This window comes from Pelecanus crispus, chromosome 7, assembly GCF_030463565.1.
Source record: "Pelecanus crispus isolate bPelCri1 chromosome 7, bPelCri1.pri, whole genome shotgun sequence".
NCBI lineage: Eukaryota > Metazoa > Chordata > Aves > Pelecaniformes > Pelecanidae > Pelecanus > Pelecanus crispus.
This window is the reverse complement of record NC_134649.1, coordinates 21198812-21268603: the sequence shown is the minus strand read 5'-3', so window position 1 is coordinate 21268603 and position 69792 is coordinate 21198812. Positions and strand designations below refer to the sequence as shown.

The 69792-nt window shown below is 39.8% G+C and overlaps 3 protein-coding genes across 3 annotated transcripts; 2 read left to right on the top strand and 1 right to left on the bottom strand.

Moving 5' to 3' along the window:
* The first annotated feature begins 26002 nt into the window (after positions 1-26002).
* CHRNB4 (cholinergic receptor nicotinic beta 4 subunit) lies at positions 26003-39538 on the top strand. The gene is made up of 6 exons (XM_009489802.2): positions 26003-26057; positions 30700-30845; positions 33109-33153; positions 33280-33389; positions 36329-37301; positions 39398-39538. The coding sequence occupies exons 1-6, from the start codon at positions 26003-26005 to the stop codon at positions 39536-39538; spliced, it is 1470 nt and encodes a 489-aa protein (XP_009488077.1).
* Positions 39539-45342: 5804 nt separating this feature from the next.
* On the top strand, positions 45343-53129 carry CHRNA3 (cholinergic receptor nicotinic alpha 3 subunit). The gene is made up of 6 exons (XM_075713574.1): positions 45343-45397; positions 47471-47610; positions 47688-47732; positions 49168-49277; positions 50514-51525; positions 53001-53129. The coding sequence occupies exons 1-6, from the start codon at positions 45343-45345 to the stop codon at positions 53127-53129; spliced, it is 1491 nt and encodes a 496-aa protein (XP_075569689.1).
* A 3541-nt stretch (positions 53130-56670) lies between these two features.
* Positions 56671-63309, bottom strand: CHRNA5 (cholinergic receptor nicotinic alpha 5 subunit). Its single transcript, XM_009481457.2, has 5 exons — positions 63163-63309; positions 62258-62302; positions 60714-60823; positions 58890-59721; positions 56671-56832 (listed from the first exon to the last, which is right to left on the bottom strand). Exons 2-5 carry the CDS (start codon positions 62282-62284, stop codon positions 56671-56673), a joined length of 1131 nt encoding a protein of 376 aa, XP_009479732.1. The 5' UTR covers positions 62285-62302; positions 63163-63309.
* Positions 63310-69792: the final 6483 nt, after the last annotated feature.

Sequence of the window (69792 nt, the reverse complement as noted above, 5' to 3'; positions counted from 1 at the left end):
CATTTTATTTAGACATTTAAATCTGAAAAAATAGTTAGCAAAGCTATACCATCATTAGCAGAATAATATCAGCATGAAAATCTGTATTTATATTCAAAACATACATGCATTCAAAGTGTCTCAAAGCCAAATTGCCTTGCAGTCACACAATTAAGCGACTTGAATAAGAAAATTGCTTGATTGGTTTGGTAAAGATACAAAGTTATTTCAGATAATTAAATCTAAAAGTGACTGCAAGGAGTTTCAGAAAGATCTCACAACACAGAATGAGCATTCAAATTCAATATTCTTAAAACACAGTACTGCACACAAGGGTAAAACAGTGCTAACTATATATATTTATCAATAGATTACTTACTATCTCTAAAGAAAGTAATGTGGGGGCAGTCATGAATGGGTCTACGAAAGTGTTAGTTTGATACTCAGAGGCAGTAAAAAGGCACATATGCTTGGAATTATTAAAAAGAAAATGAAGCAAAACAAAAGACGTGAGTTTTCCCTTGCAGAAATCTCCAATACACCTGCATTTTGAGGACTACACTGTTTCTTATATTCTTCTCTAAGTATCTTATGTACTACCAACCATCATCAGAGATTAGGTATTTGAATGTAAGGACCTTTGTTTACTCCAGCACAACTGTTCTTACCCATGTGTTAATTACTAGTCACCTTTTCCTGCCTACATTTTGGGGACAGTTACAATTAACAAAGATAAAACTGAATATTTATTTATTTTTAAATCCCTGCGTACAGTTGAGCTCTCTTAGCAGAAACTACTGAGCAGTTATCACTGTTTCTGACAAAACGCACGTTAGCTGGCACTTCCCACTGCATTTGACTGTCACATGGAATCCACACCCAGCTCTGCCCAAATGCCCCACAGCACTGCTGACCTCTCTCTACCCTGCCAACTGCTATTCTGCCACAGCACGTTTTAAGAGCACATCAGATGCTTTCGTTATCAAATATGTCTGGAGGATAAAGATGTGCTGAAGTAGGACTAATGCTGGTTCAGACAGATCACCTTCAAGACTGTCATAACAGAGAGGTGTCAGAAGAATTAATAAATAACAAAATTCAACTTTACTTTTCAATGTCTGCCAGTCTGGCATTTAAAAAGTTGCCTGTAATCCCGAAGTTTAAGAAACCTAATGATTCAAGGAGAATAATCAATTATTGCATGAAGAGCAATGAATTCAATTCAGGATGAAGCAAATTCATTTCCCTGCACAGGTACGGCAGCAGAGTAAGCAGTGTTTGCTAAGCACTCCCTCCCAGCTGCTGCACACCTTGTAGTACAGTCGCAGTGTGACAGCATGGATGTGGCAGGGCTGAGCTGGCATGAGGAGGCAGCAAAGCATTCTTATCGTCCCCCTGAGAACACATATATGGACAAGAAGAGCCCAAGGTAGCACCCCTGGCCCTCACTGCCCAGCACCAGGAGGAAACACTGTGTTGAAAAGGATTTCAGACACAGAAGGTCAATATGGGCATGCAGGTCCCTCTGCAATTATACAAGAATGCAGCACTTAAGTTTATTGATCCTACTAAGAAATTACTCTCCCTGCACAAGAGAAAACAACTGAATACAAGTCAAATCTTTATGGTGATTTCTGTGGTCTTTAGATCAGTTTTTAAAAATACTCTCTTCAACCACTACCCTTGGAGACACTACAACTGTTCCCAGCTTCCACACACGAAAAGTCCATAGCAAGTCCCCTTGCCCTGCAAAATGACTCATCTCCTGCTTCCACTGTACTTTTCCTGCTCTGCCTTGAGAGCTGACAGAGAAACTCTTCCAGGTCTTTAACCACCTCTGTGCTCTTTCATCTCATACCACACAAAACTAAAGTGCTTACTCCTAAGGACCGGTTACTGTTCCTTCATATATGAATTAACTGTTAGAATTCATACTTTTCAGAGAGAGGTTGAGGCAAGTCACTTGAGTTACTTCATCAGTTTCTGTATTTATGAAGGGTAGTAAGATCTATGTTACATAGACAGTCCTCTCCATTATGAGAGTGAGTAAATTTCACTATTTCCATTACTCATTGACTTTTCATTCAATGTTCTGTAAGTCCTAAGCATCCTGAAAGCAGGAGTGACGACTTAAATAATTCCACTATCACAGCAACCCAGGAGCCCAAAAACATGAGAATACACTTTCAAAATCCCTTTGCTTTGATTCTGCATTTGCTATACAGAAATTAACTTTCCAGTCTAGACAGTGGGGAGCTCTGACAAACAGGCAGAAGTCTGAGAGATGGCATTATCTGATATCAATTCTTTTTCTTGGCGATAATTCTTCCATCTCAGAATTTTTTTACAAGGACAGCATGACAGTTCTACCAGAAATGCTGGGATAGGAAAGAGTACAAGAAACTGAATTTTTTTTAAAAAAAAAAAACCTGTCAACATAACACTCAGTGTGTTCATTTTCTTAACGGCCTCTGGGATAGCATGATCTATAATAGCATGCCTTTCAGGAAAAGTGGAATGGAAAAGGCATATATATTTAAATATTAATAATTTTTTACCGCTTCAAAGCATTAGAAACAGCTCTGCTCACTACACACTAGAGAGCTGACCCCAGCACCAAAGGTACCACCCACCATTATCTTCCTAATGTCAGCAACATATTGATTTTTGTTCCTTTTATTTGTGCATCAAGGCTCCCAGTCTGCGCATGTGCACATATGTGTGTATTTGAGTGTGTGGGGTAAAGACTAGAGATGGATGATGTTCTCTAGAGATTTTGGTCCATGTCTTTGGACAGAACAGCTTTTCCCCAACCCTTTTATGTTTCTCTGCTCCTTCATATAGGTGCTATTGTTTCTACGCTCACCCTGCAGCTGTGAAATGAAACAGAGTCAGTCTGCAAATGCTGTGCCTCAGCTGAGAGCAAGCGGTGAAGTATGATATAAACTGGACCTTCCATCCTCTCTAAGGGAAAATACATTGCTTTTACAATGCTTCCAGCCTCAGCTGAACTGAGGTTGAGAGGACAGACTCATTCCTGATCCTGCATCTAGGATGCAGGATGACATACAGCGTACACATCAGATCTCAGCTGAAATCCGTTAACAAATCCAACCATGCCAGAACTGTCTATAAAGGCAGGAGAAATGGAGAGGAGAGCTAAACATCCTAACAAAGTAAATTCACAAACCTATATAATTTATTACTCACTAACAATAATTCTTTCTATTATTAAAACAAACAAAAAAGGGTGTGTGCATAACAATAGTTGTGGTATTTTATTGATGTGCCAAAAAGGCAACAGAAGAGACTTTGCCATGGTACACCTTGCTCCGTGTCAGTAACAGACCCTACATTTTACAGTAAACTCTTTTTGCTAAAGTGGAACTGGCCTGGAGCCCCAGTGCACATTTGGGGCTCTGATGTATCCTTACTTCTTCTTGCAAAAGACCAGGACTTTTCCTAAGGGGAAAGGCAGAACCCCAGCTAAGTCAGCCTAGCTGGTATCTTGTCAATCAGCTTAGGAACTCATGTGAGAGCTTGTCCAGCTGGAATTGCAAATTAGGGAAAAAATAATGGAAAACTGAAAGAAACATGGGAACTGAAATCATCTCAAGGTATTTCTACAAAGGTTCTACTTGTTATGAAAAACCACAGGGAATGCACTCATTGAGTACTGCACTTAGAGGGTCAAATGCTGCTTCCTCTAGATAGGTAGATTAGCCTCTACTCCAAACTCCAATCCCTCTCGTTCAAGGTCCCTATGGCCTTGTACCTGTTCTGTTCTCAACACCCTCTTCCCAGTGTCACAGAGTATCTGCCTCCCAGGCCCTATCTCTCTCAGCTTCAGAGTCTCAGGTCACACACTGCTGATCCTGTCGTCTTTCTCATTCATTCTTCTCAGAGAGGTTGGTAACTCTCAGAGGTAAAATGAAGTCTAATTCCACACATCCAGGTTCTAAGACCCATCCGTGGGATAATCCCACTCTGCACAGCCACAACGTTGTTTTCAGTCATTTTATCTCCAGATCCTAACTACCACATTTGCTTGTAGAGGTCCTTCTTCCCCTTATTTGAGCTCAGCCCTATCTTCCTCAATTCTCAGGCCCACCTCACAGCTGCCTCCCTAGCCTCATCTTTCTCTTTCACAGTCTATAGAGTCTGTTCTCTGATCCTGCACTCATGGTGCCTTCTTCTCACCCACAGCTATTTCACAACAGTGCCTCTGTGCAGCCCTCCCAGACAGATTTCCAGCTTCTCTACCTTCAGCCCCAATTTCCACCTCCTCCAGCTTCACAGCTCTCTCTTGCTGTGCACCCACTTGCTTCATCTCTTATTTAATTCAAGACTGTTTCGTTCCCCACAAAAAGCCTCAAAAGTGATAGCACATACAGTCCAGCCACTGCATTTTCAAAGACTTAGCGCACTTGAAATAACAGGTCTGAAGGGAAGAGTGTCTTGAATTTTCTAGGCCTCACTCCCTTACTCCACAGTTAATGCTAGTGTAGGTACAATCTGTTTGACTTCCATGATTATTCTCAGATTGATGTAAGATTCAAATATGTAAGAGCCTCCATACAGCATAATTAAAACAAAAAATAAATTGGATGAGAAAAGGTATTTAGACCATCATTAACACAAAGGAGTAAGGCCTGAGTGTTCCAGATGCATGGTTTTAGGAATGTCTGAGCATTTGTGTGAAAGCTGTTGTTGCTATTACAGGACACACGACGTGAATGGAAGCACCAGGGCCCATGTGAGGTCTGTCTGCAGACTCCAGCCTGCCGGGCTTCTCCTCCAGCCAGGACTTATCTGAAGAGATATAAATAGCATGCTGGCAAGCAGAGCTGTGACAAAGTACTGTGCTGACTGCTGAGTGCCATCCTGAAGGAATTATCACTTTTTTTGGATGCTACTTCAAATCTTTATAATTGGAATAGATTGAAAAGATCAAATGTGCCAGACACACTGATTCCAGTTCAGAGCAAAATCATAAGTACACAAAAATCAGGAGCATGGAAAGAAAATACCCTCTAGAAACAGTGTCTCTTCCTCTCACTTATCTAATCCAAAAGGATTTAGCCTAGTACTTAACATACATATTGGTTAGAGAAAACAATCCATCCAGAACTATGCACCTTCCATGGCATCTGCTGCACAAATCCAATGTCCCAGAATACTCCCAACTTAACCACACTGTTTTTGGGTGAGGTCATGGACAAAGGCAAGATGAAAAAATGCATACAGGCAGGCTGGACAGAAAATGCATTTCCAGAAATCCAGACTCATCTTTTCATTGACCTCAGTGAGATTATATCAGGGATAATTCTGCCCAAAGCATAGCATGGTGGTGACTTAAAAAGGCTGTGCCAGTTGGCAGGAGAAACAGAGAAGGGTGTACCTGGAGTGGTGCTTGGGGTATGTACAAGCCCATAAAGGCTTCCCTGACTTTGTCCTGTTAGAACATGGGAAGCATAGAAATTAACCCAGCCAAGCTTCTAGGGAAGGGATGGTTTGGTTTTATTTTCAGCTATAATTCATCTTTACCTAGCCCTTGCCAAAAACTGCCCAAGTACAACCCAAATGACTTCCCCAGCCACCTCACCCTCCTACGTACACAACAATATCATATACTTTTTTCTATGCTCCCCAAGAATTACCTTACTGGCTGTTAAACATGCCAAAATATTTCTCTTATTATACACCTCTACCAGACCCCCAAATAAAGACAGTACACAATGACAAACCCAGCAAGGCAGGCTTCAAAACATCATTTATAGTGATCTAGATAAACCAAATTATGGGCTTGCCCAGATTTCTTATGCAGGTCTACCTCTAAAGGAGACAGCCTGGGACTGAAGACACTAAATGCTGCTGCTGCTATAAACTTTGAAGGAGATCTCAGCAGGAACACAGCCCCTGCTGTACCCAGCTACACAAGCCTTTCAAGCACAGGAGAAAAGAGTGGAGTCTAAAACTTCCTCCTTTCCTAGGTCTGAAATCAATAAATATTTTGGCAAATGCTTGCATCTTGATATTATTTAGAGGTCACAATGTTGAATGTGAGCTCTGCTGCTGCTCTAGAAGTCATGAGGATAGTAGTAATCATCCACTCCTGCAACATTACGAGCAGCAGTGACAGAAAGTGTTTCCCCCTCAATTTCTGGGGTTTTTTTGGGTTTTTTTTTTTTTCCCCTGTAGGGCAGCAGGACACTCTAAAGGAACACCAACAGCACAGCGCAAAATCTTCTCTTTCCCAATCACAGCAGGAACAAACCCAACCATACACAAAACTTGCTTCTATGCTCCCTCTGTGAGGTGAGAAAGACAAGCAGCATGACATGATTTTAACTGGAACCAGGGGTAGCACACTCCTAGCTCAATCACTGACTTGCTGTGCAACTTTTGGGCAAGTCAATTCTGTATCTCTAGGGAAGTGGTCAATGTTGCAGTCCTCACAAGTCCTTTATCAGGCTACCCTGGTAATAAACTGATAAATATCTCATGTAGAGAAGAAATGAACCTCACTTTGAATTTCTGTAGAAGCCAGTTGATTATTACAGCTCAAATAGAGTAAGGTGCTAATTAACCTAATAAGATGCTGACTGCATGAAGATTCAGACTCTGGAGCTTCTATCCATAGATGCACTTTACCTGGTCTGCATACTGTAACTCACTGGGTATTTTCACCTTAATAGAATTCATTCTCCCCCTTTTCTGTCTGTTTCACTCAATCTCATAGAGCAAAATAATTGGCCTTTACCAGAGTAGGGATACAAAAATATCATCATTAAAAGGTATACTGTCAAGCATTCGGATTTTTTATTCTATTCCTTGGCCTACATTTGTGAATTTTCTGTTAAAAATTCAGACAAAAATCACACTCTGACAGAACAGATTCAAAAAGGGTGGCAAAACCTTCTGCTCAACTTCCAAAAAAACCAGTGCATTTGGGAGTTGGAATTTCCATTCTCCTCAAATACAAAACATCTTAGTCTTTACCTCATTGGCTTGATATTTCAGCTGCTGTAAATAGCTCCTTTTGGGCTAAAGAAAGTGTCCTTTGCCAAAACCTAGCCTGAAGCAGACAGGACTAAAGCAATTTTTAGAAGCACTTCTAAAGCAACTGAACGTCCTGGGTGAGTGAAGCTCAGACTGGCACATGAATCAAGATGAGTAGGTATAGTTCACATTAGCAAATCGTGAAAAAGGGGCACCACATACTTGATATGGAATCCATAATAAAATGCAAACTCTTAGTTGTCATGGACATACCTTGCTCATGAATTATTTGGCAGTTCTGGCAGATTCACATTCTTATTTTCTAATTTTTTTTTCCTTTTCCCATTTGTCATACAAGACATTGACAAAGAACAAACAATAGGAGTAATTTAGCAATATAATACTGCAATACCCTTGCCGTGTTATCTATGGGGACCAAATTTAGGACCTATGTAGGTATCAGACTGGGAAGAGAAAAGGGAAGAGGAAGATGGAAGGAGCAGAGGGGAAAAACACAGAGAAAGGGGAAAAAAAACGCTTCTACAATCTCTTTAGCCTTTTGTTTTAGATCTGGGCCTGTAATTGGTTGGACAGCTTTGACTTTTCACTAAGAAATGGAGGAAGTAACCATAGTCCTGCAACCCACTCCTAAAAACAGATAAGATCAACTCAGTCACCTGACCCAGGCTTTTTGTTTGGGATAGAAAAGCTAACCCTGCTAAAGTGTAAATCACCACTGCACTATAGCAGTCTTCCTCTACTGAAATGACTGTGAGACTTTGTATCACTTTGCATTATTATTCTACCTTCTGCAAACACAAGCAAAACCACCTCATACAGTTTGGAAGGTGTAACACAACCACTGTAACAGCTAGAGATTCTTACTGCTGTGTGTTTACCTAAGTGTATGTATATGACCTCTATTAACACAGCATTTAACAGTTTCCCAGCTTTATAATGCATTTATCCTCTCAGCTTCCCAGTGAGGAAGGAGAGAGAAGCTAAGTGACTTGTTCAAGCACACAGAGAAGGAGTGGAGAATGAGGAATGGATCCGACCTAGACAAACCCAAACTTCGGGTACACAGCCCTGTGCGCAGAGCATGCTCTGCTTGTGCCACAGAGCCAAACCAGCTGCCGAACCATCAATGCAAAACGAAAATTCATTAGGAGAATCACAAGAATCACAAGGAAACACAATGCAACAACCTATATGTTACACAAAGCCAAGATTTCTTTCCGTGGCTCTCCTCTCTTACTACTGGTTGCTTGCTAACAAGTTCCAGTTATTTCAGCAAGGCTCAGGCTTACTCCAAGTGCTCTTAATGAAAGATCAAGGAACCAGCTGAATCAACTCTATTCGCTGTTGAATTCAGTTATGAGGAATGGCTTATTTTCCTGCTGCTAAGACAACACTCCTGGATATAATGAAAAATTAATGATAAGAACTGTCTCACCTTTTGGCTGTTCCCATCGTCCTGTTATTTAGATGACTTATTAATTAAATTATCAGAAATAAAACTCAACCAGGTAATCATCCTTTATAATGGTAGATTAATTTGATTTTTTTAATTGTTGCAAGATTAAAAAAAAAAATCTCCAAATTAAAGCACACAATCATGAGCCAATCAGGAGCAGCACATGACATGACTCCCCCAGAAGCTCATAACACAAGGAGTCAGTTGCAATGCAAGCACCAGAAACAATTTCAATAACGTGTCCCCTGTGAGCTGTACAGTAACAGCAATCTTTCTAGCGGAATACACAGTTGGGCCTGAGGCCACATCTCAGGAGCTGGGCTATTTATCTTTTGCCTTACAAAAGTAGTCAACTATTGCTATGCTGCATTCATCAGAAAACTTCCCCTTCAGCAACCTGATGATGGACCCAAATTGTTTTCTAAATAGTGATAGAAGTAAAAATAAAACACACACAACCTTTTTTTATTATTTAAACCAACAATGCTTGCAACAAATAGCAAGGCAGTAGCCAGAAATTCTAATATCTTATTGCCAGACTTAGAGTACACATTTTTGACCCCACCTGATTAAGGTGACCCTGACATAAGAAGTTTGTACACAGGTTAGGACCTGAGTTTGCAGATTCAGCATAATTGGCCTCAGAGGGGGAAGAAATAATTGATGTTTAAGTAACAGTGAAATCCAGCCTTCCTCACGTGGAGAGCTACCAGTTTCTGCACCTGCTACTTTCTGAACACAGCCTTCTCCTGAGAGCACTTGTAAATCTACAGGTAAGTAATAAAAGTGAAGAGCTCCCACTGAACATCTCCCTTAAGTTCTGCACCGACACAGTGCCTGCTCAGTGCTATTCAGGATGGCTTGAACCACCTCTAGTCAGACTCACTAGTTTTATCTCCCAGTAACCCTGCTCTTGGCATCTTGTTTTACAGGTTATCAAATCCTGGAAGCTGAGCCTCTAGTCTGCCTCTGTGCAACACACACATACAATGGGAGTCCTAGACCAAAAGTTGCATCTCTGTGGATTGCTGTCATATAACATAATAAAGAACACACACGTCCTTCACCTGCCATGTACCAAACCTACAGCCTACAGTTCCTTAGCCGTGGGTTCACAGAAGCCCATATGTCATCTTCCAATATGCTCCTAAACTCATGCTCTGGACTTCTGCTGTACTTAAGAACATAACATCTGATCATGCTTAGCTACCAAGACTGACCCTACATCTCTTGTCCAGCCAGTAAGTGCACAAAACCAGCACTAATGCTGCTTTAGGGTAAGTAAGCAGAAACAGACCAGCTGACACAAGGGAAAGGAGTGGATGGCTTGGATCTCATAGTAATATGGAGTTCAATGAAACTCAACTCCATCTGGCTTACCAGCATTTAGTTCTCTAGCTGGCTACTGGCAAACATAGCAAGAGCCATCAGTGAAGTGGTTTCGTGCATTGCCAACTTACTGGTCCCCCACGGGTGGGATAAAACTGGAAGCAGAAACAGCTGAAGTGTTAAGCAAAAGAGGAGGAGGTGTGTAAAGGCAAGGGAGGAGTAAGAAGGTGCAAAGAGTAAAGATAGAGAAGATGAGAGAGAAGGAAAGGATGTGTCTGTAAACTACACAGTGAAAGGGGTCCTGTGGATAGTTAATTCACAAAGACATTTGAATTAGCCGATGACGAGAGATTCAAAGGAGAGGAAGAAAAAGGGTTCGGAAAATAAGATTCAATATAATACCATCCTAATACTAATGATGTGTGTCCTCAGATCAATTCTACTTCTGCAGGTTTGGAGGTGTCCCTGCAAAGGAACCCATGCAAACATGGGATGGGTAGTGGGAAGTAAGATATCAGACAGGAGACGACTCTGAGTACAAGTTGGCAGAGGCAGAACATGGGGAAGCTGGGGAATGTGATATTTCTCCCTACCCACCACACAGCAATTGACTTCAGTCAGCCAGACAGAGAGGAATGGCGGGGCGGGTGGGGATCAAAATAAGCTACTACATCACATGCTAATATTCTGTGCTCACTTGTGACCATCCTTCTCTGAAATTCTCTGTTTTACTAAGAGACCCGCTTGGTTACAGAAAGTCTGGAATAATTCCTTTGTAAGCAGAGAGCTGTTCCATACAACATGCGTTTCCCAAAGCTACCTCTTTAAAGCCTCTGTGAACTAATGAACAGCTTCTCCCTCTCTCTCCTCCTTGGCTCCAGCTGACAGAGGCCTACAGTTCTGCTTTGACAGCAGAGGGGAAATTCTTTTGGCTTAAAAATCCAATTTCATTCCCAACACAGATATTTATATCTTTTTAATCCACACATTTCTGTCCTCCTCTGCCAGTCACTCACTTTCTACAGCCTCCCTGATCATAGTGTTGGTAGCCCAAAGCTCGAAAGAACCACTAGTCTCAGGCAAACACAAGACAGTTTGATTATAAATGAATTATAAATTTTGCATATCAAAAAAGAGCTTTTTCTTGCGAGAATTTAGCAAAACCCAAGGGATAACTATGAAAGAGAAGTTTTTGAATCCTAGAAGGATACACTTTATCAAGGCTAGCTTTCCTTGACATTGCTAAAGGCACTATGAAAGGCCTTTGGCCTCTTTATTTGCCATTCTCACATCTTAAATTGAAGGGCGATGATGAATCTTAACAAACACCACACTTATGCTTCCTCTCTCCAAAATACAAATTATTCAGTTAAAGTAGGAAAAACAAGTGCAAAAAATCCAAACCAGTTTTAAATAACGAGAATGAAAGTGCTATGCCACCTTGCTCCTGATTCTTTATAGTAATAATTTCACTTGTACCCTGCTCCTTAGTCTTCCAGTCTACAAAAGAGTTAAATTTAACACAGAAAGTATTACATTTAAATATTTTCAAGTATTAAATATAAATAGGAAGTCTCTCCCTATTTTAAAACCCTAGGTATTTTTTTTCCTCATATTTTTCACCTACCTTTACACAAAGCAGAAGGAAACCGCCTCAGGATGTGGAATATCGGGACCTGGGATAGACACATGTTCAGAAAGGAGTGACCACTGGGTATTACTTATGCGCAGACAAGTTATTTACACTGATTAATAAACAGCATCCACTTTTCTGATGGAGCATGACCTCTTTAGCAAGATGGGAAGTTTTGCAAAAGATATCTGATTCGGTCAAAAACACGTTTGCTCTTTAACTGAGAAAAAGAAAACAACTATTTTCATTTTTTTCTGCAAATCTCAAAATCCAGTTTCAATAGGGAAAAAATCCATTGATGTTTGTCATGACAAAAAAAAAAAAAGTATCCCCAACCTACCAGCACACACTTTCATCTGCTTTACACCCCTACTTAATATTACCCTGCCAAGCAGAGCTTTACAGCATAGGCTTTGTTTGGGAGCTTTATCCCTCCACCACCATAGGCCTGTGGAATGAACAGTTACCATCATGCGATGCAGCTGTGCAGAGCAGCCTCTCTCCCTTTCCTCCATGTAAATGGGAGCTGCAAAATCCACTGCCTGCACATCATACCCATCAGCCAATATGTTGAAACTCACTGCACCTGATCACTAATTAAGGAAGACTTGTTTTCTCCCCTCTCCAATACCATAAAAAGGAGAAGAAAATAGTTAGTGTCAAATCAACAGTACAGCACTATAATTTTCTATGGTATGTATGTCTTTACTAACATAAAAGTATTCTTTAGGGGATACTTAAAATTCCTGTATGTAAAATGGTTGAGAAAATTCACATTAAGCTGTCTTTTGCTCCATTTTCTTTTTAAAACATTTATGTTGAAGCCATTTTAAATGCTTTGTCCTGACACATCTAGCCTTTATAAAGAAATCAAGCATTATAAGCTCTCTGCGAAGTTTCTCTCCCTTTCTCAGCCAGTGTAATTGATCCCTGGAGAAACTGTTTTCCAACACCTTGATTTCCAACCCCTTTCACCTGTTTTAAGACTGCTTTAGCTCTGTGTTTCAGCAGCCCAAGCACACAATCTTCTAAAAGTGCAAGGATTAAGGGAACTACAGTCACCAGGAGAGCTGAGAGGATGCGCGTGGTCCTTTGGACACATCTCACAGCTCTAGTGATAAAGGATTCACCTTTCTCTCAGATGCTCACTTTCAGCAGCTGTCTTCAGGTGAAAAATAACCTCTTACTGACAGTTGTTGCAAAAAATAATTGCTCTTAGAAGCAACTGAAACCTCAACAAGATGGTATTTAGGCAGAAAAAAAGAGTCATGTAAATCATAACAAATCAGGGCATCTCTGTATGACACAAGGTAAGGGCAGGCAGAAGTACCCAACCTAGCTCTGAATTTCAAATGACTGCACATGCTTCCATCCAGGCAGGTCTCCTGCTCCCAGTATCAGAAAGTGGCCATTTAAAGTAGAGGCATTAGAAAGAGAGGAATATGAATATTTTAAAAGCTCTGGGAAAGCAAAGCAGTGGCAATCAGAGACTGGAAGGGTTCTACCCCAGAATATCTCCAGTCCAGTGACTGCAATGTTTATAACCTATACAAAATCAAAGCTTTTTTTTTTTTTTTTGGAATGATATCAAAACAAAATATTCTTAAAAATTTGCAGCAAGAAAAATCCTCAAGAAATTAGTTCAGCGTTGATCTGGCCTGATCTGTCTGGTTTTGTGCCAATCCCACTAAATCAATTACTCCTACTGCCTCAGATGGGACTGTACCAAGGAAGTCACAGATGTGGTTCTAGCCTAGTCAATATGGGATTGCTTTTGTTCTCTTGCACACTGGCACGCTTCAGACTGCCACAAACAAGGAGCAGATGGAAGTGTAGATTGCACAGGGTAGAACTCAAAATAGATTTTTGGCTATCCAAGACACAGTAGGCTCTGGACACTCTCAATTACATATAAGAAATTGTAAGGTTCCAGTTGAATTCTAAAAATACACCATCTTTACTGACAAGCAAATGTATTGTATGTTTATATTTAGCTCATGTTCACATTCAGAGGGACTGCTGTTGTATTTTTTGTGACAACAGGGAAACTATTGTGTTTGACCATGCACTGGGATAGACATGTTACAAAACCAATTTGACAGAGATTTTATGGACAGCTAGAGATGAATTTCACACACATACACAAGTTAATTATTCAGAATAAAAAAAACCAGGTCATGTACTAAGCCAGATACTGTTAATTACCTTATATGTACTACTTATCAAGCAAATAAATGACCCAGTGAGTCAGATCTGTTACTTGCTAAATCAAATATATTATCTACTGAATCACATACATCATCTCTTAAAACTGAAACGTAGTTTCTTAAACTAGAGGCAATATATTGCTTTATATGTCATGTAACATGATGAGCTATACTACATCCATGCTAGCTGAAGACAACATCCCAGGACACAAAGGCTGCACTATGAGCCAGTAACTGAAAGAACAAAGATGATGTTTTAAAAACAAGCAAAGATCAAATAAAATTCAGAAGGAAGTAATCCATTGAACATGTAGTGAGACCACCACCCAACACTGTGGACACAAGAGCTATGAGCAGTGTGACAAACTACACAAAGAGCTTCAAGAATGATTTATGGTCTGGAAAAAGAACCTGCTTTATTAATGAGACACCAAGAAACCTAATCTATTTTTCTCATCCAAAAGAAAGCTAAGAGTCTAAAACTTACCTAACAGAGGAGATTTCAGAGTGCACATGGAACTTTGACAAGGACATAAAGATACACAGTGGTTGAAACTTAGAAATAAGGTACAAACTTTTAATAATTTAATTAACCATCAGAACCCTGCTACTTAACGATATGGCTATCCATCATCTTAAGTCTTAAGAAATTAAAAACAGTCGAAATTTAAAAGTGTCGAAATTTAAAAATTATGTTCTAGATTAACCTTAAGTTATATGTGAGAAGTAAGAATCCTGTGGTCTGCAGCAGGAAGGACACTAGATGATGCATTCTGGTTTTAGAGTCTACATATCCACAGATGTCACACAAGTGCATAACTGTTAAATTCTTACGAAGTGAATCTTCCTGTGCCTACATTAACACATACAGGAAACAAGAGCATAGATCATTCCATCTGCTATGTATTAACTTACTGAACCTTACAGCAAACAGCATGCAGTGGGTAGTAAACCTGTCATCTATTTATTGGAAGACTATTGTGAAACTAGACACAGCCCTCTGCTAGGATTGAGGAACAAGTCAAAGGAGCTCACCTCTCAAATACTGGGAAGGTTTGGATTTGATATAAATCCATCCCATTCTCTAAGGAAGCAGCACAGGTATGTGACTAAATTTTTGACACCTGAGAACTATATTCTAATCCTCATCTTATCACTGATCTCCTACAAAATTGGCCTAAATTTCATTCTCTCATTTTACTTTGTTTCCTGATCTATAAAACAGGAGTAGTGGCACTTCAAGTGCCTAGCAAAGTACATTGGTATCTGTGACCCAAATGTGCTATGTTAGTATTAAACAGGGAGTCATCACCTCCAGCAGAAGGAAAAACTGCTCTTTTGACTAACAGAGCCAAGGCCAGTGGGTATCATTAGCTCTAAACTGGATGATGAAACGTGGAGACAGGAGCCTCACAACAAGATCCATGAAACAGCCATCCTGGGCTTAGATATCTCTGCTTTTCAGGACTAAAAAGCCTAATCGAAGCATGTTGTTACTTACTCAGCCCGTACAAGGCACTGGCAGAGGGGAAGAGGTGGCCTGTTCCCAAACACATATGACTGTTTTGTAATCCAGCCTAAGCATAACATCCATCATTCTACAGCACTTTTAAAAGCTAGTAGTGCTGCTATTGTATATAGCACAGCAAGACCAATAACCAGACATGCATGCAAAATGTACTAAACACAAGGAACAGATACACAGTAGGGGGAAAAAAAAAAAAAAAAGCATGTCCTACCCCAAATCCCACAATCTACAACCTGAAAAATATCCTAGACTGGAGGGATACTGCACAACGAGTGGACAAAGCTGCCTTCCTGGTACTCCTCTAGCAGTGACAGAGGAGGAGAGCACAGATGTAGGACAGAGTTCTTGGCAGCACACCAAGGAGACTTTGGTGTCCAAAGACTTTGTCCAAGACATCCTACACTTTTCGTTTGGAGTTTCAGAACTAGTGATCTGAGCTTTGTGTGTTTTCTCAGGGCCACATTAAGCTGATTCACACTGAAACCCCAGCTCTGGCACCCTTCTTCTGGGTACACACAGCACCTGTGCAGCAGCGTAGGCACGAAGGACCATGCTAACTATCCAGTGGGAAAAAAACGCAGATGCAATAAGGTGCACATGGAAGGTAAAGATAAAGTCACAGATGCTGCTGGATAGCTCCCCCAGTGAGCTCTGTGTGCAGCTTAGGGACACTATATGGGCCTGAAAATGGAGAGTAAGTGGGTGTCCCATGGCCATTGCAGCAGTCTACAGTGGTACAGTGTTGTGCTGAAGGCAGGACCATCAGCACAGGCCTGGCAGGTTAAGGAACTACAAATAGCCACCAAAAGTCCATCAGATCAATCCAGGCTGTCACAGTGGCTTGCTGCTGGAGAGGAGGACCTTGTCTGTTGTTCAGCATCAGCACCTCACTACAACCACCGCCCTGAAATGTCAATAATTTGTGTGCGTTTTCTTGCTTGGAAAAACAAACAACCCCTGAGTTCTCATAGGCACAACTGCCACAAAGGATAATAAACCCCAAAAGTGGTTACAAAACTGAGGCCCTCATAACGATTTCCTTTCAGTCATAACTGATTATATCCACACAACAGAATCCCAAGACATCCCTAATGATAGTAGACTCTGTCAGTATGTGAGATGCTGTGAGACTTTGTGAATTAAACCCCATTATTGTCCTAAATTATAGATAAATTTCTCCCTTTCCTTGGTGATATGCAACATATTTTTTCCTCAGGGCAGTTAGATGACGTCAGCACAAATTACTGCTTTCCACACAGTGCAGATGACAGAACCAGAGGCATTAAAGAAGCTTACAAATACCAAATCTGAAGAGACAGAAGGAACTGCTTCCTTTGACTTGGAAATAACAAATTTTTCTGTGGCATACTGGGTAAGGCAAAAGAAAAAAAACTTAATTTGGGACACTGATGGAGCTTCAAAAGCTTCACATACTTAAAAATCAAAATTCAATTTTGGATTCTTGCTCTAAATTACAAAAAAACCCAACCCAACAGAAGTGCCTGTCTTTAGATGCTCATATCCCTCCATTAAATATATACTGATGTGTAATACTGAGATAATAGGTTATTGTCTAGCAAACTAGGGAGCTCCATTTTCATCTTGGAAAAAAAAAAATATACCATGTCATTTAGAGTGTTTTTCTAAATGGTTTCCTATTCTTTTAGTCTTTCCTAGTGGACCAAAGGTGAAGGAAGGGCAGAGGAAATGCTAGTGGTTACATGTTTGAGAAAGGTTCACAAGTTCTATATGAGGCCATGTTTGCAGGAGGTAGCAGTATCTTTTACTTGATCAAATGATATAACCAGAAAAAAAAACCCAGGCTGTCAGCATATGGTTCTATAAATTTTTTTGTTACTTGATATACAAATATTTGATTTTCAAATCCAAGAACAGGGAATTACTTCATCATCCTGCATAATTTTCCTTTATTATCATTTTATTATTGCACTGTGTGCACTAGACGTCAAGCTCATGGTTGCCATCTGCTGTTTCTTTGTTTACATTTCACCATTTTTCTTAGCAAGGTCAGGTCATGACAAGGAGTCTTTAAGAATTGTTAAGAACAGGCACAAATGCTGCTTTCACACACAACCTGCCAGAGACAGGTGACCAAAAAATTTCTGGAAGGCTTTCTTAGTGAAATGCTGCCCAGCTATTCATACGGAGAGTATGTGATGCCCTCTCAAACCCAAATGCAGAGCAGGAGTAGGAAGTCTAGGTTTAGTAGTAGCAGATCCACTAGATTCGCTACAGATCATTTTGTGACAACAGCATCGGTATGAAAGCCTTTCTAAGTCTGTTTTTCTTGTTGCCAGTTCTGCGCTCGACATCATGGTGACTGGCAGCACTCCCTACTGTCACTCACGTCTATCCTGTGCCTTGATGTGGGCATGACTAGAAAAAGATGCTGCTCAGACTTCCACTTCAGCCCTGGCACCACTGCCTTCCCCACCCAAGACAGGATTCCCACCTCCCAGCAAACTGCTCTGGTATCAGAACCCTGCGCTCCAAGCCTCCCAGTGCCTGCTACTTCCCAAGCTAAGTGGGTATAAAAGCCTCAAATTAAAACTATTACATTTGGAGCCTCTCTCTATGCAAAAATTAAGGCTGTGCCTGCATCTCCGCCTGTGAGACCTTTTCCTCCAGTGTTTTCAGTTCCATTCCTCTCTGCACGGCAGCAGGAACAGATCTGACTTGTATTCATACACCTTTTAAGTGACCTTGAGGGAAGTCACTCATACTGAAGATTTTATGCTTGTTTCACTCCCATATTTACAGAACCACATGCCCCGTACATCTGTCCTGGCTGCATTTCTTTACATGTAACATGTTTAAATTTTTAAGAGTTTAGAGAAATCAAATACATCCATGTTGTATGTTAAATACTTTCCAAGCAAGAGCCAGCTTTGTCAGGGCCTCTGACATTAAAATCACAGTAAGCATTCGGCTCTGTTCCACCAAAAATAGGACCAAAGAGCTTCTACTTTGAATTTCCATGCTTCTGCAGACAACCGTTCAGGGGTTTCCCATTTGATTCTTCTCAGAACCAACCCACTGTCTGCGCTTTCACAGTTTCAGCATCTGCCAGGAAGCAGAAACAGCAGCCATTTCTGCTGTCTTATGTAAGCCTATATAGACGTCATATTTGTTCTCACTATTCTGTATAACCACCAGAAGGTTACAGAAAGCCAGAGAACTCCACACAGGAGGGTCTTATGCAACAGCCATAAGACTGGGCTTTCTGCTGGGCTAAAGCTGACTCCAAACAGGGACCCAGCTCTCACTGACAGCAGCCATAACAAAGTCAACATCCAGCAAAACTTTGTTAAACCTGAAACTGGATTTTATTTTCCATTATGTCCCTTCAAAGCAATTAAAATAAAAAGGAATCTCACTAACAACCTCCTGTCCTGCACTGAGAGTCTGGGTACTTTAAAATTGCAGAAGCCTGAAAACCAGAAGCTGGAAGTCCAGCCAGACCCCAGCTCCTTAATGGGCTTCTGCCAACCCTTAATGTGATTTTAATGATCTTCACTTTGAGGTAGTGATGATGCAGGTTATTGCTGAAGATGTATTAATCACTCTAGCCACATCTGGATCTTTGTCTTTAAGGAGAAGAAAAAATAAGGGATTATGAAGTTAAAAGGACATTAATGATTATTAGTCCTGATGAAGCAGTATTGCCAGGTTAGCTTCATGACAGACAAACCCAGTATCCTTTCCATTTGCTTGTTAAAAAACAAGGAAAAGCCTGTTTGGTAGTAGAAGCATTAAGTGTGAAAGCCACAGTAATACAGGACTTCCTTGTGTTTTCATGATCCTTTTTCATTCCTTGCCACCCAAGCCCTTTACAAACATTCGTTAATACTTTGCAAATCCTTATCTTTGCTTTACACCTGGGGAAACTGGAGCACTGGGCAGGGATGGTACTTATCTAAACACAGCCCTGGAGACTCATGGTAGTGCTGAGAACAAAGCCCATGTCTTTTGGCTCTCAGTCTTGTATCCTAAAGCCCTCCTTTTTTTCTGCACTTTTTGAATTTGCTCATTTTTAAATGCAGCAGTTCCAAATAAAAAGGTCAATCTCAAACAGTACAACTGTCATTCACTCTTCTCTTACTCCTCCATTTGAAGGGATGTGCAGATACAGACATTCTGATTCCCTCCATCATGGGTGCAAGAGAGAAACCGTTGGACTCTGTCACAAACAGTTGTGGGTTTTTGTTGTTTTTTTTTTTCTGGCACACAAGTGATCTCAATAACAGAAGAATAACCTACACATGCCCATTCCCCATCCTAAAATCCCCAGTGTACAAAACAGCCATTAATATCCTGGCACAGGCCCAACACATTGAAAGCAAGGGAGGAGGTAGCAGTGTGCAGGTCTGCCTCGGTGAAAAAGAGTGATGGTTAGAAATCAAGCAAAACTCTTCACAGTTTTGCAGTGACATGTGGTCTGCACCACAGCACTTCTGGGTTTTGCAGATGACTATGTATGCACCAGGCAGGAACTCACCTAGCATCCTGCAGAATATAGAGGCATCTTGAGAAGAAAAATCACTTTACTGCCAAAAATACAGTGACCCTTCTAACACAACTCTGTCCGGTACAAAATTTGCCTATCTCACAGATAAACCTCACATCACACTACAGTCTGAGCAAGATCTTGCAGGTCTGGCTCTGCAACATTAAATTCCACACAGAGCTTGAAAATATCACATGTGATTTATTCATAGCATCTACTTTTTGTAGACAGTAGAGCTTTTCTCAATAGCTTACTAATTACTGCAGAAAACACAGTAGTAGTAAACGGTATTAAAATTTCAATCTACATAGCTGAATGTGTATTTGCCTTAGCACAGGCTGCTTACTCTTTACTCTTGGGATAGTTATGTTTTGTTTCACAGGAATGTTACATACTTTATAATTTTTGGCACCCATAGTAAATGGTCATTTGCTGTAGGATTTCACTATAGGACATTCCAGATGTTTCAGTAGAAAGGTACAAATACTGAAAAAGCCAGAAATAAATCCTTACTAACCGACTCTTAGGTTCAGTTTGATAAAGCAGAATAAAGGGATTAGGATTAAAAGGGGCAATTCTACTGAATCTAGAAAACATATTGTAAATACCAAAAACTTATAACTGGACTTTTACCAAGGGATGTAACACACTCTGCCATTACACCAAAACTGGAAACTGGGCAACAATTCCAGTGAGTTGGCAGGCAAGGAAGCACAGTTTCTTAGTCAGAATAATGTAGCAAGGTAGATAAACATAAGAAACAGAGCTTCCTACTCCTGGAATTTAGAGTTTTTACTTCAAAAAGTAAGAGCACACAAAAATGCTTACACTGCATATAGGAGCACACTAGTATTGGCAAAGATGTGTTCATAAAAATGCACATATTTAGCCCCCTTTTATTAATTTCATACAAAACGCAGGCATTGCAAGAATGGCTACAGCTTCCTTCACAATGTTTTCAAAGAATATATGACTGTTTGCCAGCCAGGGCAGTCAACAGGTTGCCCTGCAACAAATCTCAAAGTATGTAAGAGGAAGCAAAAGAGACTGATAAAAATAAAAGCATCAGCTCCAGAATAGCATAACCACCCCCAGCTGCTGCTTCTGCAGTGCTTTGGAGAACTGTCTGGACTTGTTATACTTGTGCACTTTGGAGGTTAAAGATGTTGATGATAATCAGTGAGTGTTAGAGGCTTTAATATTACTGCCTTAAATACTCTACAAACATAACCCACCTGCTAGCTCACAAAGCATATGGTGACAGCTTTCAAAAATTAACCAGAAAAAGAAAGCACTGTTTTTCCAGGAGTCACTTTGTCTGCCATCAGACATATTCCAGAGCAGAAAGGCGGCTCTTCATTGATCCATAATCATTCATATTTTGACAATGAAAACTGGAATCGCATTCATCGCTACTGAGTCATTTGTATGCATCGTTTGTGTTATTAACATTGTCACAGTGCTATTAGTGGCAATTCTCTGGAGCATTTTGTGGGTTTCGAGCAGATTCTAATGTGATGACATATCAGGCACCAACATATGGTATCATCGTTTGAAACCTTAAAGGAGTGTTATTTACCTGATAATTCGGTAGCACCCACAGCCCTGTTTCCCACCGTCATTTGCAAAAGCGTGATGATATTGTACCTTGCCTGAAGACAGACTATTACAAATACCTGTACATACTGGTTAGAACCCATTTGGCAAGGCAAATGTAATTACAGAGGTGTTGTAGGAAATGGACTTTATGACATAATTACCCACATAGACATGGTCCATCACTGTAGAGTAAGCCTCTGGATGAAAACTAGCTCTCCAGTATAAAGCATCCACTAATCCAAAAAAGCTTACTAAATTCCAAAGCTTTAGATTACAACAGACCAAATATTCCATATATCCTTGCCCTTCCCACTGATTTCTACCAACCGTTGTTTTGTGTGAGGACCTAGCTAGGCTCATCCAGCTGACAGCTGTTGGAACTACAATGCCACAGTTTCGTTTTGCCTCACAGATTTTAAACTGGGACACACTACAGCACTGTTAAATGAAGCTGCAGCAGTACAACTTAACCCAAAAACATTAGTACCAGAATGGCTGAGGTATCACACATCTCTAATGGGACTATAAGTGCATTTGTAAGGAAAGAAAATTCCAGGAATGCAGAATGTTAGCTACAGCACAGCTGTTCTAGTGAGCTCGCCTGGACAGTGGTGAGTAGGGAAAACGATGATTTTACCTGCAGGGGGCCATGTTGGATATTTGCAGCAGTTACCTGTAAGAAGTTCCGTTTTTCAACTGATCAGAGAGTAAAGTATGCTTTGCTGCTGATGAGATGAGCCAGGACCTTGGCAGCTATCATTAAAGCTCACTCAGATGTAAGGTGTTAGGGAAAAAAAAAAAAAATGCCATTAATTGACATTTTCTGTAGCAATTTTCAACCAGAAAGTGACAGCTGTTCTGCTAGTGCAACAGTAAGTCAGTCCTATGTGTTCTGTAAGGCCAATATTTAACAAGCTGATCTGAAGTCCCTCATCAATGCAGTTTAGCCATGAGCTCAGCCCTGAACCTCATTTCAGTGTCACAACTACTGGAAACTAATTGTGGCTTTCCACCTGGAAGCATTTATTTTTGCAGCAATCTCCCTATACCTGTACCTGTCTCATTAAGGAGGCCAGCTGTACCCCAGGTTGCTTGCACTTTGAAAGCTCCAGGATTTCTGACTGTTTCTTCCGTAACGCAAGTGGCAGCTTGAAATCACCATGATAAATCCACAAAAGGGGACTGCCAGTTTTCCTGGGCACTTGAACATCTTGCATTCCTCGTGCATCTAAGAGCTCTGATACCCTAAGGCATACAAAGCATTACAGTACCAGGAACAAACCCCCAGCCAGTTCAATGGATGGCTCTCTGCCATGCTATTCCCATCAGTTCAATGGATGGCTCTCTGCCATGCTATTCCCATGCTTGCACAGTGCATTAACATGCAAATCCAGAATATCACATATGCTAATGTCTACTAAAAAGACTTTTCATTTCAGGATCTCAACTTAATGAACAAATGGAATCCTGCAGCATCACTGTGGGGAAAATGACTCCATGGTGCAAGTGATCAAGGAAGACTTTTAGTGATCTGTCAGAATGAATGAACACAAGTGAACAGCAAAGGAAGGAATATGGCCAGAGAGAAGAAAACCAGCTGTGGTAATTCTCCCTATCCGCCTCAGCTTCAGCAGCAAAAATAGTACATCAGTGAATGATCTGTGATTCTTTGGCTCTGTGATGGCCCACTGCTTTGGTGAAGCAATCCCAATCTGTTTTGTTCTACCTTGAGCTGCTACTCAACTCTCAAGAGTAAATGGTACAAGCGCAGTGACTTCAAGGTCCATACATCTGTTACTCCTGTAACTGCTGCAAAAGCACAGAGGTTGGGTTGGCAGATAGAAGATTTGCCTTTGAGGAGAAATAGGTCAGATATCAGAAAGTAAAAACAGAGGAACAGATGCCATCTTTCTTCCCCAGCAGACTGGTACTTTGCTCAAACATACCCTTAGTAACCGAAGGCACAGCTCCTTGAGAGCAATTCCCCATATATTATGAAAGACAATATTGCCCAGCAGGCTCCAGAGTGTAGCAAGGTCTCCGACCATACAAGCCTCTGACAAGGTACAAGCCAAGCACACTAGTGAGAAGCAAGAAGTGGAGGGCTCAGCATAAACGCTTTGCTTGGGACACACCTCCTAGGGTTTGTGACTATTACAAGAGGGTCATTTTCTGCGGGAAGGCTCTGTTTCTACGTGCTGTTAATTAAATGCTGGAGGAAAGCACATAAGGAAAGCAGATAAATAGTGTTACATTTTCATGCGGTTAGTCTATTCATATGTACTCACTAGGATTGCACTGGCTTTTTTCATCCAAGTAGATGTCCCCACAACGACTGTTCTCCTGTTTTTCTCATTGAAACCATTCTCCTTTCCCTAAGTTCCCACACTATTTTGAGGTAAGAATTCTAACTCCCATTTAGAATCATAGAACGGTTTGGGTTGGAAGGGACCTTTAAAGGTCATCTAGTCCAACTCCCCTGCAATGGGCAGGGACATCTTCAACTAGATCAGGTTGCTCAGAGCCCCGTCCAACCTGAGTTTGAATGCTTCCAGGGGTGGGGCATGTACCACCTCTCCAGGCAACCTGTTTCAGTGTTTCACCACTCTAATCATAAAAAATTTCTTCCTTATCTCTAGTCTGAATCTACCCTCTTTTAGTTTAAAACCATTATCCCTTGGTCCCATCAGTACAGGCCCTATTAAAAAGTCTGTCCCGATCTTTCTTATAAGCCCCTTTTAAATACTGAAAGACTTTAAGTAACAGGCAGGAGCTAGCACAGGGGATCTCTGATATCAGGCTGGACATAACCGTTAAGATAAGCAAGAAAACCAGCACATTTATGTTGGTATGGCTAACAATAAGGCAACACTGTGCTTTAAAATTTTTTTGAGTATACAGAAATCATCAACCATTAATTCCTACATAGTCCACAGAACTTTTTATCATCTGAGATGTTTGCATAGCATTAAGATGCAGTAAATCTACCTCTAAACAAAGTGATCACATGTATATATATAAAAGTTTAGTAGTTATAAGAGATCAAAGTTTTATATTTTGCAAAGTTAAAAATGCTATAAAACCTGAGAGATTATAACTGAGGGTGTTATATTAGGGGTATATTAAAGGAAATTGTTTGAGATTGCAGGTGAAGAAAGGTGAGAATGTATAAGCCATCATTCTCATGGCAGAAGGTTGTGAGCTTTTTAAAGGACTACTGGGAATCCTCAGTGGAGGATATGGTATAGTTGACATACCTTGACTTTTCAGAATAAGGGAAGGCAACAGTACAAGCCACTTCATCAAAGCTGACTTGTAACAGCTTGTTTTGTCCACGTAGAAGTCCATGCAATGAGTACTTTTCCATTTGTCTCACTGAATCCATCCTCCTACCCAAAAGAAATGAGCCAAAAATAATAAATAGACTGTTTAGAGGAGTTACATAGGTTGTAGATTGTACAATTACCAAAAATTTTAGTAGAGTCTCTTTACATGTTGGGCTACCTCCGATGGCAGCTCCCTTAAAGACAAAGTAATAACATACTGGCCTATTTAGTGAAAAAAGAAGGTGGCTAAATAATTTAGGGAGAAGACAATGAGTTGTTCAACACTACACTGACAGCTTGCCTAAAGACAGCAGCAGGTGACCTTCTCCATATAACCTGTCAGGTAGCAACTGTGTTAGATGCAGAAGTCTGGTATGTTATGCTGGTAAATCAGGAATGCCTTCATCCCAGCCAACGGTGTTAGACTCTTGGGATGAGACGAGCAGAACAGCATCCTGTGGCCAGCTGAAGCAGAGAGGAACCTCCATACATAGATAAAACAGTATTTAGAAGATTAGCACCTTTTTTTTTTTATATAGCCAGGGACTTCAGCCTGTCCTGCAGTGCAAGGGAATAGAAGATCTTTTTTCCCCTCCCTTCTACACAAATCTTCCCATGGCAAGTCCCAAAACACATGATACTCTCTGCTGAACCCTTCAGCTGTAAAAGATGACTTCCATAGAATTTGTCTAATGCTCCTCTGGAGTGTCTTTATAGCTATTGCTATCTGTCAGCAGGCTGCTTCAGCTTTCTTTTAAAAATCCTGTCAAAGGCTAATGACAACGAATTGTCTGTTCCTCTCCTACCATTCCCAAAAAGCCTTTTGGAGTTCTAGCTTAGAGAGATCACATGTGTGGGCCTTGGACTGGAAATTGCAGTAGGCAATCAACTTTTTCTCTTGACACAGAAAATTACCCTCTGCTAGGGCTATAATTTATTGACATGTCTTTCACTAACAGGTCCTATGGCACCAAGTTATATCCAGCTCTTCCCACACAGCTATTCCCACCTATTGCACTTATTAACCAGAAAGCCTTCTAAATGTTATCTAGTAACAAGAATTAAGCTGTTGTGTTTTGCAGATCATGTTCCTCAGCTTGCTTTTTCATTTCCTCTTATTCAACATTATCACATTATGTTCCCTCTTCTTATGTGCTTTTCCTCTTCACAAAGCTCTTTAAACAGCTGCAAAGGGGGAGGGACCATCATGCTCATGAAAACTCCACTTTGCAGAACGCTTCTGCCAGGTCCTACTGTCTGTCTCTTTCCAGGCATTTAATACCTCCAAGATTCAGGTTTGCTTTTACATCTCTTCCTTGTGCATCCCTGACAACAGAGCCTATTGCCAGCTGTCTTAATTGAAGAACAGTAATTCACCTCTTCTTGTTATTGCCATGAGGAATACGTACACCCTCTTTCTCTTTGTAGTGGGCTCCTTTTATTTTAACGGTAAGTGATCTTTTCTTTCAGATACAGTTTGCAGAACAGCGACAGCTTTCGGGGCTAGGAGATGGGACTGTGATATAAGCTCTCAGGCAATTTGTAACTATCACCTCACTAGGTTGCAGACTTTAAGAGGATGCATTAAATTGATTATTTTAGCATTGTTTCTGGCTTGTTCAGTATCAGCAAATCCACCACGATGGATACGGAGAGGCAGTAAGTTGGACATAAAATGACAGAACAGTAGGAGGTGACAATGATAATCACTAAATAATATCCCTTTAGATGCTCTCAGGATCATCTGTGATGGGAAAGCACGTGAGTGAAAAAATAAAAAATTAACCATGACACGAATCATAAATAAGACAGATCTCATCCCTCTACAATTATTGGCTCAAGTTCATGTATTTTGCAAAATTCATACTTCCTAATTGTTTGATTAGTATATGAGTAGTTTAAATTGAAAAGTGTAAAGACACGCTAAAAAAAAAGCAAACATACATTAAATACATTTTCTTTAGCCCGCCAGGATTTCTTGCATATGTTTTAGCCAACACGCACAGCCCGACAGCAGCATGAAATACTGCATTTACCATGGGAGCTTCTTCCCACGGAGAGACTCCACTGAAGTGTTCAGATTGAAATTGGCTGAAATTGAACCAAGACAAAAATCACATCTTTCCCATAATTACCTATTCATCCCACAGTTATTTTGTTTCTTCAATCACTGAACGGCAACTTTAGAAAACATCTGCTTTGTAACAAATGAAGAGTGAGGGCCTACTTTAGATTCTTAGATTACACACTTTTAAACCCATTAGTATTTCCTTTTTGTTTGCATTAATTGCAGTGTAGAAATTAAAATAGTATTTAAAATACAGTAAATTCACCACTACTTCCATTGGAACAATAAGCGTTCTAAATCAGCATGCATTGTCCTAAGATGTTATATGAATCTTTTTATTCAAGAGTATGCTGAGAAGTAACACCACCACGAAGTAATTTCAGAGAAGATAATGGGATTGTCTTATTGCTGCTTCTCGCTTGCTCTTTACTAATTACAGATAGGAATTCGGTATGTCGCCATTGTCCACATAAGTTATTTGGGAGAGAGGAAAGAACAAAAATTACAACATATGCTACAATATATTATTTCTAAACAAATGTTATTTCAACTTTTATTAAAATAACTGAAGTCAGGAAAATGGAGGAAACATGCCTTATGTTAAATTTTGCAATCTAGACAGTGACAACAGTGCATTTGTATGTATTTGTCAACATTGCTCCTTATTCTGTTCTGTGGAAATCACTCCAACATATTTGTCATTACACTGAAAATAAACAACATAAGACAGCATGAGTAGTTATTTCATTTTATATATTTAAATTAGACCATGTAAAAGGAAAGTGCACAGGGGAGTGAATGAAGTCTCTGGTTTTGTTTCTTCTGCTGTGAAATTGGAAGCATCCTTGATGCAATTGTTTTTTTTAATGGTCATACTCCCACAGAGAAAACAAACTTATTGCAGAATGTGTACTGCAAGTTATGTGGTAATTTGCTCTCCTTGTCCTGGAGCGGATGTGTAGCATGTTCAGTGAAGCTAAAACAGTTTCCCTCGCTCAGGAACCACCCCAATGTGTTTTCTCTATTACTGCTTTCAGTACACAAAAATACTCCACCCCCAAATTAGGACTGCTTCATCATTCTTATTAAAATAATTTGTCTAAAAGCATCAGTCTACCCTCTGCAACATTTCTGGTGATTACTGCTATTTGGAAAAAAAGCAGTTTGCGAGGGAAACGGTGCACTTCCATTTCTTCCAACTCTGCAAGGAAAAAGAGGAGTTTCAATTGCATGGCTACTTACATCATGAAATGCATATAAAGATGAACTTGGATGCCTGGCAATTTTGTTCTCATTAGGTGCCATCTGGTTAATATGTAGGTTGGTAATGGAAAATAGATTATAAAAATTACACAAGAATCACTCATTTTTACACATTATTTACAGAGAGATTTGATTTAGCAGCCTTTAAGGCAGTGCACTGCTGACATCTAGCGGTATTTGATACAGGCATCCAAGTGAGATGAGAGCGTAGCCCCTTCGATCTTTATTTCTGGCGATTAAGTTATTTAAAGGTTGGGATGGGATGTCAATTTTATAAGGAATTATTCATTACAGGAACCCCTTCCCTAAGAACAGATAATAATTTCTTAAAGGGATTCATTATTTAACAAATAAGTTTTTATAATTAAGTCGTGGCCTGTCATTCCTCTGCATAAAGTTTATTGACAGTCAGTACTTTGAAATCTGAGCTGTTCTCATCAGACATGCAGACCCCACAGTATGTTTCGATTTCCAGACCAGACAACTACAATTGCTAAACCAGGTTTCGGAGAACAGGATTTTTACAAATTCAGAATGAGCTTTCTGCTAATATTCTGCAGTTTCTATTTCTTACTCAGTGTTTAGCAAATACTCCATATGCTAGAATCTTACAGAAAAAGACGGCAACACAGTGAAAACATATTTAACAATTCAAACAAGAATTCACTGTCTTTGCTAGCAGCATTTAGTGGCCACTGTATGAAACAAACCAAATTACTATTTATGTTTGAATTATAGCCATCTGCTTATGTCACATATGCAACAGCGGGAATGTTTGTTAAAAAACAAACAAACAAAAAAAAAACCCAACACAATAAAATAACTTTAACCAAGATTCTCTCTTTAGCTACCACAAGGCTTCTCACATATCCTTATAAACACAGAACGATTCATTCCTAGAATGAGGCCCCATTTTCTTCACAGCATCAAATTTAGCTCTATCTTGATTGCAATATGCAAGAAAAAACAGAATCTGGAGCTTAGCAAAGATCAGCATAGGTCTAGATTGATAGGCCCTTGATCAGGCAGGCTTACAGTGAGAATAAATGTAATATTAAAATATCACATGGTACTAGGGCTTTTATAATCACTTGCAGGGAGGTACAAAGAATCAAAAACTAAACCGACCCGACAAACACGGATGTATGCATCCAAATCTGTTTTCCCAAATGTCTTTGGAAGTATTTGAGAAGCCTATTCTGACGAGCAACATTATGGTTAAGCATATGTGATAAAATTTGTGCTACCAATGCCATAGCATATGCTGGTCTTAAAAGAATTAAAACAAGCCTGATGTTTATCACAACCTTTCCCCAGAGCTTGAATAAAAGCTGTTCTTAGATGTGAAAAATCTGTTCGATGATGTTTCCCTTTTATGTCTCTCCACTTTCTTACTGGATCAGAAACAAGAAGTTCTTACAGTATTTTTTTTAATCCGAGTGGAATTCAGAAGCACCAAGTTTCAAGACAAACTTGTTCCCCCTAGCAAATTACAGCCCAGTTCACCTGGAAACCAGGCACCCTCTAGAAATGCACACAAACTTTGGCTGCTTATGTGATCCTGCCCTTTTGATGTCTGCCTTTCTCTGGATCTCAGGGATATGTACAACATACAAAAACCAGAACAAATTAATGTACCACAAATTTGAAATACCTGCATGGCCAGTGGTTTTTACTGTGTGGAACTGCTCTGGGGAATAATGAAGCAAGAATGCTGTAGGGACACTATCCTTATTTCTGCAATATGCAGGGTTGGGTTAGGTGCCCTTTCCTGTGGAAGAATCATTCTGTCAACTGCATTAGAATCTGTTTTCATTAGCACCTGTGTCCATCACTGTCAGCTGTATAACACAACACAGAATTACTTGACACACAGCAGAATCTCTCTGTGTCAATTCTGTTGGCAGGATGTTACCAGGACCTTAGTCATCAGTATTATTACGTGGTCAATAATGGTTTGAAAAGTCCACTAGAATGGCTTTAAAAAGCACATGCAAGAACATGGGAACAGATGCAGTTACCTCTGGGGTTGTGCCATAGTCCGTTCTCCATGGAGAATGTTCAGGCTTGTTTGATAGTATCCTGCAGATACTATATTTTGCAGTCACTGAACTCCAGCTTTGGCCATCTAAGATTTACAGTATTTGTGCTAGTCCATAAATCAGGTTTTGTTTCCACATAAAATAAGGCTTACATACTGCCTCAGGTTTTCAAATAAAATAATTCTGAAACAGAAACATCACTAGCTACCAAAGAGCTCCCAATCATTAAAAAACCCTTATGAATCCTGCAACTCATCCCCTGGTTTTTCCTACGCAGATCAGAGTCTTTCAATTTGTATGTGCGCCTGCAACTCTGTCTCCTATGACACTAAAGAGAGAAATAACAGCCAGACTCCCTGTGTTTGGATTGTTGAAATGTTCTTCCTCTGTTATTAAGAGGGTGGTTTGCTCCCAGTTTCTATTTCTGAATATACTCCCAAAAGTATCTATCAACTTAAGCTTAACATTTTACTGTGAAAAAAACCCAAAGGGTTCTGATTTATCTGCTTTGATCTATGCTCTGTGAAAGATGGTCAACTTCAGCAGAACAGATATTGATACAAGCACCACATCCTTCTGTTCACACGAGCCTACAGTCTATAGAAAATCAAAAGCCTTCATTATTTCATGAAGACGATCTGATGCACAGAAATTCTGTGATCCCTACATCATGTCACTTGGTCTCCCTTCTGTAATCCTGTTACGTGATGTTTTACAGGAAGCACTGCAGCAGATGCTGAAGAAAAGCTAATGGACCACCTACTGAGTCCTGACAGGTACAATAAGTTAATTCGACCAGCTGTCAACTCATCCCAGTTGGTATCTATAGAACTGCAGGTTTCCCTAGCACAGCTCATCAGTGTGGTAAGTTCAAATTAGGCTATGCCTTTTAATTCATTACTACCTGCACAGCACTCTAAGTAAAAGTCATATTGGTATTACTCTGTCCCTGTTATTTTCTAGTTTACATACTAATACTTAGTAGGCAGGGCCCATACATGTGATTTACTGGTTTTATACTTCAGAATGCAGCTACAACAGGGAGATCATAGAATAGAATCATAGAATTGTTTAGGTTAGAAAAGACCTTTAAGATTATCCAGTCCAACCATTAACCTGACACTACACCAAGTCTACCACTAAACCAATTAGGGGTAGTGGAATAATTAATTTCATGTTTCCTGGCTTGGTGGCTGGATTATTTTTTTAATGAAAGTAGAACTAGGAATCATTAAGGTCGGAAAGGACCTCTAAGATCATCAGTCCAACTGTCAACTCAACACCACCATGCCTACTAAACCATGTCCCAGAGTGCCACGTCTACCCATTTTTTGAACACCTCCAGGGATGGTGACTCCACCACCTCTCTGGGCAGCCTGTTCCAATGCTTGACTACCCCTTCCATGAAAAAATTTTTCCTAATATCCAATCTAAACCTCCCCTGATGCAACTTGAGGCCATTAATCAATCTATGCCTAAGCAATCTATGCCTAAGCAATAAAGAACAGTGGCCAGATCTTCATCCAATAAAATCCCATTGATCAAAAAATCAAAATCATTCCACTGATTTCAGTACAGCTACAGTAAGTTACACCAGGTCAGGATCTATCCTGGACTGTGTACACAATGCTAAACCATCTTCTGCTGTTTGCATCAAAGAAATGTGCTTGAATGGCCTGAAAACAAGCTATGAAGGCAGCTCAAAATCTCATGGTATATCAGGCATATCAGCAAAGAATAGTGAAATGTTGTAAAGAAAAAGACACGTTAGTTCTGGCAGGAATAGCTTAACATGGTTAAAACAACCTTCATGTAAGCAAGTCCTCATATTCAATAAAAATTACTTCAATGGGTCTAAAAGACCACTCACCAAGGTTAGCACGTGTTTAACAGTTCTTCCAAGGTACAAATACATACCTCAGTGTCAAGAGAGGTTTAGCATTAACTGCAGTGGGAACAAGATCCAGCACATAAGTGGGAATAATTTCCTGAATCAGGGCTTTCAAATCCACTGCTCTGTCCCTGGAAGAAAAAGAGGATACAGATGACTGCCTCCCTGCCAGAATTTGTGTACAGGCCAGTGACTGCACTGCTGCAAACTTTAAGAGACCTAGATAATTTATAGTCTGAAATTCAAGAGGAAAAGAGAGTGACACTGATGGAACATAAGGAAAACTGTACAAACAGGTGAGCTTTCATACACATGTACAGGCTGATTTATACAGGACATACTGTCACGTATACCAGATGACTCTGGGACAAGTGCTCCCTCTCTCCTGGGGACTTCCACCTGGACACAGACGTGTCTCCTCACACAGTGCACTGCCACCACTAGCACAGTGTCCTCCCAGATTGCAGTTTCTGGGCATAAAAAGCAAAGTGTCTTGCCCCCACAGGCCCCAGTGATCAACAGCTTAAACAGCAGATGAATGGGCAAGGATCAAGAATGGCACAGCTCAGTCCCTATCCCTCTATATCCTCATTCTTCAAACAGAAAGCAAAATCAGGCATCTTACAGGCTCTAACAATCTCACACATCTTCAGGATCAGAGAATTAACTCGTTTTCCTGCAGAAATCCTCCTGACTCTTTGACCTCCCACCTTGTCCCTTCAGTAGAGTCCCAGCCACACAGATCTGCTGCAGAGAGACTTCTCTTCTGGACTCCCATCTCTCCAGAGAGACAATAGTTCCATGAAGGAGAGCCTGCCAGCTTAGAGGTTACATGGCAAACCTTACATAAACTTCACACAAGTTAATGTAGACCTTCCTGGTGCTCAACTGTGCCTTCTGTTTCAAATCAAATCCATGGAGTGTGGAGGAGGTGGAAATCAGCTCGGCAGGGTGGCAGTAATTTTTCCCAAATAGCCACACTCACACCAGTCACAGCTGTCCTTGTTAAAAGCCACTTGGAGTGGCTTTAACCCCACACTTGTGGGTTTACTATTTATCATCAGTATGTGCACAAGACTGGCCATCTTAGCAGCAGAGAAAAGCCTGTCTTGAAATACACTAGATGAAATCATGCTGCGCAGTTGGAAATATCCTCAAAAGCCCACTAAACAAATCTTATTACTGCAATGAAGTGAAACATTTTAGAGGACAACTTTTCTCTCTCTTTCCCTGCAGAATGAACGGGAGCAGATCATGACTACAAATGTCTGGCTGAACCAGGTAACCAAACCCACAGAGGCATGCTCTTGCAAACCACAAATGTGACTGCTTTCACTCCATCACAGTGATTGTTTTGTTAGTGCTGGTCTGGATAATCCCATCACTACTGTTCAATTCTTCTCTTAGGAGTGGATTGATTATCGTTTGGCTTGGAAGCCCTCTGACTATGAAGGAATAAATAAGCTGAGAATACCTGCAAAACACATCTGGTTGCCAGACATTGTGCTTTATAATAAGTAAGTAAAACTTCTGTCGTTTATGCAGACAGTGAACGAAATTTTAACCATGCATCAAGAAACAAGCATCAGAACCAATGAAGTAGGTCTGATAAAATTCTAAAACTGAGTTTTGTAACTTTTAGCGAGCATGAAGTGTATCTGACGGGGCTACTGGCCTCAGAGATAGTTTTAGTAAAATCAGGGCTCTGGTTAAAGAAATTCCAACAGACCTGGAGCATGTCTGCAGTGTGAGCTGTTACAACACCAGAGGATGCATGACAAGGCTCACAATTGAGACACAGATCTATATCAAACTAGACTACACAGAAAGCATGAATTGTGAGTACAAATGCAGCCATACACTGGCCATGTTTGCCAGAAGACAAGACATCTGGAATTCTATCAGACATCTTAGGTTCTGAGCTACATTTTTGACTCCTACTTCTTTTTCCCCCCCTGCTTCCACCACAGACTCTAGGACATAAATCTGTTACAAAGTTCACATGTACCAGAACTACATGAGTTAATATTAATTTACAAAACCAAATTATGCTCTATTTTCATAAAGCATTTAAAAAATCAATTATAAGAATACATAATAAATCGGTCAACATTTGACTCTGTTGCTTTACAGTACTGAGAAAAGTAAAAGCTTGGTGCTAGACCATACTTCAGTTCTTTCAAACAGCTAACTGCCAATTTTGGAGTTTTATTTGTTTGTTTGTTTGTTTGTTTTAAAGTCTCTAGCAAAGCCTTGAAGTGGATGATATCAAGTCTTTGGGGAAAAAAAAAATCAAAACTTATAATATACTTTCATGATAATTTGAAAAACCAATTAATTCATGAACACATGATGGTTTATGAACATACACAGATGGGAAACCTAGGAAGTTTATATATAACTGAGTTAAGTCCCTGGAATCCTACTACTGGAAATCAGATTTGAGAAATACTTAAGACTATTGTATTAGTCACAGAATAATTCAGCCAGTGGATTAGGATGTACCCTGCCTGGTCAACCTTGTTCTAGTAAATTGTGCCCCCGCCCTCTGCCTCTTTCTTCCTTCCTCCCCAGATGATGCCATTTAATGGATTGTAAGAATGGAAAGAAACAGTTTTACAATTAAAATTTTAGATAAAAGACAACCCCCTGTAACTTTCTGCTGCTGAAGCAGTGTTTCATAGGCACCAGTCAGTTCAAGAAGGTGCTAAGGAAAACACAAAGAGCATCCCCATGCCCCACAGCTCTGTCCATATGTAGACTGTGCACAGGACTGCAGAGGGCAGCCAGCAGAAGAACCTACATATTCTCAGCCCAGCAGTCTACCCAGTACATTGTATGATGTAACAGCAAATCTAACTCAGGGAGATACAGTCATGTGAGAAATAAGATACAATTTCTTTACTAAAAAATAGCAATTTTATTGGCAATGAACTAATGGCACTTGTATGCTGTAGCCACTTGCTTCTGCATCTGGTTGTTTCACTGCCTACATGAATTAGCCACAAGGGTCTCAGCTCAGTACCAGGCACCAGGGTTTGCAACATGAGGCCTTTCCAGAGCCAAATGGGACTGATCTGGAGAACAGCTACACATGTGCCAAGCCTTGGATACTTGTAGCACTTCCCTGCTTAGAAAAAAACCTCCAACCTTAGCACTGAAATAGCTCTATTTTCCATGAGGTCTTGTCAACAAGCAAGTGGTTCATTAGACTTTTTATTAACTCTTAAGGAGCACATTCCCACTCAAATAAAAGGGTGCTACTTAACTATAGTCAGTTGAACTTCATTCGTTTACACTTGCAGTGAGTTTGGTCTTACATGTTTGCAGATAACATACTGTCTTAGGTTATGTGCATTTTTTTACATAGATCTTTGTTCATCAGAAGGAAGGCATGTGGGATGTATCTAGTCCAGACTCTTCTTTGCAGTTCAACGAAGTGACTAACCCAGTTTTTTAATAAAAGCAATTGATCAACATAGGAACAAACCTTTGAGTTTCCTCATCTGTCAAGAAAGACACTCACTAACAGTTGTTCCTTCCTACTATTACACTTTCCTTTGGTAGCCCGATTGGCTGTGTTTGAAAGGTGTTGCATAGCACACTTGAGAAGATGTAGTGAATAAATTTCAATAATATTTATCAGCAATTGACCATTTCACAGTTCTACCTCAGGATACTTCATACTTTAAACAGCCCTAAGTTGTCTACCGAGAAACATTGGACAGGAGAAGACTACTGACTGATAACGATCTTCTCCCTGAATTAAAGGGCCTATCATAACATAGAAGACTCTCCTGGTAGAAGTTGGGCAGTTAAAAGAGATACAAACCAAGATTATTTGTGGCCACTAAGAACACCGTGGCTTGTCTGTTCTGGTTTTGTAATAAGTAAACATCAACTGGAGTGACACAAGAAATTATAAACCATATAATTACATCTCCTCTGCCTACCCTCTCCCTGCATTTCTAACTAACACTGTTCATCCTTATTTCCTCATCCAAGTCATTTAGGAGTGTTGCAGTGTGCTCTTAGCAGTGGCTGTGTTCCAGATCAAAGGTACCTCCATTTTCATGCTGGATGATCTCATTTTTACTCAGCCTTCAGAGATGGAGTAAGCCTTAATTACTTTAACAAACATTTACAAAATAATTTGAGTTCTTTGGATGAAACAGATGCAGATTTATTATTTAATAACAATTTTATAAAATAATTCTTGTAAGTATTGGACCAAATATCAATTCTCTGATTGGGAGAAATGCATACATTAATCTCCCTATCAAGTTATAGCTCCTTACAACATAGATTTCAAAATCAAAATATTACTAAACTTTGATTCTAGAAACAACTGAGGCCCACAAGACCAAGAATGTCAGAGCTCTTCTGTTTTGAACTATGTTTTTCCTCTTAATGTTTTATTATCATCTCTCCTTTTTCTCTCCTCTTGTTTCATTAGTGCGGATGGCACATATGAAGTTTCGCTATACACAAATGCAATTGTAAAGAATAATGGAAGCATTCGCTGGTTGCCACCAGCCATTTACAAGAGTGCCTGCAAGATTGAAGTTAGGCATTTCCCATTTGATCAACAAAACTGCACATTAAAGTTCCGGTCTTGGACATACGATCACACAGAAATTGATATGGTGCTTAAAACTTCCATGGCAAGCATGGATGACTTTACACCAAGTGGAGAGTGGGACATTGTAGCACTCCCAGGAAGAAGGACTGTAAATCCTTTGGACCCCAGTTACGTTGATGTGACATATGACTTCATTATTAAAAGGAAACCTCTTTTTTATACCATCAATCTTATCATTCCCTGTGTGCTAATTACATCCCTAGCCATCCTGGTGTTCTACTTGCCTTCAGACTGTGGTGAAAAAATGACCTTATGCATATCTGTGTTGCTTGCCTTGACCGTGTTCTTGCTGCTGATCTCCAAAATTGTCCCTCCAACATCTCTAGATGTTCCACTGATTGGGAAGTATCTCATGTTTACAATGGTACTAGTGACCTTCTCAATAGTTACCAGTGTCTGTGTACTCAATGTCCACCACAGATCTCCAAGTACTCACACTATGCCCCCTTGGGTAAAGCTGGTTTTCCTTGAAAGACTCCCAGCCTATCTGTTCATGAAGCGGCCAGAAAATAATTCTCCACGGCAAAAGCTGTGCAACTGCAAGAAAACAAAAGCAGAGAATCCTTGTATGGACCCAGCTGACTTCTACAAGAACTCTACCTATTTTTTGAACACAGCCTCTGCCAAAAAATATGATATGAAAATCACTGAGACTCTTGACAATGTCAGCAGTCATCGAGATTTTAGGTTAAGAACAGGCATGAAATTTTCTCCTGAAGTCCAAGAAGCAATTGATGGAGTCAGTTTTATAGCAGAGCACATGAAAAGTGATGACAATGACCAGAGTGTAAGTAAAAATGAGAAATCATCCCGGTCTTTCCAAACTTCATCTCCTGTCCTCCTCTGTAACACGCTGTTCTTCAGAAAGCATATTTGAACTCCCTAGCTATTCCAAAGTTTTTAAAGAAATTCTAGCTATAGCTTATATGAGGAAATAATTTTTCCCATTAAAAGAACTTAACAAATAGCAATTTGGTAAACACCAACACACTCCTGGAAAGTAACATCGCTATTTCTACAAAGAGAGAACACTGCCCAGTAAGTCATGAAACACCCTTGAAAAAGCTGAGCTGTCACACTCAAGTAGTGTTTGGCAGGGGAAAGAAATAATATTCAGTTCCAGGTCAGAAAAAGAGTATTTTTCCCCACTGTATTCAGTAAGACTGTGACTCAACCCATGGCCAGGCCATGTAAACCAGAAACAATCTACCTGCAGCTCAGACATTTATTTACCTAACTTGGCATAGAAAGGGGATTTAGGAAAATTGGTAAACTGCCTTTGCAAATACCCACCCCGAACTAAGATATCTGTCCATATGTGGCAAACACAATGGGTAGGATCAAAATCCTAATGCCAGCAGAGCTGACACTTTAATTTGAGTTAAATCAGACTCATTATTGGCTATGAGAAGCACTTTATCCAGGACACATTTAAGCAGTGCTGCTGCTGCTGCTGCTGCCGCTGCTGCCCTATTCACTTGCCCTACTCATGTGCTACTAGCTAGCACATTAAAGCTGATATAAATACACTGTGAATAATGCTGTGAAAAACTCACACGGTTCAGAGTTTTTTTTAGACAAGCACCCATGGTTAGGAAAAATCATCCTCATACCTCCCAGTGTCCTCTCTCTGACCTGGATCCCAGTTAGACTCTAGGTTCTCTAGTCCTATTGCGCTCTCCCTCCCTCAGCCAAGCAGATTAAATAAAGTCTGGTTTCTGATCTTGCAGAATTCCCTTGAGGAGCATGCCACTGAGTAGTTCATGTCTTCTATCAGCTGAAATTACTGTCAATATAAATAAAGAATATCAGCTATTAACATTATACATGAGCTTGTAAACATTGAAACTGACTGAACAGAAGCAGATTTCATAGAGCAGAAAAAAAGTTTTCTAATAGCTCAGAAATTCTTGCAAGAACGTGTTGCATACTAAAGGATCTACAAAGCCTCCACGTGATATTAAGAACAATTTTCAAGGGTGTTTTATACAATAAAAATTAATTGAACACTTTTCACACAGGGTCCTCTGATATTACATATCACTTTTCTAGATTCATAATTTTAATCTCTGCTTTCTTCCTTCATTATCATGGTCTGATAACAACTGCTCATGTACATTTACTATAGTCTGATTTCAGAAGTGCACAATTCCCCTTAGCAGCAGTGGAAATTAAAAGTGTGCACTGAAGGAAAAATATGTAATGTTCTAATATAAGACATGACATAACTGACAAGCATGGTAAAGTCATTGAGGTGAGAATGTCCCATGTGTAACTAGAATCAATGGGAGAAGAAAAAATAATCATTCCTGAGATGCAAATGAAGATTGATATATTCCCCCTTTATAACAATAGCCTGATAGTCACTTCAGTTTGAGAACAGAATCTAAGGCCATGAGTTTCACAGACAACATATGCAAGGCAGAAAGGGATTTTAATAAAAGCAACAGTATTAATATGCATTAAAACCCTTGATTAAGATGACTGCTGATAAGAAAAGAACTCTGAAGCTAACCTTGTTTAACAGCAGTAAACACCATCTAGTTTTGTCCACTGAGATTAACAGCGTCTGCAAACTAAAATTAAAGAAAAAAAATTCCTTAATTGGATTATACTGTGGGTCCTTCCGGACTGGCTTCCACCAGGCAGCCACGCTCAGTACCTGATGCATCCAAGACAGCCAAGAAATATTTACAGTATTTTTCTCCACTGCCCAGAGTGGTTGTAGGAGAAAAATCCCTTCCTAAGCCTAAAGTCAGTTTATTCCCTGAACCTTGAGATTTGCTTCCTTTTATTTTCATAAACAAAAACTCGGCATTAGCAAGAGGAAGAGCAAAAGAATATGACAAATTGCTAATATATTTAATTGGCTTTTTCTTCCAGGTCATTGAAGATTGGAAGTATGTTGCCATGGTAGTGGACAGGCTGTTTCTCTGGATATTCGTCCTTGTTTGTGTCCTGGGGACTGTTGGATTATTTCTGCAGCCACTTTTTCAAAACCACACCGCTGCCATAAACCCTTAGTTGTCATTTAAAATTGTCAACACTTACATAGATGTTGGGTGTCATTCTGCTCTCAGTTCCCCTCTGTTAAATCCAGAGATGCCAGCTGAGCTGCTCTTACATTAGATTCAGAGTAGGGAAAAGGAAAGTAGAACTTGACTTTCTGTGATAGGGGAAAAAAACCCAAAACAAACAGAAAACTATTATTTTTTCCAATTAGTTCAGGACTTCTGGTGATATCTTGGCCCTTTTTTCAATTATTTGAAGTCTGAACATTAACAAGAAAGGTGTTTACTGTACAATATGCCATCCTGGCTCACAAGGAGTATTATTAAAAAAGTATTTTACATACCTTGCCTCAGGAAGGACATTTTCTTTCCTTAGAATACTGCGATTTCCCTATTACAAAGAAGGTATTGCTATGACATTTATTTCTTTCAAACGCATCAAAACTATTTGTGTCTGATTTATAAAGAGCTTTACAGGTGGAATCACTGGTTAGCTGTTTGAGTGTGATATTTAAAACTGAGCTGAGAAACAGACACACACTTCCGAGATAACCACTAACAGGTTTCTCACCTTGCCACCTCTGATAGCTGATTGATAAACAGAGGCCAAATTAATACAAGATCAACAAATATTTATATACTCTGTTCAGTGATGAAATATAAATAAAATGTAAAATTTTCCTTTATATAGATTTAGTCCTGAAATGTTCCTGCAACTGTAACAGCTCGTGTAACTGGGGTTTGTATACACTTTCACGAATCTAAGGCTAAGAGCACAGGAAAGCATCCAGAGAAGACAACTGTGAAAGGCAGCTAGAATGAGGAGAAGAGACCTGAGAACAAAAAGACCTGCATGTTTTGCTGGGGAGATTTTTAATGCGGATTTAAGCATAATCCTCAACAAATTAGCTAGGAAAGCACATAATGCATGTACAGTCTTACAGCCTTTGGCAAAGGACAGATCAAGGCCCTGGACTCCCATCACAGGACAATCCCACCACACTGTTGCAGGTAGCTCATAACCTGCAAAGAGAGAAGGGGGCTTCTCGCATTTTTCAAGCTAAACCAATCTCAGCTTTTCCTTGGGGTGTTGTCAGAACACCTAACAATTTTACCACCGTGGATAGGTGCAACTAATGGCTGGTGACCAAACTGTTAAAATCCACTACTACTTGTGAAGGGGATTTGAGGCTCATCTGTCCCAAGGGGGGATTAGCTGACACCTAAACCTGTGTTCTTCAACAAGCCACAGATGAAGACAGCTCTGGCTTTATTTGCCCTCATCAAAACTGAGCTACATGTCTACCTAGATCACCATTCCCAGGCAGCTACAGATAACTACATAGACTTAGACATGACAAAACAGACACACCAACACCCTTCCAATTGTTCCAAACAACTCCAGCACCTTTGCCGATTCCTGCGTTCACTCCCTCCCCGCCCATGCGCTGAACTCCCCAGCACTGCTGCCACACCCTCACACCACACACACCCCTGAGCACTGGAAGGGCCCCCCCCAGGGCCTGAGCGCTGCAGCATGGCCTGGTGTGCTGCAGCCTAGGAAAGGTACACTGAAAAAGTATCAGAAGTGGGGTGGGTAAGGCTGTGTGAGCAACAGCAGCATCTCCCTTAGGTCATATGCTAGAAGAAGGATGGCCCCATTAATGCAGGTGTGCCCTGTGCATAGAAGCTGCCACATCCCTTCTGGTGGCAATGCTCTGGTCATCTCCCCAAATATTAACCGTTCTGGACATTTCCCATGGTGACTGGTGGGCGGTGTAAAGTTTAAATGGGTCAAACCTGCTTTCCCCACCTCAAATGTCTTCTCCTTCTCAAACCTAGAGAGCAGAGCTATTTCTCCGCAGGCAACTGAAACGACAGCTGTGAGATGAGATGGGGCACAGGCAGCCGAGATGCTCCTCTGTGTTAGGTTATATGCTGGGAGCTGCCGCGGCAGAGAACATCACAAGCACACGTGCACACACTACCCCAGCTGCTGAGCAGCTTTTTCTGCTTACAGAGAAGCCAGAGGAAAGCCAGAGCAGCTGCCAGCACTGTGCAGTGTAAAGGTGAAGCCCCTTTAAATCCCACAACAACCCTGAACAGTGAATCTGAATGAGGCAACAAAGACCTAAATGCTCTTGTGAGCTACTACACTCTCCTGCAGGGCAGAAGGGAGAGGGACTCACCCAGCCAAGCAACCAAGGGTGCAGCAAGTCAGCCTTGCAGGACCCTGCAGTCCACCCAACTGACACTGGACCTGTGCAGAGCAGAGACCCCTCTCTCTGCTCTTTTCACCCAGCACCAACAGCACTTTTGGCTCTGTCCCACTCTCACCCTCCTACCAATCATTACTCCCCTCCCTGGTCCCTTCTTATTATCCTACCCCTCACTGCCTGAATGCAACTGAAATGAGGCCTCCAGTACTCCCATCTCATAGTTGGCCTTACTTTTATGAGCAGTAATGACCGATAACACTTGGCCCCCTAACTGCAGCCTTCAGCTGAACTATCCCCAGCATAGACAAAAGTTTTAGGAAGGACGAGAGGAAATGGGCTTAAGCTGCGCCAGGGGAGGTTTAGGTTGGAAATTAGGAAAAATTTCTTTATGGAAAGGGTGGTCAAGAATTGGAACAGGCTGCCCAGAGAGGTGGTGGAGTCCCCATCCCTGGAAGTGTTTAAAAAACCGGTACATGTGGCACTTCGGGACATGGTTTAGTCTAGTCTACCCTTGATTGGCTTAGAGTAGACTTGGTAGTGTGGGTTAATGGTTGGACTGGATGATCTTAAAGGTCTTTTCCAACCTAAACGATTCTATGATTCTATGATTTGGCAGCTCAGCTAGTAGTTAACACAGAGCACAGGCAGATGGAGGCCTCAGACTTGACAAACCCAGAAAAAGCTTTCAAAAGGCACATCCCTGGCCCCAGGGAGATCCCTGCAGAACTAGTGCTCCTCATCCAGGAAATGGTGAGCTCTGGTGTTTTCCATACACTGTGGCCACCTTATTCCTTTTTTAATCACAAGTGAAGCAATATACTCTTCCCTAGTTATGTTCTTGGAAACCACCACTGTATTTTTTTAAAGTTTCCAGAAATAATTCAATCCATAGCAAACTTCAGAAAGGAAAATTTCACCCAAATTCCTAAAATTTTCATAAATATGACCTCCTAAAACAGTGGTTTCAAAATGGGAAATTCTATTTTTGCCTAACCTTCAACAGCTCCACCTACGTAATACATAGAACTGTTCCCAGTATAACTCGTCAAAGAATTGTAGGGTTTTCCACTTTGATTTTTTGGCAAAATTAAATAAAAGATTTCTGGAGAAAAGGAAACATTAAAAATGTCATCTTGCAGGCTGATATGAATATGATAAGGTCCTAGTTCATCACACGAAATAAACTCCAACATTTCTACTTTTCAGGGTTTTTACAGTAATGCTTTTCATTAAAAAAAGAAGAAAAGTGGTCATTCAAAATGTATTTGTCACTAAAACTGTTTTTCAATGGCAGCGTGCAACCAGCCTTTGCTTCCCTACTAGTAAGGAAAAGCCTCTGTTGGCTCCATCCCCATTCCCTACCATTATAAAACTCTTTAACCCTGACCAATCCTGTCTTCCATCAGAACATGTAGATGTGCCAACACGATCACACACATGCACACATGTACCATCTGCCTCCAGGTGAGTTTATTTGGGACTGTTTCTGAACCCCTGCAGCCACAGCAAACTAGAAAGACCAGCAGTGTCAGCTTTTTATAGAGGGAGCATCAATACCCCAGACAAAGGTGGGAAAATATTCTTTTCCTCATTACCTGAGTTGATTAAGATTCGATCTCAACAAATCTTAACAAAGCAAAATACCTCTAAAAGTGGCACATTTATTAAAAAGCAAAGGCTATGTAGTTTGTTATTGCAGATCTCGGGTAGATCAGTTTCCCCCTACCCATACAAATTTCTATGTAGTTCTGCAATGCAGTCATGGTGACGTGTTCTTATCACATCATTCTCCCTATCCATAAAAATAATCCTACCACAAACCTGAGCTGATTTCACCAGGAGCTCCAGCATGTGATGTTAGAAACAAAATATCTGTGCATACAAACACCACTGAAAATTTCAGTAGCTAGGCAAATTAAGCTTTATCTCTTGATGCAATGGCTCTTTGCTGCCTCTGCAGATCAGGTGTTTCCAAATTATTCAGGTTTAAGTACTGACTTTTGGGGAACATGGGTTATGATCTGATTTTTGAAGCTTTAGCTCATTTCTAGTTGGGACTAAAAAGAAACAAACAAAAATCTCAGTTATAATGCTGCTTATACATGGAAACCAAGAAGGCAGAAAGGTAAAACATCTAGTCTCGATGCCCTGGAAAAGAAAAAAAAAAAAAACCAAAAAAAGTATCCACAAAGGGTTAAGCTAAAAGACCAAGCAGCTGAGTTCTCTGGAAAAAGAGAAATAAAATCAAATGGACAGTAAAGCCTATTTCCTCCAAGCTAATAGAATTACAGAAATTATCATAAGAGCATGTGTCTGGGGATGGAGTGAATGATGCTCTGAGAGACAGGGCAAACAGGATAAACAAGCTCTGTGCCAAGAGCAGCCGAACCCAGTCTGGTGCTCTTTCTCCCAGTGCTACCTCTTAACACAGTGCCAAACGGGGACTGAAGCACGTCTTGGGTGCAGTCTCCCACCCCACTGTGCCTCCCTCTTGTCATTTCCAAAAACAAGGGTGGAATCCCACATTTTTCTCTCTCGCCCTCCTCCCTCTGCACAGACTGCCCAGATGTGTGCAACAACCACTGCCTGCATGAGCCTTGCACCACCTGGTCATTCAAGGAGGCGCAAAAACCAACATAGATGTTAACAAGGAAGCTGATGGACACCTGGGGAAAGAGCCACTTTGCAAATCATGATTTTATGATTGAACTTCAAACACAACTCCCCATTTTCCCCCATCTCCTTCCCCCTAAACAATAAGGTTTTGTGGGATCAAGCTGGGATCCTATACTCTCATTTTCCTTCCCAAATTTCACCTTTCTAAACCATGAAAGTGGGAACAATCCAAAGACAGTTATTCTCAAGAGCTTTGGTCAAGTTTGGTCTCCAACTCAAACCCCTGACTCTTGTCGGATCCCAGCTGCTTTGTATATCACTCTGGGCTTAGATCCTGGCAACAGTTGTACATGCCTTTAATTACTCCTGGGAGTAGCACATCCCTTTTACAGAGTCAAGCACCTAGCACATGCACTTGCAAGACGAGACACAGGCAGGAAAAAAACCTTAACATTAACACCATAATTGGAAATTCAGGTCCCATGATCTCAGTTCACTGCTAAATCAGGCATCCCTAATGTCAATACCCATTTCAGCACAACTCAATTATAAGATTTTTATTAATTAAATTTGTCCTAGTAGCTTGGCATGAGCTTCTGATAGAGAAGGATCCTGTATAGCAGCTGACTGGAAAAATCTTTAGCATTGGCAGATTACCAGGTTCATTTATGCACCAGTTTAAGGACTCCTGCCTATTATCCTTGCCAGAAGACTGCTCTTTGCCTACAATAACATCTGTGTTGCCTGCAATTTATTTGCTGTTTCCAATGCTCTGACAGCCTGGGTAGCTAAAAGGGGGCAGCACAGCAAACCTAATGGGAGCTCACTGCGCAGAACTGTGTTCAGGGTCCTGCTGTCTACTGCTTCCAGGCGTTTCACGCATCGGAGGAGCGGAGCTCTCTGTACGTCCTATGCTCATACAGTCCTGGCAGCTAAGCTCATCTTCAACAGCCTCTGTCGACAGGCAGTAATTCATAACACCATGGAGAGCACGCACGCTCTCCTTCTAACTGCTGCTGTTTGCTTTCTTTGTCAAGGTGAGTGATCCTTAATTTGTTTATTCTTTGTTGTTGAAAGGGGGTTGTTGAAAAAGTGAACAGGAGATGGCTTTGATGCAAATTATTTTTAAGAAGTGCTGAAGCTCACTCCAGACTAATGGATGAATGTACAGAATCCTAGTACAGCTCTTTTTGCTACATAGTTTGTTGTTGGTTTCTTTTTTTTTTTAATTTCTCCTTGTAAAGTAGTTAAGTAGTCCTGATTCAAGATGCCAAACAGGACACACAAAGCCATTTTAACATTAAGAAGAGAAAGCACCTTACATGTAAAGGTGTGGTTTCACATATTGTACGGAAGACCACAAGAAAGTGATAATATTAAACAGCTTTAAATACATGCTGCAAACAGTGCACCTTCTCTCTGCAGATATGGAAAGCACAAAAACATTTAAACAATAAAACAACTCCATTAATGCACTTCTATAGATACAGTGGATGCTAGATTTAATTAGTGCTGGTGACTTGTAAAAAGGCTGGCAATTCGGGATTGACTGTAGTAGACAGTCATTAAGATCTAGCTTTCAAATTATTTACCTAAAAGATTTGGGAATATTTATTCCAGGAAGTCTTGACCTGAGAGATATATCAATAAATAATAAGGGCAAGGCTAGCAGTTAAAAAGTGTGAAAGAAATGTGTTCATTTTTAGTTAGCAAGTTGGCTTGAATGATTTCACTAATCTGAAAATAAAATTGCCCTCCCAGTGAATGGGGTGGGGTGGGGGTGTGGTGTGTTGGTGTGTTGGGGGGGGTGTTTTAGCTGAATACAGTTTCACATGAGGAGGACCCTCTTGTCTTATGGAGAGGGGAGCTCTTACAAAGATCAGAAAGTAACACCTGCGTTGTGAAACACTACAGATCAGTCACTTGCAGACACTTCTGCCTCCCACCTCTTTCTCTGCTGAAAAACAACTGTCTGGAAAAAAATAAACACGGCCTCGCAAATATCTGTAGATTCATACTGGTGTTTCAAAGGAACTACAGAGTATGTTCAACAGACTTCAGTTCTGTGCCTTTGCCAAATTCACATAGCCTCATCCATAAATGACAACACAGGCCTTTTTTTGGTTTCCAGTTGGAGTGCTTGAGGATGTGTTGTCCAGAAGAGAGTTTAAGAGAGAGCCCCTCAAAAATAAAAGGCCATTGGCTTTTAAATAGTGTCCAGCTGTCAGGATGCTTATTGAATAGCTAGCTCTGAGACTAAAAAGGTAGTTTGAAATACAGGTGCTCACACCTCGTCCTGAAACAGTTGAAAGACCTTGTTGTTTAAGAATTTCAGTTTGCAGCTTTTCTATCAGCCACAAAGCACCGTGAGCAGCAGTTATCAGTGGCAAAATGGACAATAGGAATATATTATAAATAAAAATTACTTAGAATAATAAATGGCTAATTAGCACATTTCTTTTAATGTGCTGAAAAGTCTTTGAATATAATAGTTAATCAGTTTCTAATGCTTTTTCTCGTATTTTAACGAGCAGGCTGTTAGCATCGCTATAATCACGCAACCATGACTCAGGCTAGAAAGCGGAGTTGTCATTTCCTGGGCACCCTCCTATTGCAAAACATCCCAACAGCTTACAAGTGGCCTGCGCCGTCAGGTTACACTTTTCCCTTCCTCTGCCCCGCGCCCCTGCAGCTTCGGCAGGTCTAGGGGACTGGGCCTGTGAGGGGAAAGTGCTTTTGCACCTCTAGTTCTTCAGTAACTCCCTGAAACTATTTTTTGAACCCATTTGCAGAGATGTATGCGAGGAAAACTCCGTCATAGCATTACCTTTCATCGCTTTTCTTCTCCCAGCCTAAGCGAACGCCAGTCATGGCACTACTACCCGCTTATGCGACATAAGTTGGCCTTTCCCAACGCAAACTTGGAAAGTTGGCCTTTCCCAACGCATCACACGGATGCTAAGCGGTTAATACACAGCAAGACGGGTGCCCAAAGCGGCATCGCCCCCCACTCCGGCCAAGCCTCCCTACCCGGGGGGCTGCTGCCTCGGAGGCTGCCGCCCGAGGCTGCGCCGCCCCCGCGGCCGCTCAGCCCGCCGTGCCCTCCGCAGGCTGCAGCGGCTCCGAGGCCGAGCACCGGCTCTACGCGGCCCTCTTCAAGAGCTACAACCAGTTCGTCCGTCCCGTCAAGAACGTCTCGGACCCCGTCATCATCCAGTTCGAGGTGTCCATGTCCCAGCTGGTGAAGGTGGTGAGTACCCGCCTCGCCGGGCCGCCCGCGGGCGACGGCAGGGCCGGCGCCTCTCCCGACACACCTCTGTTTTCCAGGATGAAGTCAACCAGATAATGGAAACCAACTTGTGGCTGAAGCACGTAAGTAGAGCTCACTGAGAGCCCAGGCGGCACCAACGCACCTCCTCCCCAGCGCGGGAGGTGCTCCCCACTCCGGGCGGGAGGACCCCGGCCCTGACGGGCCGCGCCAGGGGCGGGAAGAGCCGCCCGCCCAGCCAGGCGCCTGCGGGCTCCCGGTAGCACCGGGCTCCCGGTAGCAGCGGGCTCGCCAGGCCAGCGCCAGGCCTCCCTCCCTCCCTCGGGGCAAAGCCGGAGCCTAGGGAGGCATCACGACCACAGGCGAGGTCGCCGCCGGCGCCCGGGGCTCCGGCAACCGCCGCCCCCCTCAGCGCCGCTCTCGGCGGCAGCGCCGCCCTCCCTGGTGCGCTGCTGCCCTCTAGCGGCGCACGGCGGCCGCGGCGCGACGCCTCCAGCCGCGGGCGCCGGCATGGGCATGGGCATGGGCACGGGCACGGGCACGGCGCGGCCGCTGCCCCTGCGGCTCTCGCCGCCCCCGCCGCACGCTCGGACCGCCCCTGCACCCCCCACCTCGTTAACTGCGGCTAGAAACAGCGTCATCACACAATCCGCTCCATGTTTCTGCCTCGCCGACTCTGGGTGCGGCAGCATTTAAATACGGGCCTGGCTCAGGGTGCAGCTGTTAAACTCGGGTTGTGAGTCGTCAGCTGCGGCCCCCGTCTTCGTAAACTTAACGTTGTCGCGAAATACTCTATCTTGCCCTGAAGACTCCCAAACACGCTGCCTTGGCGGACACCGACGCAGTGAGGTGCCTCAGCACGGAGGTCCCGCACAGCATCACTTCGTGCTGTTTAGCTCCCGGAAAGCGAGAACAAACCAAAAATGCTGACTTCACTTAAAAGGGTCTTTGTGGGTTAAAAATGCAATTGCTGTTGCAGTCAGCTTAACAGCCAACTCAATTCCCGGCTTCAGCTTAATATTCAACTTTGTTAAACTGGGGTTTATCGAGCCCTAATGAACAAGACTGTTGCTCAACTGAGCAATGACACCCTGCAGCTCCTTCTAACCCATCTACCCAGGGTCCTTCACTCAATGCTCACATCTAGCACCAGAGCTAGATGAATTTGGTTTCACCATCGCACAGATACCTGGCATTTTGAGACCTATTCTATGATTCTATGATTCTAAGTTATTATTAAAGTCCTACACTCTCCAGCAAGGGAGTGTCTTATTCCTTCTTTCACCTTGTTTCAACTACTGAGTAGACATTCCTGGGACATGGAGTCACACACGTCCAAGTCATATCTAGACCAATAGGCCCACAATCTCCATGTGAATAAGCCCCAGATGTACGGGTGTGTTAAAGAAACATCTAATCATTGTAGTATCCAAAATAAAACAACCCAAGAAGCGATATGACAGCACTTGGTTTGAGTCTTGTCCACAGAATTTCAATTTCTTCACAAACCTAACATAGACTCATTTCTTCCATAATTAGATCTGGAATGATTACAAGCTTCGGTGGAATCCAGCGGACTATGGAGGTGCTGAATTCATCCGAGTACCATCTGGCCAGATCTGGAAGCCAGATATTGTTTTATATAACAAGTAAGACTCTTGCATACTTATCTTCCTAATTCAGGAAGAAGGGGGGCGATGTTACTAGTTTAAAAAAAAAAAAAAAAAAAGCAGCAGGTTCACTGAATTAACTGAAAAAGGCTGCTTTTCAACACACCCATGTCCCACATCTCCCTGTTGCTTTACTCACCTCCATGCCATCTACATCAGCATCACTGGGCAGGAGCCAGCTCCGAACCTGGAGCTGCAAGTGGGCAGGCCAAAGTGAACTTTGGTTTTCCCCTTCACAAGCCCCCACTTTTACTATTATTTTTGTCACTGTCTACAAGGGAGGTGGCAAGAAATTCCCTTAGACTGGGGAGTTCTTGTCTGTGAGTCAGACCTTTAACTGCAAATTCTAGCTTTTTAGCAGTTAAACTCGCAATTTGACACCTTTACAATAATAGTGTTGACATATAAAACCACAGGTAAATTTACTTTGGATGTCAGCTCCTGTGGCTGTGAGGAGCCAAACCATAATTAAATGGATCCCTCTGCTATGTATGGAAGCAGTTCTCAGTGAAATGGACTTCGTTACACAGATCCAAGACTTAGGTCTATGAAACAACAGTGATGACATTCCTTTTCTAACTGTGGCCTTAAAACTTTAAATTACCGGTTTAGTTTTATGTTTTCATATAAACAACTGAAATTGTCACATGGATCTTGGCGATTGTCACCACGTGATCATGATAACAATGTGGGACTGAAAAAAACCCTCACCAGATACACTCCTTATGCAAAGATGCACCCCAATCCTAATCCCTCTTTCCATAGTTACTACCTGCACTGTCCACAGAAGAGGTGGAAACACCAGTACTGCAGGTATCCTCTTATCAGCCCTTGGGTTCTGATGTACTTGATCTAGAACAGAATAGAATAAAATAGTTCAGTTGGAAGGGACCTACAATGATCATCTAGTCGGACTGCCATTTGCAATCTCCTATTTGCTGCTTTGAATATTGATTGCGCTGAGTCATATTATTTTAAGGGAGAATATTTCCTTTCAAATTGTCCATAGTAAATTTATGCAGCTGTTTACTTCAGTTTAACTATGCGAATTTGACAGCTGCTGACTCAGTCCTGCACACGCAATTCAGCTCCATGTCAACATGTAATTGCTGACTTCCCCAAAACAGATTAAAGAGGTAATGTATATGATCTCAATCTATGAAACTACCTGGAGTAGTTGCATTCTAATTGTTGTTATTTTTATTTGCTTTACAGTGCAGTTGGGGATTTCCAGGTTGATGACAAGACAAAGGCCCTATTAAAATACACGGGTGATGTGACCTGGATACCTCCGGCCATCTTTAAAAGCTCATGTAAAATAGATGTAACTTACTTCCCATTTGACTATCAGAACTGCACCATGAAATTTGGTTCCTGGTCTTATGATAAAGCCAAAATTGACTTGGTTTTAATTGGCTCTACAATGAACCTGAAAGATTACTGGGAAAGTGGAGAATGGGCTATTATTAAAGCTCCTGGGTATAAACATGACATCAAATACAACTGCTGTGAAGAGATATATCCAGACATCACATATTCTCTTTACATTAGGCGTTTACCTTTGTTTTACACTATCAATATGATTATTCCATGTCTGCTGATTTCTTTTTTGACTGTATTAGTTTTCTATTTGCCTTCAGACTGTGGTGAGAAGGTGACACTCTGCATATCAGTCCTTCTATCTTTAACAGTGTTCCTTCTTGTTATCACAGAAACCATACCTTCTACTTCCCTGGTAATTCCCCTTATCGGGGAATACCTCCTTTTCACCATGATATTTGTAACTCTATCTATTGTCATTACGGTATTTGTACTTAATGTGCACTACAGAACACCCAAGACACACACGATGCCTGTGTGGGTGAGAACCATTTTCTTGAATTTACTTCCCAGGATCATGTTTATGACAAGGCCTGCTAGTGATGAAGAGAATAATCAGAAGCCAAAACCATTTTTCACTTCTGAGTTTTCAAATTTAAATTGCTTCAACAGTTCTGAAACCAAATGCTGCAAAGATGGCTTTGTATGTCAAGATACGGCATGCAGCTGTTGTCAGTATCAACGAATGAAGTTCTCGGATTTCAGTGGCAATCTCACAAGAAGTTCAAGCTCTGAGTCTGTAGACCCTCTGTTTTCATTCTCAGTTCTGTCACCAGAAACGAGAGATGCTATTGAAAGTGTTAAATACATTGCAGAAAATATGAAAATGCAGAATGAAGCAAAAGAGGTAAGAACATATTTTACTATTACTCAAACTGCAGGCACCCTTTGCCAGTAGTGTGTTTTGTAAGAAAGAGAGATTTAAAAAAAAAAAAAAAGACACCACAGACCGTTATTTTATACAAGTAAATTACCCAAGCTGTATTACACGTATGTGCGATTTTGAATGTAGATAATTTTGGGGAGCAGCTCTGGTGCACAACATTCTCTTTATTGACAACACATACACCGAGTGAAGCATGTTAAGGTAACCACTGCTAGGGAAACATACTTGAGTATCCGTCCTACAAGATCTGGAGTGAGGATTTTCCAAGTTATAATCTTAATAGTAGAATTTGCTGACTCTGTCCTTTAGAAAGTTAGATTCTCCCTCCCACAGCTTACCATCAATAATAAAGAACATAAGAATGAATGTCCTTCACAGTGATGATGCTGCTTATTCTGCAGCTGCTGCAGAGCAAAGTGCTGTAGCTAAAAGAGACAACTGCTGCAAGATGGGGACCATCATCTTTCATAAAACTGCATCTTGATGAAATAAAAAAAAATTAAGCTTTTCTTTTTATGACGTTCCTCAAACATACTAAGAACCGTAGCCACACCACCACAATCATCACTGAATTTAAATCCTCTGCAGTATGGCACTTAAAGTTAGAATAAGGTTATTTTGTTTATGCTGAAATCAGAACTTTATTTAGAATTAGTTGGTACAGAAAATATGGGGTTGTTTTGGTTTTTTTAAGTCTGCCTTAACAAAAAAGTTCTAAGGTAAAAAGCGCAAAATTTCAAACACCACAAATGCATTATTCATTTATTAGCCTTCCTGAAGAAAAAAGAAGTAAAAATTTAAATTGTAATCTCAAGAGTAATTAAAATTATCACCTAATGTAGTTACTATTAATATATAACATATATAATACTTCAGTGTCACCCTTGTTATAATGCCCACTGGAAAAAAAAAAAATCTGTTTTTTGGAAACTTGGTTCCCACTCTACATGGAAGGTAAGGAGATGAATTTTACATCATGCATGAGAACGATCAAATTTCAGTACTACATAAGAAATGCACCAAATCATTATCAACCAATTAACCTTTGTCTTTTTATATACTGCCTAAAGACCAGCAGGAGCAGTCTGTTTCAGTAAAGTTTTCTGGACAAACCTGATCACCTAGGAATGTAAAGCTTTTCACTTTCATTTTTGTCACACAGAAAAGAAGTTGTATCTTGTAAAGTCCAGTGTCTTGGTGAACAACTTTTTGTATTTGAAGAAGTAGTTTTTGGCTTTGCCACAAATAGCATATTCAAATAAAGCTTCTTCATGATTAATTAATTTGCAATGAAAGCAGAGATATTTAAGTTGTGCATATATGAAAGACATCTACATATGGAAAAAACTGTGCTTCCTATATAAAATGGTACTAATTGCTAATACAAGTTATTCATCTAATAAACATGCCTACTTGCTATTCAATTTATTTTTCAGATTCAGGATGACTGGAAATACGTTGCCATGGTAATCGATCGTATTTTTCTATGGGTTTTCATTCTGGTATGTATTCTAGGAACAGCAGGATTGTTTTTACAACCTTTGATGGCTGGAGATGAAATGTAAAGATTAAATAGTATGTTGGGAAATCAAAGAAAACTTTTGCCAACCAACTCTGCACTTCCACCCCAGCACCTGACGTCTTTTCTATGTGTAGTATAATAAGGATCTCTCTTGGCCTCAACTTTCCTTGACTAAGGCGGCTTTGTTAAAAACATGAAAACGTTGAGGGGGGAAAAAAAAAATATTTTGAACCTTTACGACAGCTCATCTCAAAGTAATATGAACTATGCTTGACAGCTACTTTTTGCAATAACTGGAAAAGATGTAGGTAGTACATTAAACTTTACAGGAATGGTTTAAGAAAGGATTGATAATGAAACTGAAAATTACATGAATTTTCGGAAAGTCAAGACAGGTTGAATACTTTGGGCTACTAGACTTGTTTCCACGAGTCTGGTGACAAGTCTCTTCAGACCATGACAGGATCTTCTGGGAATAAGTTCATACTGACTTCAGTGAATGCCTTCATGAGGACGAAATGGTTTAGGAAGCATACATACCAAATTGCTAGAGTGCAGACATTGCCACCTGGTGTATAAACTGACTCAAACAATGGGAGAAAAGAACCATGGGCAGGTTTATTACAAAAGGAAAACAAATAGGTAAATAATAGATGATGGTAATAAAGCAGCCATAATGTAAACTCTGTGCATCCCCATATTTCAATGTATGAGAAGACTGTCAGAAAAAACAACCTATTCAAACCTAATAATGTTTGAAACTCTGTACAAGTAAAACACACACTAAGATGCAGTCTGCAGGTTATGCAAACAATCAAAATACTTTGACAGGATAGTTTGGATACAGAAGCATCCTGCTATAGCAAAGTGTTTTATGACAAGGGAAGGCAGGTAGATACAAAATAGTCCTGTAAAGTATGCTAAAATTGCTTCTTAGGCATACATTTTATTTTTTTTTAATCAGTAACTGCAGATAATTTAAGAGCATGAATAAAGAATGCAACAAAATACTGGAATGAGAAAATACCTTGTAAAAATATGAACTGTTCTCTCTGCACCAAACTGGAAACTTCTTGGAAATACAGTGTATCAAGTGATGTAACATTTATGAAAATAAAGAGAACCAAGCTGTTGAAAACTGTGGGGTTTTGTTTTTTTTTTTTTCATTTTTCTTGATTAAGTGACAAAAACCTATATAAGGTAGCATTAGCTACAGCTCAACACATTCAGAAACAAGTTACACAAGTAAAGGTCCATGCTTCTGAGTCTATTAAAATAATTTTGTTTCAGACACACCTGATAAGCTGAAGACCCCAAGGATAGTGTCAGCTATCTTATCTGTATTATTTGTATCATGATCAGATTGTAGAAGTGACTAGAAGTAATTGATGCATTTACAAAAATTGTGAGTTACTAGTATAAAGACTGGGACTCCACTGGCCAAAATGTTGCCAATCACCTGATGATATAATTGGGCAGTCTACAGACATCATTTAACAAAGGGACAGATGAGATGGGGAGTTAAAAAACCAATATATATAGCTAATCTATAGTTTTACTTACATTTCTTTCTGTTCAGGTAAGAGTAAACTTCAGTAATTCAAACCCAAGGAGGGCTATAAAAGAAATTTTGCATTTGGAGAGGAAACAAGATATCTAAAGTATTTCTGCAACTTCCATACAGAGGGAGTCACTGATGCATTGTTTAATCTTAGTAATACTGAGAAAGTTAAAATTATTATATTAATGAATTAAATCAAGTAATCTTTGCAAATTCACCTTTAAAATTAATTATGATGGGAATAGAGGAAATATGGCTATCTAATGCCAGACATAATTGTGTAACTGAAGAGGAAGAGTGACTCCCTTTACAATCAGAATTATTTATAAATTGGTATTTAAAAAAAAAACAATAATGCCAAAGAGCCCCCCCCCCAAAAAAAACCCAAAAAGCTTGCCTGGCATAATTTCCCTGCCTGTGAGCCTTATAAAGCTACACAAAACAAAGAATGTTGTACAGGTGAAAACAATTTGAAACAAATATTCAATTATATATAAGCTATGACATAAGCAATCGGTATTATAATCAGTACAGTGCCAAACAGTGGTATTCTAAAGGAGATACAGAGTGAGGGGCAGAAATATGTATCCATTTTCCAAATTCATAACGACTATAAAAACATACATTATCAAAGATACCACAATTTACATTCAAATTCTCACCTAAACATGTTATTATTGATGTAGCAATTTAAGCAAATAAAAAATTCCCAAGACTTGCTCTAGCTTGGCAATACTGTATTAGCTCTGCAGGGTGCAACTATATTACGAAGCACACTGACAAAACTTTGGTGTAGGAAACCCCCATCGGTTTTAGAGTCTCTTCCAGAAATAAAGCTTTTAAGAAAGGTGGCTTTGGAATGAATGTAAAGAATTTAAAATCAGTATTTGAAGAATATATTTTAATGGAATAATTTAAAAGATGCAAGTTACTTTTCAACACTGTCAGAAAAAAGAAAGCATGGAAAGCTGTAAGTCCTCGCTGCTTAGAGTTACATATGGTTCTATAAGTGAGAGAACCTATTAAAGGTAGCTTTCTAAGTTCAATTTAACAAATGCGTGAAAACTTAATCACCTGTACTTGGTTACACATAATAATTTTCAAGCCATTTCCTTCAGAAAGGCATTCCCCAAATTCCTTCTACCCGTGCTTAAAAACTTAATGCTGAGAAACACACAAAGGCAAGAAATGATTAACATGTTTGCAACCAACATACTGTAACAAATTCTTCATCAAGAATAAAGAAATCGGAATGTTCCGGTCCATTAGAATACTTGTGCAACTTGAGAACTTATTTAATTGTCTTTGCCTTCCTTTCCATAGCTGATAACAGAGATATCAATATACGTGTATTCTGTAGGCATTTTAAGGCTTACTGTATTAAATGTTCATGTTAGTATGATAGAATTAACAAGGTTTTAAATTTAGCAGCAAATTCCACTGAAAATTTATAAAGGCAAAACATAGCCAAATTGCTATTTTTACTGACATGTTGAATATACGGGAAGTTTAACTGGTATTTTTATCATTATTTTAAATTTACTCTGTAGAAACGTTGTATTTTTACAACACATTGAAGAGAGCTGATAAAAATTCTCCTTTGCATGCTATAGTAAATTGAAATAAACAACTCTACTGTGTAAATATCTGCAAATATTTAACACTCAATATAACAATTTATATAGTAATTTAATAATTGGACTACAGTGATCATCATTACAAAATTTTAAATCCTTCTATTTTGCAGCAGGTGTCAGTGTATGCTTTTTTGACATATACATGCAAATGCTTGAGAAGGTCCTTTTAATTCTGACCTGATTTAGAAGTAACTTAGTAGACTGGCAATAAGCAAATTGACTTCTATCTGTCCTAGGGATGCCATGCTTTAATATAAACATAATTTTCTGGGTTTGGATTTTTTTTTTACTCTATCAGAAACATGCTTACAAATAACGTGCATGGAAATAGAGCTACTGCAAAACTCTTTAGAGCCATATTAGCAGGAGACAGATTCAAAAATATTTTATGCATTTGTACTGCCTATATGCGTAGGTACTATTATACTTGCCCATTTATGAATAACAGGAATAAATAACACAAGTGATCCAATTATTGAAACCAGAAGAAAAGTCCATAAGAACATTCGATCAAGCACCTGAGCAATAAATTTCCAGTCCTCAACAACCTAAAAAACAAAGAGCATAAGGGTTGGTCAGTATGTGCAAGAACAGGTAAAAATACAGTACCAAACTCTGCAATTCTTAATCACCTTACAGTACACTTTTTTCCAATCAGGTCCATTTAGTAACTCCCTTTAGTAACTTTTTATAATTACACTATGAGCTACAACAGAAATAAACATCCTTCTATGGAGATTGGTAAGCTATATAGACCAATACTAGATATTAATGCAGAAACTGACCCTGACAAGCACTTTACATCCTCAACTACAGAGAGATGAAATCGGTATGCAATTTTCTAACATACTGAAGGACTTAGGATTCATGCCACAGCCTCATCATAAAGTGGAATTCCTGGGCAGGAGCTAGAAGGGAAAAACCAAAACCAAACAAAACCAAACCACCAAAAAACCCACAAACCACCCAAAACAAAATTAAAAAAAAACAAAAACAAAAACAAACCAAACCAAAACAGTAGACAGCAGCTGTTGTGTTATATACAAGATCTGAAAGCTGTGAAGTTACTGCTGCACAGAATTATACATTAGGGAGAATACAGTGCTTTCACGACTATTTTCCTTTTTGATAGGATTATTCACATCTATACACAGTTTTGCAAGTATAGCAGATATAATTGTGCAAGCAAATTAAAACCCTGCCAAACAATTGTCTTTGATTTGAACTGGAGCTATCCACATTTCCCAAGCCTACTGCTTCCTAAGAGGTAAGACTACAACAGGACTAGTTGTGTAGTTTTCATTAACAACTTTTGCAATTACAGTTTGCATTCTCTGGAGCCCAAATAGTAAAATACAACTGAATCCCCAGTCAGATGTATATTAATTTCTGAGGTTTAGAGTCACAACAACATTATTCCCGAAAAACAAAATACTTATCACCTCTCGTCACTCACAGTCAAATAGAGTAAGTTCAGTAAGAGAAAGAAATTATGTATTTAATAGCAAACTATTCTATTTGTGTTGTTTATACAATGCAGGGGTATTAGATGCTGTTTTAACAGTACAGTAGATACATTTATTCAAAATCTAGACTAGATACCTTGTGATAATGTCAGAATTGAGTCCTGAGAAGGTACATTAGAGGAGTTAGCTTACTCCTAGGCTAGCATGTGAGAACACACTCTCAGCAACCAGCAACTTTTGAAGACAGTAATTTCTGTATAAATTGAAAGAATTTCAGGCCTTGCCATCAGAAACAGATAGCAGTATCATGAGACCACACAACAAACTTCTATATTTCTACACTAGCCTGAAAATGGGATTTAAGTCTCTGATGTACTAATGGTGCTAGTTTAAAAGGCACGGAAAGAAAAACAGATTCATAATGCTCTTGCCTGAATGGTGTAAACATCCATTACAGATAGTTCAGAGTGCAAAGGCACAGACTGAAAAAAAGCCTTTGACATCTTTTGATATAACTTAGGGACAAATGATAATAAGGCTAGAAGAGAACACTCAAGACTTCATCTAGTCCACATCTGAGCTCAGCACAAGATGACCAACATATGGCTATAGCTTGCATTTAAACTAATGTAAGTTAGGGCATTAAAAATTGTTTTTATTTGGAATTGAAAGCTGCAAAATAAGGCTTAGCAGTATTTATTCTGAAAATGTACAGCAAATGCATTTTTCAGATAGCCTTCAGGTACAACATTAAAATGAAAAATACCTACTTCTCTCATCATGAAAATAACATCCAGCAGCACCGTAGGGAACAGTAACAGTACATGCTCTTGTAACAGACAAGTATCTCTGAAAATGTGTAATTAACAACATGAACTTTCTTCTAGAAGAAAGCAAAAGACTTTAAAGAATGCAAGAACCCAAGGACTGTATTGTATCAGCCCAGTATCCGTAAGAATTCTCAGTATTGCACCATACTTGTACTTCTTTCCAGTGAAAATAATTATACAGCTGCCACTGAAGTATAAAAACTGGAAATCCCATAGCACATATTTAATATACAACAGCATAGTAAACCATTACTTGGTTTTCTAACTTCCAGTTTTACAAAATCAGTGTAATATGACTACTACACTCACCTCGCGAACTTCATTCTCCTTCATAACATGTCTTGTAATGTATCGGATAGAATCTAGAGCTGCTTCCAAAGTGTTCCTAGATGATTCTGATCCATTCATATTGCCTGTTTCCTCCTTCTGAGCAAAGTATCTATCTACATGACTTCTCATGCAAAGCAGCTTGGGAAGTTTGTGAAGAAATATCTTGCGAACCCAAGGTGCCATAGCATTGTGTGTAGATGAAGAGCGATGATGAATATTGATAGCAAAGACAGTTATCACAATGGACAATGTCACAAATATCATAGTAAACACCAAGTACTCTCCTATAAGTGGGATAACTTTAGAAGATGATGGAATAATCTCTTCAATAACAAGAAGAAAAACAGTCAAAGATACCAGTACTGAAGTGCAAAGTGAAATTTTTTCACCTTCATTTGACGGAAGATAGAAGACAAGGACAGTTAGAAATGAAAGCCCAATACAAGGAATAATGAGAAACAACGTGTAAAAAAGTGGCAAACGTCTAATTATAAATGAATATGTAACAAAAGGATACCAGCAGCATCCATCAGTCCTATTTCCTTTGCTCCCTGTTGCAGTCACTATTTCCCATTCTCCATTATCAAAAAAGTCTCTTTTGTCAACATCATAATCTTCAAGAATTATATCAACCTGTGAGCCATCATAAGTCCAGGAACCAAACTTCATAGAGCAATTTTGGAGGTCAAAGGGGAAGAAGGTTACATCAATAGTACAAGAACTTTTGTAGTTTGCTGGTGGAGTCCAAGCAATGGTGCCATCATATTTTACCACAGTTTTTGTAGATGTTCCCTCAAACCGTCCATCTGCACTGAAAGAAGAGAGATATATGCATGCAATTACAATGGCTGTGGGGGGGGTATGGGTGTGTGCTTTTTAAATAAGAAAATATGTTTTGTTACTGTAATTTCAGCTGTTTATCCTTTCTCCCCCTTCATAGACAAAATTTTGTATTGTGTTCACAGTCAACTCTTCTTTTTTTTTTTTTAAATCTGAATCTCACAAAGGTAAACAGCTTTGGAAGAGCGAAGAATATTTTCAAGTCATGAAAAGATCTGTGCAACTTTCTGTGGTCCCAATGACTTATGAAAGGACTGTAAAAATCCTGACCTTTAATAGCATGACCAAACTCTGGTATTTCTATCAGTAATACAGCATAAATACTTTTCAATTTGGCCAAATCATAATTACTGAAGGAAAAAAGTTACAAAACAAGTAAAATAATACTTGTGTGCCACCTCCAAACTTGAATTTACAGTCAGTGCAACAGCCTTTTTTGTTGACTCAACAAGTCAGGAAATGTAAAAGCATTGTATATGCACCTGAGTTGAGCAGAAAGGTTAATTCAAAAGTTATTGCTTCTGAGATCTACTAATTCTCAAAAAAAAAAAAAAACCCAAAACAACAAAAACCCCTTACAGTTGAGTGTACTTAAATCCATGCTGAATATGGGTTACAACAACAGTTCATACTAGTTGCTTCCCTCCCATCACTCTACACTTTAGTTTGTACCCAGCACTGTGCAAGACATTGTTTTCTAATTAAGAAAAGAGTTTACATGAAGAAGTGGAAATAAACTTTTTAAAGAGACTAGACATTCCATACTGACATACTGAAACAAAGCAAAACATTTAAGTATTTAACATGGTAACAAAATCCATTCACGTTCAGAGGCAAATTCTTTCACACATTCTTAGCTCTACTAAATGTACACGTTTATCTATCCAATGAGCCTCCTAGAAGCAGCTTGGACAGTAAAGTTAGGAAGTAAATGTATTTTACATGAAAAGATTAAAATCTTACTTGTCATACAACACGATATCTGGAATCCAAATAGAATCTGATGGGACACGAATAGATGTGATTCCAGCATAGTCTTCAGGATTCCACCTTAATTTTACATCTATCCATTCCTGTGGATATGTGAGATGTAAAAATCATTATTATTGTGAAGCTGATTTAAGCTGGGCAGGACTGAATGAAAATAACAGAAAAAAAAAGCAATTAAAAAAAAAAAATCAAACTGGCTTCTAAAATTGGCACATAACAGTGAATTTGGCGAACGGGCATCTATTTACCTCATCCAGTATTTGTTTTCTGTTGCAAGAGCCACTTGACAGTATTTCTGTATAGAACTGAAGATATTACAATCTTATACATAAGTAAGAGCATGTATACATAAGTAAGAGCTAATATAACATACAGACAGTTAAATTTGAAAAAAGCTTGACTTTGGAAGCTAACCAGAAGCAATTTAAATATTTTCATCACAAAAAAAAAAAAATCATGCTGCAACTCTCACAAGATAGTTGTTCCCATTTCTACCAGCAACACTAAAAATAGCACTATTAAAAACATAGTAGTACTTTGGCGATTTTGTACTTGAACTCAAAGCTCAAGAGGAAAAAATCAAGTTTCTAAGAATTCACTATCACATAGAATTTTAAATGCATATTCAGGTCAGTTCTTGTTTTATTTGAACTGGTTCAATTGCAACAAGTCCTGCAGAAACTATTAAAGGGCATGAAGTGTTATCATCAACATATTGCCATCTCATACTTGCTGAGTAGTCTCAAAGTTTTCCTGAAAAGAAAAACTTTGCCTGAAATTACAGTTACTGGAAAAGAAGCGAATGGGAAGCAACAGGAAAAAAAACAAAGGAATTAGCCCAAACAAAAATAATTTAGTAAGCTAGTAAGTATAATCAGGGTCTGCAAACATTCTTCTAAGTTAAATCAAGAATGATTTGTGAGCAGCATTTCCCAAGTTAATAGTGGCCATTAAGTTTAGCATTGGACTCTGATTATTATAAAGCCTGAGGCTTTTTCCTGCCCATAAACAAGTATTCTTAAGAGGAAAAAGTAGCTCTTTATAGCAAGCATATACAACTTTGAAACTGAAATTATTCAGTGATGTTTATCTGATAATCTCAAATACCCCACAAGAGAAAGATCTTAAAACTATTATACAAAAGACTACACAAACCCATACTTTTCTTAATGTAGTTTTTGAAAGAAAACTTACATACTGAGTCAGTAACTTTTATGGTTGGATACATGCACCTTGGTATACTAAGTGGCCATGCAATGCCATATCAGATTTCTTTTAATTAGGTAAATTGTTTAAATTTACCTTTGTTTGTTTGTTTGTTTGTTTGTTTTTGTGTTTTAAGAGTTTTATAGCAATTAATCCTTTAAAGCATTTCCAGGGACATTTTTTAAAGATACTATGTAAAATAAAAATTCATGCAACAGCTAAGTTTTTTTGAATATACAATTAATTAGAAAAGTTTCTTCCAACTTGCAGTTATGAAGCTTCAGAATTTTTCATCATTATTTTACACATACCTGTTTCAACCAGACATTTGTTGTCATCAACTGATTTTTCTCATCCTATAAAAATAAAGCATATTTTATGAAAAAAATCTGCACAGTACATTCATAGTAACTATCTGCTTTAGTTCACAAAGGTCTGTAATTTAAAATACAAAACACACTTCTAAAAGCATTCCACTCACTGATAAGTATGTTTATATGAGAACTTTTGAAACATACAATTATGACCTTTGATTATTTAACTGTTACGAGTGATATTTTTCCCCTTCTGTGCCTCTTTCCTCCCTTCCATTTTTTTATATGACTGTATTTTATGCAGTCTTACTGTTTTTTTATGGAAACATAAAGGAATAACCAACATGTGGAAGAAAAACTCCTCTTATAGCTATAAACAGTGAATTCAATTTGAAAAGAATATTCTGAAGTGAATAAGTATCACGGGGAAAAAAAAATGGTTGATCTCTTTTACATCACAAATAATGCCAAGAGATAATCTTCATAACTATGGAAGTGATATATTTGAAGGCTTAGAGAATTTTTGCTGCTTACAGGGAGGAAAGAGCAGTATTTGCAAGTGTTCCTGAATTTTACAGAAATGAGGTTGATAAAGTTTAAAAATATGTGGTTTTCCCATTGAATAAATAAATTAAAACACAATTCCCTAGGCTTAAGGATTTCGCTCACTTTTTTTTTCTGAAAACACCACTAAACTTAAGAGCCATTTGTTTTCTCGACCTCTTTGCAATCATTTCTTCATGCTCCCATCTACAATGCATTTTTTATTACACTGATAAAAATTTTAGAGGTTTAATCTATTGTGTTTAAGCTAAAATATGCACATTATTTCATATGACATTATGTTCCAGAATTTTAAGAATTTGGGAAAAAAAATAAACAAACTTATTTACTATACATACCACATCTACTAGCTGAGAGATTGCAAGGCCAAACTTTATTTTTACTGTGTCATTCAAGCGTTCCACTGGACGAACCCATCTTTGATAGTCTTCAAATAAATGTTTAAACAAACGATCTTCACTTTTAGCAATAAAAGAAGGTTCAGACACACCTATATAAAAAAAGTCATTTATTAATATTGATTTTAATGAACAGCGTACATCTGCATTCCTGTGTCCAAAGAGCTATGTTTATGCAGAGTTAAATTTCTCATATTATCCCCTTTTCTCTGGAAGCACGGCCAAGGTCTTGGAAGAAAACTTTAATAAACTTACCTGGTTTTATTAGCATCTCCATACCACTGTAACACTTTTAAAATCTATGACTCTAAAACATTAGGATAATTTTAGTAATAATAAAGGCAAAATGCACTTATATCATTTACCTGGTGCCATCCAATTATGGAACTCCTCTAAAACTGAGAGCTTATCTATGAGGGACTGAAGTTCTATCATTCTAGAACAAAGTGGTACTTTTTAAAAACCTGCATCCACACTACACAGGTCTGTAGTATATTGCATAACTTGACCTCCAGCCTCTTCATGTTTTATACATCATTTCTTTCTAACGTTTGGTCACATCTATGATGTATAAACTTCGCAGTACTTGTAGAGCACTTCTTCCCCACACTGTTTTGTATCTTAAACATATGTGCCAATCTATTTACCAGTCTACCCCCTACCTATTCTGATGTTATATTGACTGGGAGGCACCTTTCTAGTTAAGTAATAGCATACATTCAGTTACTTCTTTTTCATAGCTCTCAAGGAATCATTTCAATGCCTGGTGACTGACTGATCACCTGGAACAGCCAAAAATCTTTGTATAGCTTACAGACAAGTGGAAACTAAATGTGTTCTTTTGTCTCCTGAAAGAATGGAATACATGACAGAGCTTGGGGGCAGCGGGGGTGGCGGGGGAAGCACAGCAGGGAAGTACTGTAGATGCAGAAACTGCAGGCATAGAGGAGCAGCCCAGACTTTAAGAGAGATATGTAAGTTGTCCTAAGGCACCTCATCAAGCAAACACTGTCCTTTATCTTTGGGAATCCACAAAAAAGATTTTTTATCAATGTGGTCTCACTGAAGTATACCAGTAGAAACCCTGCTCCCCCAAAAAAGGCAAAGTTTAAGGTTTCTCCATTATGAGAACCCATGCAAAAATTATTTACCCTAAATAACAAGGACAAACTTGGGGAAGATACAGAGAGAGGGGAGGAAAAAAGGCTAGCTAAGAAATTTGAGTAAGAACAGCTTTCAAAGGCCTGAAGAAGGCCACCACCTCAAGAAGTGGCGCAAGCTACTGTATTGGGTTTACATGGCAAGGTTTGGGGAGTAGGGTGGGCTACAGGGGTGGTTTCTGTGAGAAGCTTCTAGAAGCTTCCCCTATGTCCAATAGAGCCAATGCCAGCCAGCTTCAAGATGGACCTGCTGCTAGCCAAGGCCAAGCCCATCAGCGACAGTGGTAGCACCTCTGTGATAACACCTCTGTGATAACATATTTAAGAAGGTGGGAGGGGGGGAAACATGGGATGGGGACAGGCACAACTGCAGCTGGAGAGAGGAGTGATAATATGTGAGAGGAACAACCCTGCAGACACCAAGGTCAGTGAAGAAGGAGGGGGACGAGATGATCCTGGTGCCAGAGCAGAGATTCCCCTGCAGCCCGTGGTGAAGACCATGGTGAGGCAGGCTGTGCCTCTGCAGCCCATGGAGGTCCATGGTGGAACAGGTATCCACCTGCAGGCCGTGGAGGACCCCACGCTGGAGCAGGTGGATGTGCCCGAAGGAGGCTGTGACCCCATGGGAAGCCCACGCTGGAACAGGCTCCTCGCAGGACCTGTGGACCCATGGAGAGAGAGGAGCCCACACTGGAGCAGGTTTGCTGGCAGGACTTGTGACCCCATGGGGGACCCAGGCTAATGACTGATTGTTGAAGGAATGTACTAAAGATAATAGGCACCAGGATATCTATAATGAGGGGCAGAAGGCCAAGAGATCTCTAAAACAACAAACATACATCCCTGAGTGTCAAAACTCCAATTTACTCCTCTCTAACTAGTCAGGAAGATCCACTAATTAGTGTCCCCTAGGTGAACCAGCCAATTATAATATGAAAACCACACCTCTGTTGGAAGAGCTACCCACCTCCAAAGGGAGACTCCTACCCACTCAGCACGTGTAGTGATTTTAAAGGGAGCTATGTCTTTAAATCGAAGCAAAAGTAGAAATAACCAACAACTAACAAGCAGGCATTGAAGCAAAAGTAGAAATAATCAATGACTAACAAGTAGGTGTTAACAGTAGGCCTAGTGACTTTGTTTAATTGTATAAATATGTGAAGCAAGAATAACAGGGTGCGCTAGCTTTGTGGAATTACCACCTAGCACCCATCTCCACACAGAAATGGAATAAAGCAAGTATCTCGATGCAGTGCATGAATTGGTTCTTGCACACTCGTCTTTGGGACAACAACACTGGAGCAGTCTGCTCCTGAAGGACTGCACCCCGTGGAAGGGACCCATGCTGGAGCAGTTCGTGAAGAACTGTAGCCCGTGGAAAGGACTCATGTTGGAGCAGTTCATGGAGGACTGTCTCCCATGGGAGGGACCCCACGCTGGAGCAGGGGAAGAGTGTGAGGAGTCCTCCCCTTGAGGAGGAAGGAGCAGCAGAGATGATGTGATGAACTGACTGCAACCCCCATTCCCCATCCCCCTGCGCTGCTCTGGGGGAGAAGGTAGAGAAAATCGGTAGTGAAGTTGAGCCCGGGAAGAAGGGAGGGGTGCAGGGAAGGTGATTTAAGATTTAGTTTTTATTTCTCATTATCCTACTTTGATTTGACTGGTAATAAACTAACCTGATTTTCCCCAAGTCAAGTCTGTTTTGCCTGAGATGGTTGCTGAGTGATCTCCCCCTGGCCTTACTTCAACGCATGAGCTTTTTGTTATATTTTCTCTCCCCTGTCCAGTTGAGAAGGGGAGTGACAGAGTGGCTTTGGTGGGCACCTGGCATCCAGCCAGGGTCAACCCACCACAGCTACACACACCACCTTGAAGGGAATGGCTCCAAAAGGGTCTCCAATTCCCACATAGAAGTCAGAGCAACCACCAGAAGACATGAACATATGCTCTAGACAAAGATTTTTACTACTCACGATGAGATTTAAACTGACTAAACTACTGCTGAAAAAAGACCTAACAATTATTATAGTCAGCTGAAGAGACACAGTAAACCAAAGAAAGATGTTCACAACCATCTCTTTTTAATGCAGATTTAAAATATTATACATTACATAAATGTATAGCATGACCTCTGTAGAAATTATGTGCTCACTAACAGCATCCACCTAAAAAAAGCTATATCAGAAACAGAAAAGCACCAGAGAATGTCATAAACAGATTAAAACCAGAGTCATCCATACAAGGAGAGATTTAAGAGATTAACATTATTTTGTTTGGAGAGGAGGTGAATTTAGTGAACATAACAGAAACAGATAAAGTAGTGAACGATACATGCAGAAAAAAAAACACTGATGGTATTTAACTTTTCTCATACAGGAGGGTAAAGGAAACAAAAGCATCAATTAAAGGCAGCATAAACAATTTCTATTTGAAGTTCATCACCATCAACATTCAGTAAATCAGAGATTATTAGACAAAGAAGAGGACTAAAATTTTAGAATTGCCTGGGATTACTAAATTGTCAGTTATGTCAGGCAGCACTGTACTTGCACAAGGTATCAATTCTCATTTCAACACAACTTGCAAAATCTACCTTAGAATTTGATCAACAGTTTGACAGCTTGCATTTGTTGCAGAGACTTGGCTAACACCATTTAAGTCATTAATTTAGACGGACCTAAGCAGGTTCTATGTGACTGCAACCACTGCAGCCTAGGCAACTAAGACAGGCAACGTAAGTTAAAGTTCCCTCCCATTCATCAAAGTGCTCTTGTGACAGCAGTGACTTTCTGCTGCACTGCAAAAGGCTGCACTTACAGATCCTTTAGACAAAACATCTGAAGCACTTGAGCCCAACCACAAGAAAATTCCCTGCCTTCTGCACTGCAGGTTTGGGGCAGTCCAGTAGAACTATTATTAGGAACATTAACTGGATTTTCTCTGAAATTAATTTTATAGTAGGAGCAAAAGCAGAATGTAGCTTAAGGAACAGGATCAGCAAAGTGGGAGCAGCAGGACTCCTTTTCCCTCCAAATCTTACCATACACTAACATGCTGCTGAACGGTTCTTGTCGCAGGCTAAATCAGCATTTGGGTTTTAAGACAGTTCACCTTTCTGTTTCAAAATACAAATATATCTGTTTACAGTTGTATTTCATTCATTCACAAACACTTAGCAACCTATTGTTCTTCAAGATGATTTGTACATGCTCTACAATTTAATATCTTTCCATTTCAAGATTGTTGACATGTGGGTTCTGTAATAGCAAAGAACTGATGGGCAACTTGCCTTGTACCACTGAGCATACCTCAGGTGGATACATGAAAACATAGGACATAAGAATTGCTGCCAACTGCTTAGGTTCAGTGTATCGTCATTGGCCAAGGAATTTTTCTTACTTTTAACTCTACATAGATTTGCCGAGTCCTGTTTTTTTACAGACATCCAAAAGAATGTTTCCTGAAGACACAACTTAATTTTGCTATTTCTATATACCCATTTCCTGAATTATGAATGGTTTTGTGTACATTTCAGCCTCATGTTTCATAAATACTTGATTTTTGCATTAGCATTAATTACATTTCCCTTTTACAGTTACAACTCTCAAATGAATTTTTTGTACAAGTTGAGAATGACTATGCAGCAGCGGGGTATTCTCTCTCCATTAATTGACCTTGAAGCAATGCAGAGGCAAAGTTGCACTTTCACCATTTCTGTGTTCCTGTAAGATGACCTCCTGTACAGCAATACAGCGTCTTCAGGGTACATGCTGTCTCCAGATTAAGCTTCTCTTAAAACACAGCATCTTCTCTGCTCTGCTGAATGGGGACATGTTCCTTTACTGCTTTTATATATTTACAGCATTTTTTCAAACATTTTACGCTCAGGCCTACACTATACTCACTGATTTATTAAGATGACCATATTTACTAACAATATAGTTCAACTAATTTTTTTCTATTACAGAAATATCCGCACTTTTTCATATTTCTAGTTTAATCTGTTCATTAATAAGCTGGGGCATACTGGTCTATAAAAACCAGCTTATACAAAGGAGAACTCCATGAGGAGGCTGGAGATGGTAACAATATGTTAGGAGTCAGCAAAAATAAAATAAATAACCACCCCTACCTTTCCATATTTAATAGGATCACACAGCTCACTTATTACACAGACTGCACATGTTTAATTTCTCTTTCCCACGTGTCTGTGTGCTTTTAAGATTACAATAAATGGTGTAATTCTTAGTTACTTATTGGTGTTAACACCAATAAAAAATGTGAAGAACTGGTGCAAGCAGGAAAAAAAGAAAAAGGTACAGAAGAGACGAAAAGAGGTAAAATACAGTTAGTGGCTTAAGGCAACAGACTGGCTATGCAGGTTGGAGAAAAGCAGAAAGAGGTTAAAACCTATGACTAGCGCGATTAGCAAACAAACAACCCAGAGTACAAGTCTCATACTAAATCAGATGGTAAGATTATGGAAGCACTCACCCCCGCTACTAGCTCACTGTACTAAAAAAACTTAGAAGATTTGTAGCCTTTGAAGGGCAATTCTAAGCATGCCTGTATTTGTGTGGCTTTATTTTTGTTGAGGTCAGGTAACTTCTGCAGTCTAAATCAAAGGTAAGCTCTATATTGTTCAGTGATAAATCCCAATGACAATGTTTACTGTAAAATTTACACCTGAAACTCTTCGCGGCTCACTCCCTCTCAGTGTGATTCCACATTCAGCAAAAAAACCTAAATCACATGAGAAAATGCTGGATGGACAAAATTTGAATTCTGAAAAAAGGAAACAAACATTTATGCACAAAGCAGACTAATGATTCAATTTTTTTAAAACTTGGAACTAGTTGGAGCACACTTTTGACAAAATGGTAAGTAGAAATTCTAATTAAACACTTGACCTGGGACACAACTGTATTTAAAAATTTAGTCCTACCATTTCCCCCCTAAATATTTAACAAAGTTCTGTATTAAAAGTAGTTTGGAGGAGCTATTTAGAAAAGAAGAGGAAGCATTACCTGGGTCTCCGATGCATGAATAGCATGACAAAACATGTACATGTCTATTCATTTTGTTAACATTCTCAAGTCAAAATTTCACTAGTGCTGCTAATGGCAGACTTTTTAAATGCTTCAGATGAATTACAAAAATGTTATTCTTTTGTAAAATCTGTCCTTTTACATTGTTTCTTACTGTATCATTATGGGATGAAATTCCTTAGCATCTTAATATGATTTAGCAGCAGTATTCTTTTTACAAGAATTACGGGTGAAATATTTAGTGTTACAGCTATACCTCATATCTTAATTTTTTGTTTGTTTTTAAACAAGAGAACATCACAGTCCATGTTTCTCCAGAGAATAAACTTTCTTTGAGCTCTATATTCCTCTGCACTTCCTTA

Excerpts from the sequence above, each read along its gene's own strand:
- CHRNB4 (XM_009489802.2), top strand. The coding sequence starts at position 26,003 with ATGAGGAATACGTACACCCTCTTTCTCTTTGTAGTGGGCTCCTTTTAT. Across the intron at positions 30,846-33,108 it reads TAGCACAGCTCATCAGTGTG|AATGAACGGGAGCAGATCAT; the intron begins GTAAGTTCAAAT and ends CTTTCCCTGCAG. Across the intron at positions 33,154-33,279 it reads CAAATGTCTGGCTGAACCAG|GAGTGGATTGATTATCGTTT; the intron begins GTAACCAAACCC and ends TTCTTCTCTTAG.
- CHRNA3 (XM_075713574.1), top strand. The coding sequence starts at position 45,343 with ATGGAGAGCACGCACGCTCTCCTTCTAACTGCTGCTGTTTGCTTTCTT. Across the intron at positions 45,398-47,470 it reads TGTTTGCTTTCTTTGTCAAG|GCTGCAGCGGCTCCGAGGCC; the intron begins GTGAGTGATCCT and ends TGCCCTCCGCAG. Across the intron at positions 49,278-50,513 it reads GATATTGTTTTATATAACAA|TGCAGTTGGGGATTTCCAGG; the intron begins GTAAGACTCTTG and ends TTTGCTTTACAG.
- CHRNA5 (XM_009481457.2), bottom strand. The coding sequence starts at position 62,284 with ATGACAACAAATGTCTGGTTGAAACAG. Across the intron at positions 60,824-62,257 it reads CAAATGTCTGGTTGAAACAG|GAATGGATAGATGTAAAATT; the intron begins GTATGTGTAAAA and ends ACATATCCACAG. Across the intron at positions 59,722-60,713 it reads GATATCGTGTTGTATGACAA|TGCAGATGGACGGTTTGAGG; the intron begins GTAAGATTTTAA and ends CTCTTCTTTCAG.